Source organism: Vigna unguiculata, chromosome 7 (assembly GCF_004118075.2).
Source record: "Vigna unguiculata cultivar IT97K-499-35 chromosome 7, ASM411807v1, whole genome shotgun sequence".
Lineage (NCBI taxonomy): Eukaryota > Viridiplantae > Streptophyta > Magnoliopsida > Fabales > Fabaceae > Vigna > Vigna unguiculata.
Genome location: NC_040285.1, coordinates 34,797,651 through 34,850,346, shown reverse-complemented (window position 1 = coordinate 34,850,346; position 52,696 = coordinate 34,797,651). Strand labels below are relative to the sequence as shown.

The following is a 52,696-nucleotide window of genomic DNA, read 5'->3' as shown; positions in this document are numbered from 1 at the left end:
GCATATTGAATTGTAATTTTCTTGTACTAAGAAAGCAAGTTAGATTTTCTTTTACGGCAAAATTATATTTTAAAAAGTTTGAGAAGAAGTTCACACTTCTTAAAATTAATTTCTCTTGTTTGGTCAAACTACAAGACGAGTCGGAACAAACTGAAATTTGAGTTAGTAGACCTACACTGATGGTCAGTTGAGTAGGCCTGGGTCGAAGGTCATGCTAGGTCACTCAAACTCGAAGGTTGAACCATGTTGGTCTGGACCAAACGTCAAACTAAGTCAGCCAGAGTTGAAGGGTCAAACCAAGCCGACTTCGACGAAAGGTTGAGTCGAGTCAACTTAATTGAATGTCGACACTAGTTGGCTCAGGCCAGAGGTTGAGATAGGTTAGCCTTAGCCAAAAGTCAAGCTAAGTTAAAACGAGTCAATATTGGTTGAAGTTTGAGACTATTTGGCACTAGCCGAAGGTCGAATTGAGTAAGCCTAGGTCGAAGGTCAAATTGAGTAGGTTTGAGGGTCGAAAGCAAATCTAAGTCACCCAAGACGAATGTCCAACTCACTAGCCTAAATTGAATGATCAAGCTTAGTAGACTCAGACTAAAGGTCGAGCTGGGTCGACAGACAAAAGGTCAAGACGAGTCGCTTCCGGTCATAATAGAGACGAGTCAGCTTTGGCTGAAGGTCGAGTTAAGTCAGCTTGAGCTCATATTTGAGGTAAGTCAGCTCATGCTAGATGTCGAGACGGCTCTGCTCGAGCTGAATGTCAATATGAGTCAACTTTTTGAACCTATGTACTTTTTTCTTCTTGATCAATGAGGAATTTCACAACTTGTGAAATTTTAATTTCATTCTTTTTTTAATGAATTTCAAATTCTATTATTTTAGCTATTTGAAATACCTTATTAAAATTGCTCTCCTTTTTTTTTGTTAAATATACTTTTAGTCCCTGAATTTGGATCTGAAATTGAAATTCGTTATTGTTTTAAAAATTTTACATTTTAGTCCCAAACTTTAAGAATGAATGAATATAGTTTTTTTAACCCAATTACGTCATTTTTTATGTGTCAAACACGTTTCATGTTAGCATTTGAGTTGTTTATACCCTTTAACATGTTCTCGTTTTAACGTCACTTGATAAACGTGTTGACACGTCAAAAAATTTAATGTAATTTAGTTAAAAGTACTATATTTATTATTTTTTTAATGTTTGAAAACTAAAATATATTAAAGTTTCAAACATTAATGAATTTCAATTTTACATCAAAGTTGAGAAAATAAAGACATATTTAACATTTTTTTTCTCATCAAAACAATTCATTATACTTCAAAAAAATTTCAAATTTTCTAAATTAATGAATTTTATTATTAAATTATCTGATCCAAACAAAATATAATTGTATTCTAAGAATAATAGTTATTTATTGGAATTATTATATCACCTACTATCAATTACTCATTAATATTTAGTTTGCTTAAGAAATGCGTTAGAGTTTTTACATCAATTAAAAATAAATTTGTGAATGTAAATCTTATCATGGTAAATACGCCTAAATTCTCCGTACGTTCATGCTAAAATAATCTTCACGTAATTATTTTGTAAAACTTTGACTGGAATTCGACGTGTAAACGTTTCTATAGATTTTACGTGCATAGGGAATTTAATTATGAATTGAAAATTTACAGAAAACTTGACACTATGAAACCCTCTTTATTTTAAATTTTTCAGAAAATCTAACAGGAAACATGTCTGTAGTGGGTGATTTTTGTCTGGATTCTGAAATATGCAAAAATTATAAGAATTCCGAAGAAAAATTTTACAAATAAATTTGCATATGTGTGATAAATAATTTAAAACTTATGTAATTAACATCATTTAAAGGATATTGGTACTTATATTGGTAAATGTTGGATTGTCATAACTCACTTTTTAAATTCATGGTTATGGTATATATGTGAAAGAAACAAGCATTCAAACAGTAATATAAAATAAAATAAAAATAATTATAAGTATAAATAAAAATATAACTTTTAAAATTAAAATGAATTATATTACACAACTAATATCTTTACTTTGTTTTATTGTCAAATCAATGTAAACTTTTGACTTCAATTCATTTAATAGTAATTTAGAAAATAGTTGTAATATTGTAATAATTAAATAAAAACGTGGCAGATAGCATATAGCTTGGGCCTATTCTTAATTGCAATTAACTACAATCTGTACAACGTTAGGTTTTGGTGCAGACTCTAAGTTCACATACACCGTTAACTCTCTAGTGTCACATTTTTATTTCATACATTTTTTTGGTTGATTTTTTGTCCTATACTCATTTAATGTTTATAATTTATTTAATAACTGTGTTTGAATAATAATAATATATAATATTTTTATAACATGTTATTATTTTTATTTTAAAGTATTTTTAATTGTACATTATGTTGAGATTGATATACCTATTAGGGTTTATTTCAGTCTTGTTTCACATGTTGTAAAATACAATCCTAACAGTCCCATACAAAATTACTAGTCTTGGCTCTAACAAAACTCCTTTTAGGATAAAAAAATAAAAAATAAAAACTCAAAATTTTTCACATCACATGAAACAGTACCACCACATTATGCACTAATGGGTGGTAGTATTAGGTGTCTTATAGAAATAATAAGATGATAAATAAACTCTCTTTTGCTAATGTTATAATGGATTATGATTTTGATAAAAATTTCTATTATAAATATAGATAATATTTTATTTTCAAATCAAGTATAAATATACAACTTTAAATTACTTAAATACTTATAATTTATTAGATAAAACTAATGAATTAATTTATTATTTTCTTTAATTTTTAGTTTCATCTCATTTAAACAAAAATTCTTTTTTATTTCTTCTTCCTCTCTTTTGTTGTACAACGACTTATCTTGTTTTTTATATTTTTTAGCTTCATTTCATTTAAAAACCTTTTGTTTCGTTATAAGATTTTTCATTATCTTGGTTCAACTTATTTAATATTCATCAAATTCACTAAGCATTTATAAGATTAATACCTGTTCTTATTATCATGAAATTTCACTCATATTAATTATTTATTATTTCTATAGATATTTAACATTTATTTAATTGTTATTTAGTAATCTATTGTAAGATTATATTTTGAGCATATCGTTAATAATATTATACTTTACTTACTATAAATTTTTTTTATAAGAAAAATATTTAATTAATATTACAAATTGAAAGAAACCTATAATGCAAAGTCTCCTAAACATTTAGGGTTGTAGGAGCTGTACGGAGGGAGTTATTTAAACAAATCTTGTTTCTTCTCCACCATACAAGGTCACAGAAGCATAGCCACAACCTTCGTTAGTCCAACAAGCATGCACATTTAGCATAAATGTATACTCTTGATTTCAACTTGATTGAGTCTATAAGGCAAATATATGTTCAGAATATTTAAAATCTATAATCTAGCTTAATTAAACTCCAATTTTAAGGACAACCACTTGATTAAAATAATAATCAAAAGATCTATTGAATAAATTTAAAATTTGGTCTATTAAAATGAGAGATAATGAATTATGAAATATGAAATATTGTCACTTTTAATTGAGGTAAGACATTATTAGAGGAAATTAATATAGTTAGAATTGATTGGATTATATGGAAAAAAAATAACAAATGCGTCCAGAAGATTAATACAAAAAAATAATTTATCAACTAATAAAATTTATTGATAATCACTAAAATTCGTTGATGAATCAAAATTATTGATAATTTATTGATGACCAAAATGTTGTTAATAAAAGATTCGCCAATAAGATAAATAGGAAAATTTGTTGGTATAACACTCCTTTATATATTTTAGGAAAAAAATATGTTTTTAATCTCTAAAGTTCGGCCTAAATTTGAAAATAGTCCCTAGTCAAAACTTGATCACTGTTTGGTCATTGTTTTTTCAAAATTGTTTTTAGTCTCTATTTTTTGATGACGTTAAAAGTAACAAAAGGCGTGTCACATGTTATTTTATTTTTTATAAAATAAAAAATTAGCGTCGACTAGGCCTTAATTTAGAAATGGTCTCTAACCGACGCTAATTTTTTATTTTATAAAAAAAAATTAATAACATGTGACATGTCGTTTATTATTTTTAACGTCATCAAAAAATAGGAATCAAAAACATTTTGAAAGTACAGAAAACAAACAGTGACCAAGTTTCGACCAACAACCATTTTCAAATTTAAGTCAAACTTCAGAGACCAAAATATTTTACTAACAAATAAGTACATTCGTCAATCATCACTTACAACCAAGATTTGTTAGTTGTTATTTGTTGTTTTCGGTAATTATCTATCACTAAATATTGTGATTTGGTCTTCTTCATCCTCCTCCTCTTCTTCTTTTTTCTCTTTTTTTTTCTTTTCTTTTTCTTCCTCCTCAACTTTTCCTCTCCTTCCTTTGTTGTGTTACTCTCACAGTCATGTTTGATGTCTGAGACTTCTTCTTCTCCTCCTTCCTCACTCTTTGTTTTGTTGTTGTCACCGCTATTATTATTGTTGTTGCCATCATGATTATTGTCATTATCTTTTTTTTCCTCTTCTCTTCCTTCTTTTATTATTCTCCTATTATTTTTTTTCAATTTTTTTCGATCAATTTATAACAAATATTTTATTAGATTTAACCAAAAATATTAACACGAATTATATTAATAAAATTACCAACAAGTTTTAAAAAGTACAACTACATATGAATTTATCGATAAAATTAAAAAAGATAATAATGATATATCTATCGACACTTTAAAAAAGCATTATTAATAAATATTTTTTTTAATAATTAAAATTTTAAAATTTACCTTGTAAAAGCCGTTGCATATATCATGTTTCATTAATATATTTTTTTCATCCATAAATTTTGTCTAGTTTAACATTTTTTGTTATAGAGATGTGTGACGTGAAATATACTGTGTTCTTGTCGTTGAGATGTAAGGTTTATTTATTTTTTGGTTAGATCACAGGATTATTTTGAAAAGTAATATAAAAACTACCGAGTAGCTTATATCAAAGAGTTAGGTGTTTATGTAGAATACACCGGCTAAAATCAATTATAAAAGAATCAAGACATTCTATCTTTAGAGTAGTCTTAAAAAAAAAAAAGTTTTTCCTATCACAGTGAATTAAAAACAAATATTGAAAAATAGAATAGATTATAGTGTATTTCTTCTTTTTCATCTCTTCTTCTCCTCCTCTTTTTATGGATTTATCATGATTTTGAAAGAATTCAACTACAGATGGGTTTTTAAAAAAATCTTATATTTAAAATCGTCTTCTTTAATAAACTCATTTTTTCTATTATAAGTGAACGAAAATGATATACTGAAAAGTAGAATAAAAATATTATATTTTCTCTCATTCTTATATTATGCACATACTTAAAAACATCACAAATACACTTAAAATGAGGTAATTTTAATAGTGAAAATAAATTAAAAATATAAATATAATTTCAGAAAATTTTAAAATTCTTAATATAATTAATTCAAAGTTTGGAAGTCTTAATGTAATTTACTTTAAAATTTTGGATTTTCAAAGAGTAGGTTTTAGAGGAGAATGATTATGAAATATGAATTATATATATATATATATATATATATATATATATATATATATATATATATATATATATAAACAAAGTTTTAAGCTTTATTAAAAAAATCACAACCACGGATATTAACATTATTTACTTGTTTTATTTTATAATTGCTTAGAAAATATTTAACCTCTTCATATCATATTAAAATGTTGAAAAATATTTAAGTCTCTATATCATGTTAAAATGTTGGAAAATATAGAATCACAATATAAATATGAGAAGAGAATAATTCATAATTACAAAACTTGAACCATATCAAATGAATCCCAAAATTGCTTTCGTAAATTCTTATAATTATGTCTCTCCGGAAGTAAATAATAATTAGAGGTGCTCTCATTTACATATTGGAGAGTTGTGACTTTGAAATCCTTGAATTTGTTTGATAACACAATAAATCCATTCCAAAGTAGATAGATCTGAGTTTTTTATTTTATTTTTTTTTTCTCTTTTTTTTTTCTCTGCAGTAGTTTCTTTTGTCTGCAGCAGCATAGTAACAACTATGGTAGCAACGACAATAATGCAATAATGAAGGATGCTTAAGTATGATCTTATTATTGTAGAGATACAGTTAGTAATTGTGAGGTGCATGAAGCAATAGTCTCACACAATTCTCACAATTCATTGTCTCGACCCAATTCCATTTTGGGAAATTTTTCATGCTGGGTTTTTCTTCCTACACACCTAATTTTTCTTCCTACACCTTCAGGTTTGACTGTGAAGACCTTCAAAAAAATATATAAATTATAAACTAAATATATTCGTAGCCAACACCTACAAGAATGAAGGTCGATAATATCGGTTTCTGAAATTTGGTAACATTGGATCCTTTAGTTTAATAAAATAAACTTCGTGACATAACAACCATGACAAAATACTATAATCTAAAAAGATCAATATTAGAGATGGATATAGGATAACGAAACCCGTCTCGTCCCACCCTGTTGCCAACCCTAATAAAGATCAATATCGACCACAAATGTTTGGATCTCCTCAACTATTCTTCGCATGTTCTTCACAACCATCATCTGTACAATGCTCGTAACGCGTCTTAGTGCATCCTGCAAGGGTAACAAGTAAAAATATAAGAATGTTATCAAATGAAAGTGTTATAATGATTATGTAAATAAAGTTACTCACTCATAAGCTGCCTAATGATTATGTTCTTCTGGGTACGGGATGTCATGACAATTACTAAGTAAGGAGATATTATATGGATCTCGAGGATATTCAAGTCCTTCTTGGTACTCCTATTTCACTTCTCCAACAACTTGTGACTTGTCAACAAAGGCTTGAGGGTCACCAACCAAAAAAAATAAAAAAAATTCAAGTCAAAACAGAATTTCGTACACCTGCATCTTGAAAGTCGATAATACCGATTTCTGAAAACTGGTAACTATAAACCAAAAGGGTAGCGGTGGAATTATAAAAAGTCGGACGTGTAGGAAAAAAAATTGGGGGTGCAGGAAGAAAAACCCTTTCATGCTTCATTACATTGAATTTGGAATCAAATGGCTTGGTCTTTGGGAAAGCCCTGGGCAACCCTTCAACTTGGAGAGCTTTCTTATTGATGATTATTCCTTAACAAGAGTTGTCTTTGAAACAAATTTATTGCCTTTTTCAAAGTTAAAACTCATTGTTGTGGCTAAAGTTAATGCATTTCAGCTTATAACCAAAAGTTAAACTTTAGAACAATTCTGCTATTTTATATAGCGCCCAACATGACACTATATTTAAGCTTAGATACTTAAATCAGTCACTTACTTCCTAAGAATTTTCAAGTGAGTTTCCAAATTATATATACAAAAGTTAGGTCGAATTAAATTTGTACATACTTATTATTTAACCTAATATAAAATACTCGGGTTGAATTAAATTTTTGCATTGCATTCAATCTAACCCTATTTACTCATTATTGATCGGATAAAGTTAGTTCAGTGGGTCACAAATTTTAAACTATTTGTTTCTATTGTTAAAATTTATAATTTTCAATTTTTTGTAGAAGTTATTCAGCATTAGGTTGAGATAGATTTGAAAGAACATCCCTGATTGAGTTCAATGGAATTATAAAGCTTAATCTAAAACTATCACAAAATTTCTGGACTAATCAGAAGATTATTCTACTAGTGTACCATTTTTCATCTCACGACTCCACACTGTTACTCTTACCATTATTGCTACGTAAATCTTATCTACAACCCCATCCACATAAAGAAAGTAAGAGTGTCTCCAATCCCTCTTCAAAAACAGAGTTCCGAAGAATACCCAAAACCCTGTTATGAAGCCAAGTGCAATAACTAAGTAAAACAACACCTTTTCTTTCTTATCACCGTTATCATTGTTTTCTTCATGGAACACTTATTCGCCAGGGGTCCTCCGCAGAGATGTGGATTGCCGGCAAAAGATCGATTATCAGAGGTCAGAAAATGATCATTTGTTGGAATAGAACCTGATAAATTATTGTAAGACAAGTTTAAGAAACCTAGATAATGGATGATGGACATGTCGGTCGGGATGGGACCAGAAAGGGTATTGTTGGAGAAATCCAGAGACTCCAGCGACTGCATTTTGTTTATATTGTTTGGGATTTTTCCTGACAAGTGATTATGTGATAAGTTGAAGCCAATCAACCCTGAAAGAGAGGTTACATCGTCAGGGATTGATCCCATGAGACTGTTACTCGACAAGTCTATGTTTACCAAATACGGATATGCGTATTTTTGTGTGTAATCATATTCATTTCCTTTCAAGAATTGCTTGAAATGCCTTTTTGCCCATTCGTCTGCATTATAAGTGAATGCTGGTGGTGCTTCGACTCCTTTTATCATCATACCCCGGAAATCACCAATGCAAGGAGGGATTGAACCTGACAAATTATTATCAGCAAGGTCCAAGATTTTTACATTATAGAACTGGCAGAGAGATGTCGGAATATCACCACTGAACAAGTTCCCCCGCAGTCTCAGAATTTCAAGAACAGCTATTGCTGCCCACCATGAAGGTATTTTTCCGGTAAATTGATTCTCACCGAGATCCAAAATCTGCAACCATTTGTTGCTTTGCAAGGGTTGAAAAGGCTCTCCATGGAGGCTATTGTTGCTCAAATTCAACCATCCCACCGTAAGATTCCCGAATGAGTTTGGAATGGTGCCGGATAACCGATTAGATGCCACACTTAAGACTCAGAAAAACTGCCTTCCCCAACAATCAGGAATTGTGCCGGAAAATCTGTTTTCTGAGAGATCGAGAATGAACAAGTTTTCCATCTTGCACAATGAGTCTGGTATTGAACCTTCTATAAGGTTAGTACGGAGATTTAGCCTATACAAGTTTGGAAGATGATGACCAAAATGTTTTGGAATATTTCCACTAATCTGATTGTTGGAGATGTCTAATGTAGAAAGTTGCTCTAGTGTTTGAACCCACTGAGGAAAATGTGTCAGATTATTGTAGGCCATTCCAAGGACTTGTAAATACTTGAAAGGTGGTTCCCAATTGGAGTCTGTCTTCAAATCCAGATTGTTGTATCCTATTTGAAATTCTATCAAATTTGAGAGGTTACGAAGGTGAATCTCTGATATGATACCTGTGAATGAGTTATTAACCATCCTTAAGGTCACTAGATTCCTCAGTTGTCCCAGGCTTTCAGGAATGCTTCCATTCAAGTGATTATTAGAAAGATCCAATAAACTTAAAGATGACAATCGTCCAAAAGTAGCTGGAATTGACCCATGTAGTTGATTATCCGAAAGATCTAATGTTGTCAAGGCCATCAAATTTCCAAAGGATGATGGAATTGGACCATAGAATAAATTCATTGCAAGATCAAGGATATTCAAATTTGACAGTAGTCCAAACCAACTAGGCAAACTGTCCTTAATTCCACTTCCTCTCAACACTAAAACTTCCAAATCGTATTTTCCACATCCCGAATAGTTTCCTGACCTAGCCCCGACCCTTCAAAAATAGGTATGCTAGATGACAAGTCTAATGATCGGAGAGAGCACATGTTTGTCAAGATAGATATCACGGAGGCTTCAATTTTATCAAAGGGATTATTGGAAAGATTAAGATTCACAAGGGCATCAAGATTAAGCAACCAATTTGGAAATGAAGTGAGATTGTTGTAGCCAAGGTTGAGGTCTACAATTGATCTCATGTTCAGAAAAGCATCAGGAACAGGGTCAGAAAGTAAATTTTGAGCAAGATTCAGAACTTGAACATTGGCAAGAAATGTAATTAACATGGCCAGCAGGAAAGTTCAAGTTGGTAAGATCACATCCACAGAACTCTACTTGCAACAAGAAAGGAAGGGTATCAAGAACCTGCAATAGATCATATGCCCCTCCAAGGCCTACTCCCTTCATTGCTAGGTGTTTCAGTGATGAAAGTTTCGAAAGCCAAGCCAGATCATCAACATCTAAAGGATTTCCACTGAAATCAAGAACCTGCAAGTTTGAAAGATTACCAAGTTGGTTAGGAACTTTTCCCATGAAATCACAGTCAGAGAGGTTAAGATGTGTCAGCTGATTCATGGAAGCAAGGAATGCTGGTATAGGACCATTGCCAAAAGAGATTCCTGTGAGTTCGAGATAGTTCAAGTGTCTCAACTCCAATATAGAAGGGTGAACGCCATTAGAATTTTGTGTTGAGCACGTGCGTACAAAACCGATTCGACGATAACTGCAAGTCTTTTGCCAATGGAGAACAAGCTTGACAACGTGTCCGGTGATAGCATCACATTGCACTCCTTTCCACTGGCAGTGATCATTTCCTTCCCAAGAAACAAACATGGAGCTGTTGGAGAAACTTCCTTTGAGACTTTCAAGTGCTTTTCGCTCTTCCATTGGGTGGTCAGAGGTTGAATTTGCACACAAGCACAATTGTGGAATTGCAATAAGGAACAACAAAGTGAAAGGCACAAGAAACAAAACGTTTGAGTCCGCTCTCATGTTTGCCAATAAGCGCAATTTTCTTGGATGGAAGAACTGGAATTCGAAAATCATGTTATATTACTTTGTGGTTGTTTTCGTAAGAAACAAAGTTTTTGTGGGGGAAGTACACGAGTCAACGCGCTTAGTAATTTGTGGGGACTTTGTCCAGATGACATTTCAAGGTCGTAAAGTAAAATGGTTTTCGTGAATTTTGGATCACGGAATCGATCATTATCTTCACGGTAGCTGAAGAAAATTGAATTGTTGAATCAATTCACATTTACGAAGCTGGCAACGAAACTTACTTAACATTAATTATAAAACAGATGTTGACTGAAATTATTAAAGAAAATAAACATATGAAATAACATCGTAACAGAGCTCCTGTCATACAGTTTTCTAATCGGCCTTTTGTATTTAGATTGCCTGACAATAAGCTCAATTTCTATCTTCAGTTAACATAAGTTTCTCATCATATGCTTATACCAATTATTCATAAAATTACACAGTCGTCAAAGGGTTTTTTTTCTAGTGTCTCACAACAGTTAATCTCTGCAAATTTAGAAGGGGAAAAAGTGTGGAGAAGAAACACAAGATCACAATAGAATTGCGGTGGAATGCAGTTGTACCTTCAAAGAATGTAGTGTATACAATAATAAGGTTGTTGGATAAAGCCTGTAATCCATGGCAGTGCTTTTCTAGGTATCATATTAAACTACCGGTTTACAATATAGGCCAGTTGAAAAAAAGAACAAAAAAAAACACAGCAGAAGTCAAACAAATAAAGAAATGAATACTGTAGGGAAAAGGGTGAAATCTTAATAATTGGATAACATAATTATATTGCCCTTGCTTTTATGATATCAAAGCTCATCTCACTGGGATCTGTTGCTTGCAACTCAACCTGAATGCCATCAAGTTCCCTCTTGAATCTGTCCTTGGAGCTCGCATACACCATCTTCTCTCTCACCTTTGATGTATCAGGAGCCCTGAACATCAGAAACAACAAGTAAAGATAAAAATACATCATAGCAAACTCTGTATTTGAACATCACAAACATTCATTTATAGACTAAGAATCCTATACTGCAATATGTTAATAGCTTTTCTGTCATTCTTCGTATTTCCAAAGATTAAATAAGCTTGTGTTAGAGAACAGGAACTGAGTGATATCATATTACCATGCAATGAAGAAAATCTTGCTTTTCTGGCAGTTTTCATTTGTTGTGAAATCAAAATCAAAGACAGCGTATCGGCACTCATTGGCAGGCAGAGATGAAGTGAAGTTCTCGTAGGTTTCTTCTGGGCTTCCAAGTTTCTCCACCATCACTTCGTAGTTCTCAATCTTAAACACAATGAAACGGTAGTTCCTCTTTGCCTTTAGCTCCTGGAACTTTAATTTACACTCGTCAAGAACAGCCATTCCAGATGCTGAGTTGGCCTACAATACGTTTTTCGAAACAGAAAGGAATACATTAGTATGAGTTCATATACAAATTTGATGATAATAAGAACCAGACTTAAGTTTTTTTAGTAACCATGTTATTGGCACGGACTTGCTTTGTCAATGACTAATTCCCATCAAAGAATCTGGCTCAACATGTTAATAGAATCTTCCCTTTCAATCTAATTCTTTTCCAATCCTAGGATCTTCCTTTAGGGGCCAAATCACGACTACTTCATATACTATTAAAATGTTGTCTTTTCTTTTTTGTTAGGTTCCCCCAGAAGATTAAAAGTTCTTAAGTGTAACGTGAAAAATTCTAGGCTTTCCAAAATCATAAAATTGGCTAAAAAATAAGCATGGAAACAACATCATGTGTGGCAATGTAATAACACATAAACGAGGGTTAGCGACAGAGAGAGAACGTACCATGTTGTCGTAGTTGATAGAGAAAGAGTATGGAGAAGTGAGATAGAAAGGGTTAGAGAAAGAAACAGAGAAATGAGAGAGAGAGAGGAGAAGATCCTTATTTTTGGGGGAGGCAAATGGTAATGAGAACAAGTTTGAGAGAAAAAGGTAGAGAAAGAGAATTTTGAGGAAGGAAACAGAGGTTGAAATCCCTCAAAACTTTTATGGGCGATAATATCCACGAAGGAAGAAAGTTATTCTGTGAAACCCATGCATTCTTTGCATGTGTACGTGCACTTCACTTTTTAATTCTAGCCATCAATTGCTCTATGTTCTGCGCTTTAATATTTTAATCATAAGAAACAAGTTTATTATATACACATTTTCTTTCATTTTATACTACCTTCTCATCAAAAAATTAATTTACGTCTTTTTTTAAACTGCTATTTGTAATTTGCGTAAGAGTGTGGAAGCAATTCTTTTTTCTCATCTTGGAAATATATCTAATTATTACAAAATATTTATATATCATTAATTAAAACAAAAACAAAAACAAACTATGGTTGGAATTTGGGATGTCAAAAAAATTTCATACCCGTGGGTATCTACGGATAAAACCCGCAACGGGTAGGAAATGAATATTAAAATTGGATATCCGCTACCCGCGGGTACGAGTATTTTTGATAGCCACATGTTAACCGGACGGATACGGATATCATAGTATTCGTACCCGTGAATACCCTTACCCGCTAAACTTTAATTCAGAAAAATACCTTTATATATATATATAAATATAAATATATATATATATATATATATATATATATATGTATATGTATATATATATATATATATATATATATGTATATATATATATATATATATATGTATATATATATATATATACATATATATATATATATACATATATATATATATATATGTATGTATGTATATATATATTAGTAAAAACATTATGAGTCTTCATTCAATAATGGTGGTCGGATTCTTACCCCATAACGGAGTAGATTACATCCAGATATTGTGGAGTCATTGATGTGTCTCCAAGACTTGTTATAACCAACATGGAAGGTAATGAAATTAACACTTTTACTTAGATATCTTAATTAAGTGATTGTTAGAAATTTTTAATTTATGTTTTCAGACTCTTCTAAATTAAAATTGGAATACATGAAACTTTATACAATATTGCAAGAGTTGGACATTGATGAAGTTAGTAATTTCTTTAATATTTCCATCAAAAATAAACTACATAGTGATTTTTTATTTGTTTGTTTTTCAAGAATCAATCGAAGAAATGAAACTTGTTGATCAAAATACTAATTATGGTTAATATTTGTTTTTTAAAATATTTTTGTAAATACCTGTGGGTACCCGCGGATACCCACAGATATGAAAAAAATAGGTGATACCCGCATAACGGATACCCGACAGATATGGATACGGGACGAATATTTATCCAGCGGATAGGATACGGGGGAACTGCTACCCGTACCCTATTCGCCCCGTTGACATCCCCAGTTGGAATCAATATTTTATCTTATCATGTTTTTTTTTTCAAGTTATCAAAGCTTTATATATAAAACTGTAAACTCTTCAAATATGAATGACAATGTAGGAAGAGCGATAATTGACCCATAAATACCAACAACTCAAAAATATTTACAAAAGAAATCCTTTTGGACTTCTTTTTTTCACCTACTTTCATGGTTTGTTCATAATTTTTATGAGATAATGCAGAAGTCTAAATAATATATGATTCATATGTTAGATTGTACAACTTTAAAACAAAATTTAAATCGTATAATTTAAAATATATTTTTAATTTTAAAATACTTTTTGAATTTGAAAATACATTATGAATTGTGTAATTGATAAATGTAATTTGAATTGCATAATTTATAATACATTCTTGAGAATGCATTTCTAGATTATCCAATCATCATGAATGTATTTATAGATTGTGCAATATTTTTGAACAAATTGATCCTAAAGATAACTCCAACTTTCTCTAACTATATTTCACTCAATAAAATTATTTCATTCAACGAATTTTTGGTAAATGTATTTTTGTTCCATTACTTCATATTCATTAAGCGAATAATATTCAATTAACGAATTGTTCTTTAAAAGATTGTTCACTTAATTGTTTTTATGAAAATCTCAATCCTCTAGATCTTCACATTAATCTTTTCAAGAATTTTTCTGTGTCACTAAAACTTATAATTAATGATAAGTGTATTAAAGATCATAAATCTAATAAAATTAAGATCAATTTAAAATATGTAAACGGATATAAATCACACCTTACATAAAATCTCCTCCTTCTAAGCTTACCTTAGTCTTTTGAAAAAATTTGATCAAGTTGGGTTTTTATGAAAAACTTAGCATCTGCCTTCCTTTTCTTTCTCCTACCTTAAGAACAAAGTTCCGTTTGACAGACCAGGCAATAATACCAATAGATCCATAAACAAACCCCTATGGAATATTTTTACCGGAACAAATACATGGTAGATGAACTTATTTTTATTTACCCAGTTTCCTTTGTAATTTTTAGTAGCAGAACAGTATCAATAGGCACCCCATTAACAAACGCAGTTCATAAAAATATAATATCAGAGTCTTGTACCTCACGTAAGTTCTTCATTCATAAAGTTTTAAAATTGTAGCTCGACCGCAACATTCATGCACATTTTCATTGTGTATGGTCATCACTTGCCAACTGGGTAACTCCAAATTTTGACCATCAAAGCAATTATAAAATGTTTCATAAATAAAGTTCACAAGACTCTTATTCTAATTTAAAAGGATCAAAATATTTTTTTCAAAAAGAGGCAATCCATTCTATATCTGCAACCAAAATGTCTCAACAAATGTCACCAACAGAATTCAAAAATATTGGAGCCATTTCTCATGTCGTATTTATTACTTAACATCTTAAGCAACCCTTTGTGGCATTTACCTTGTTACTGCCACAACTAATTCCAACGTAGAGAAGTAAACAAAAAATAGCTACGGAAAAACCAATAGAGAATTTAAAACTACCAAAATTGGGAAATCATGTCTGTTAGACATGATATAATCATCAAATCTTAAGGCAGAGGAACCCACGAGTGCGGGAGTACTGGTGTAAATTGACTCGTGCTCATCAGAAAGACCGTACTGCTCACATGAAACTTCGGGAAGAGGTTGTCCTTTAGTTTCCATTGCTGCTACAAATAATGGAATGCAAGTTGTCAGACATAATTACCATTACCCTTTCTTGCTTAACAATATATATATCAGAAGAAACTCATGGCTGAAGACACATGAATAGAAGAACTATAAACATATTATTCAGGGTCGAAGGAAAGTAATCCCCTGAATCATTTGTACCAAACTACATCCAAAAAAGTGAAGATGAACGTGGAATTTATTTTTCACTTGTGCACTACAGAGAGCAGTTTCTGAGATAGAACTTCTACTCCATATTTGAACATTTGTCTGAGTCCAAAATATTAACAATCATGACAAAGTCTCCTTCATACTTTGTCAATTGGACCAAACCTTGGACTACAATCTAAAACAGCAACTAAGAATACTTGCACTAATGAGGATCACATGTTGTAAGAGACACGAGCAAGGCAGTTGGGGGATGTATTATCCATTTCCACCCCAAAAAAGCCTACGTTTAATCCTTTCCCATATATTCTATGAATAAAGAATAGGTTCCTTTTGTTAACATGCGACTAGAGGCCTATTTTACAAAAAATGACGCAATGTACATCCCATTTGGAAAGGCTCAGTCACAAACCAAAAATACGAGCACCTACCTTGACCAAATTAATTGTCCATATCAAGATGTTTCATGACCTGAAAAATAGATACAAACACATATATATCAATATTAAAAAACAAGGTTACGAAATTCCAATGAATTTTGAGTACATCATACATATACATGATATACAACTAATATCGTGAAAAAAATGAAAAAGGATACTAAATCCAGTTTCTCGTTGAAAGACTTACATTTGCTGATGGCCCCCATTGGCTGCGAGCACCTAAGGAATACAAATTGTATGAAAAGAAAAGACTTAGAATGACAGGAAAATTTATGAAGACTAATCAACAATATCCAACATGACAGTTTACAAAGATCGCAGTTAAAAAGGAAAAAAATAAAAAAGCAAACGACACAACTGCGTAAAATCCAAATAATAGAGAATAACACCTTTGGATCATGACCATTTTGGGGGCAGTTACGGCTGTGGTGCCCACGTTTATGACAAAGTGAGCATTTATCAAACCTTATTTCACCTGTGCAACAGCAAAGAAACAATTTTTAATCACAAGATAGTGGATTAAGAAAGTAGAGGGAAACCTGTGACACTTCAGATTTGTGAAGATTGTATTGTAACAGAGATAGAACGTATATTATGCATGTTTCAGGTAAGTAGATTGTGAGCCCAAAATATAGAATGAAAATCCAGTCTCCTGTTGAAACACTTACTTCCATTGAAAGCCCCATTTGCTACAAGCTCCTAAGAAATATAAATTGTGAGAAAAGATTAGACTTTGCATGACGGGAAAAGTTAGGATAACAAATCAAAGTATCCATACATCTATATAGATTCCAGGAAAAGAGAAAAACTTATATGACAATTGTGTAAAACTAAAATAATAGAGAATCACACCTCATGCTTTTTTTCATTTTCACTTTGGGGGCAGTTATAGCCGAAGTGTCCATGTTGATGACAGAGTAAGCACTTCGCAAACCTTCCCCCTGCATCAGCAATGAAATAATTTTGAATCATTAGATAGCAGATTAAAGAAAGTAAAGTGAAACGGATTACATTTCAGATATGTGAAGATTGTATTTAATAGAGATTAAACGCATATAATGCAAGTGTCAGGCCATTAGAGAACGAATCCAACTACAGAATGAAAATCCCTAGTTGTGTGTTGTCCAAAATTCGTAACATATTCAATAAGACAAGGTGTCTAATTATCAAATAGAAGTGAATGGCTAAAAATCTGAGCTAATGAAAGAAAATACAAAAACTTATCATTCAAATAAGATCTCACCGATGGCCTGTAATAATAATATGTATCAAATTTATTCAGGCAAGCTCATACATTTACAACTAAGATCTGAAACATCATGTATTGCTGTTATGTAAATTTCAATAAAAAATTGCAAAATTACCAATTTGCATGAAACACGATTTTGACGCATGAAAATCAACAATTCTCGTACTCAACTAAAAAGCATCCCATGAAAAGCATTCAAATTTTAGCATACCCGCTTGAGAGACACCACATTGTCCAAGTGAATGGCCAATTTCCCCACAAAAGAAGCAGACTTCTTCATCCTTGGAAAGCGTTCTCAACCTCTTGCATTGTTCTAATCTGTGACCAATCTGTTGGCATGCCTCGCAACTCTGAACAAATTGCTACAATTTATACACGACAATGGTTTAACCGCATTAATCACAGAAGAAACAATCGTTAGGAATTGTTCATAATTTTTCCAGGCTAGAGCAAACATAGAATTCAATCACAACAGAAACTAAATTTGCAGAAGCCACTACATACCAAGGAACGTCCACCATGATGTTTAGAGGGAGATTCAGTGACTTTGAGACGCTCAGTTCTATAAACCGGGTTTTTAGCAGCTCGCTCTGGATTGCGTTTGACCTGGAAATACCAAAGTTCTGTTTACTAAGGACAAAATCTAATAATATCAATCTCAAGAAACAGAAGAACATTGTTCCTTAGAATCTGTTAACGATTTAGGAGATTTCAGCTACATATAATACAACCAATGACGAAACTATATGTATCCTTCTACATACCATAGATTTTTTAGCTGTGGGTCCTTCTATCTTCTGAACTGAGGTTTCTGCAGTTAGATCAGCATTGCGTTTCACAGATTCTAACCCATCGTTTTTTAGTGCACTATTACTTTCCTTACCCTTCTTCTTCATCTGTTCTGGGTCTACAGGGGTTGCAGGGTCTATGGGGGGATCTTGGCCTGTTTGAATTGTTGGCTCTATTGACGGTGCAGCTACAGGATTACTTTTTCTCAGATCAGCATTGCGTTTCTCATATTTTAACCCGTCGTTTTTTAGTGCACTGTTACTTTCCTTACTCTTCTTCGTCGTCATCTGTTCTGGGTCTACTGGGGTTGCAGGGTCTACTGGGGGATCTTGGCCTGTTTGAATTGTTGGCTCTGTTGAGGGAGCAGCTACAGGATTACTCTTCCTCTTTTTCTCACTCACCTTCTGATCTTGGTCTATTGGGGTTGCTGTGTCGTTTGGGGAAGCTTGGTCTGGTATTTTAGGGTCTATTGAGAGTGCTACTGCCGTTTCAGGTGGCTTGCCACTGGATTCTGCCCCTTCAGGTCCAGGGCATTCTTCAATTATTCCTCGAACTGCAGGTGCATGATTAGAACAAGGTTCAGGCTGAGGATGTTGTGCATGCGATTCACTCGGTTTTGTCTCTTTTTTCTTTTCTTTCTTCATTCTTTTTTTCTTTCGGGGCTCCATTTGACTTGGTATGTCTATTGAGGGCTCTAATTCAGGTTTAGAACCCGCTTCAGAATGCTCTATGTTAACTTCAATTAGCTCTGCCTTTTCTTTAACTTCTAAGGCCGTAGTGGCTGCTATGTATAATTGGGGTGCCACTTCAGGTTTAGAACACACTCCAGAGTTCTCAGCGTTGGCTCCTGGCCCTTTCTTCACCTTACTTTTCGGTTTCAGGTCCAGGGTGCACTGTTGAGGGTTCTCTGTGCTATTGGACTCCTTTGGTTCTGGTTCTGATTCTGCTTCAGCCCCTTGAGACTTAAGGGCTTTCTTTTTTTTCCTCACAGAATCCTTTTTACGGTGCGTGTCTTCTGGGGCTGTGGAATCAGGTAAAGGGCTTTCTTCACTTATTCCTGATACCCCAACTTCATTAGCATCAACTTGTTTTGCTCCTTCCTTCATAACATCAGATTCCACACCTATCGAGATTGAAGGGTCGCAAATCTGAAGCTGTTGCTGTTGACCTTGCACATTCTTCCTCTTCTTTCTCTTGGGAGTTGGGTTGGGGTTCTGTGTACTTCTTTCAGCTCTATCAGAACATTGATGTCCTCCTTCTTCATTTGGCTCATCAGATTCCAAACCTATCCGGATGGAAGGATCACATATTTGTTGTGCACCATGCAAATTCCCCTTCTTGGGATTTGGACTAAAGTCACATATTTGATCTGCACCTTGCAAACCCTTTTTCTTCCTCTTCTTCTTGAGGGTTGGGCTAGGGCTCTGTGCAGTTCCTTCGGCCTTTTCCTCATGGGAAATAATTGGGATTGGTGTATCCAGTAAGGGTTTAGGGCACAACCCCTCATTCTCATTAACATCACCTTCCAGTGATCCTTCATCCTTTTTAACATCAGGTTCCACACCTATCCGGATTGAAGCCTCACATTTTTCGCCGGCACCTTGCAAAATCTTCTTCTTCCTCTTCCTCTTGGGGGTTGTGCTAGGGTTCCGTGCAGTTCCCTCAGCATTCTCATCATGGGAAATAATTGGGATTTTTGTATCCAGTAAGGGTTCAGGGCACAAACCCCCATTCTCATTAACATCACCTTCTTGTGATCCTTCATCCTTTGCAACATCAGGTTGCAAACCTATCTGGATTGAAGGGTCACATATTTGATCTGCACCTTGCAAAATCTTCTTTTTCTTCTTCTTCTTGAGGGTTGGGCTACGGCTCTGTGCAGTTCCTTCGGCGTTTTCCTCATGGGAAACAATTGGGATTGGTGTATCTAGTAAGGGTGTAGGGCAGAAACCCTCATTCTCGTTACCATCACCTTCCCGTGATCCTTCATCCTTCTTAACATCAGGTTCCACACCTATTTGGATTGAAGCCTCACATTTTTCCACGGCCCCTTGCAAAATCTTCTTCTTCCTCTTCCTTTTGGAGGTTGCGCTAGGGTTCCGTGCAGTTCCCTCAGCATTCTTCTCATGGGAAACAATTGGGGATTTTGTATCCAGCAAGGGATCAGGACACAAACCCCCATTCTCATTAACACCAGCTTCTCGTGATCCTTCATCCTTCGCAACATCAGGCTCCAAACCTATCTGGATTGAAGGTTCACATACTTGATCTGCACCTTGCAAAATCTTTTTCTTCCCCTTCTTCTTGGAGGTTGGGATAGGGCTCTGTGGAGTTTTTTCGGCCTTTTCCTCATGGAAAACAATTGGGATTGGTGTATCCAGTAAGGGTGTAGGGCACAAACCCTCATTCTCATTAACATCACCTTCCCGTGATCCTTCATCCTTCTTAACATCACCTTCCACACCTATCAGGATTGAAGGCTCACATTTTTCCTCGGCACCTTGTAAAATCTTCTTCTTCCTCTTCCTCTTGGGGGTTGGGCTAGGCTTCCGTGCGGTTCCCTCAGCATTCTCCTCCTTGGAAACAAGTGGGATTTTTGAATCCAGTAAGGGTTCAGGGAAAAAACCCGCATTCTCATTAACATCACCTTCTCGTGATCCTTCATCCTTCGCAACATCCGGTTCCAAACCTATCTGGATTGAAGGGTCACATATTTGATCACCACCTTGCAAAATCTTTTTCTTCCTCTTCTTCTTCTGGGGGGCTGGGCTAGGGCTCTGTGCAGTTCCTTCGGCCTTTCCCTCATGGGAAACAATCGGGATTTGTGTATCCAATAAGGGTTTAGGGCACAAACCCTCATTCTTGTTAACATCACCTTCTTGTGATCTTTCATCTTTCTTAACATCACGTTCCACTCCTATCCGGATTGAAGCCTCACATTTTTCGTCTGCACCTTGCAAAATCTTCTTCTTCTTCCTCTTCTTCCTCTTGGGGGTTGGGCTAGGGTTTCGTGCAGTTCCCTCCGCATTCTCCTCATGGGAAACAACTGGGATTTTTGTATCCAGTAAGGGTTCGGGGCACAAACCCTCATTCCCATTAACATCACCTTCTCGTGATCCTTCATCCTTCGTAACATCAGATTCTACACCTTTCCGGATTGAATGGTCACATATTTCCCCTGCACCTTGCAAAATCTTCTCCTTCCTCTTCTTCTTTAGGGTTTCGCCAGGGTTCAGTACAGTTGCTTCAGAATTTTCCTCATGGGAAACAATTGGGACTGCTGTATCTACCAAGGGTTTAGGGTACAAACCCCCATTATCATCAACATCACCTTCTCGTGATCCTTCATCCTTCGTAACATCAGGTTTCACACCTATCCGGATTGAAGGGTCACATGTGTCCTCTGCAACTTGCAAAATTTTCTTCTTCCTCTTCTTTTTTAGGGTTTCGCCAGGGTTCAGTACAGTTGCTTCAGAATTTTCCTCATGGGAAACAATTGGGACTGGTGTATCTACCAAGGGTTTAGGGTACAAACCCCCATTATCATTAACATCACCTTCTCGTGATCCTTCATCCTTCGTCACATCAGGTTTCACACCTATCCGGATTGAAGGGTCACATGTGTCCTCTGCAACTTGCAAAATTTTCTTCTTCCTCTTCTTCTTTAGGGTTTCGCCAGGGTTCAGTACAGTTGCTTCAGAATTTTCCTCATGGGAAACAATTGGGACTGCTGTATCTATCAAGGGTTTAGGGTACAAAGCCCCACTATCATTACCATAACCTTCTCGTGATCCTTCATCCTTCGTAACATCAGATTTCACACCTATCCGGATTGAAGGGTCACGTGTGTCCTCTGCGACTTGCAAAATTTTCTTCTTTCTCTTCTTTTTGGTTGCGTTAGGGTTCAATGCAGTTCCTTCAGAATTTTCCTCACGGGAAACAATTGGGACCGGTGTATCTAATAAGGGTTTAGGGTGCAAATCTCCATTCCCATTAGGATCACCTTGTCGAGCTCCTTCTCCCTTTGTATCATCGGATTCCACACAAACCGCAATTGGAGGGTCAGATGCCTGAAGCTGTTCTTCACCATGCACATTCTTAATCTTCTTCTTCTTCTTCTTGGGGTTTGGGCAAGCATTATCTGCAGCGGCTTCAACATTTCCCTCTTGAGAAAATGGTGAGTCTACTAAGGGTTTAGGGCATACCTCAGCCTGGAACTGTTCGTTTGATCCCTCGTTTCTCTTCTTTCTCTTTCTCTTCACCTTCGCAGTGGCACCAGGTTCCGGAGAAGATAGTGTTTGAGGATTCTCCTCAGCTTTAACGGATGACTCGCTCGGCGGGTTGCCATGGCTATCGATCACAGCCATAACAAGAGATTGATGGATTGAAACACTACATAGGAGATATAAGGCGAAGGTGCTACTTAGCTAAAGCAACCGGCGCAGATTAGGGTTTAATTGGGGTTTCTCTTTTTCAGAGTTATCAATTTTTTCTCCTTTTTTTTTTTCTAGAGTGAAACCGCAATTTGTAAGGGCTTTTTAGGGATCTCATTAATTCACTGCTTTATCTTTACGACTTTGCCACCAGTAAAAAATAATCGACACAGTTAAGAATGGATCACCAGATTTACAGTTCAAACAAAAAATCTTGAATGTTTATTATATTATTGTAGAACTTTATTAAAAAGGTTTTAAAAATTAAAATGGCATAATTTAAAGGTTAATATAACATAGAATATTAATATTAAAATTAAAAGTCATTTTTACCTTTAGTATTATTAAGGTTAAATTATACTTTTAGTTTCCATTTTCGTAGCAAAATTTGAATTTGGTTCCTCAATTATTTTTTATCTCAATCTGGTCCCTATTTTGGAAAATGTGACCCAATCAAGTCCTTTCCGTTAGGGGTGAAGTAAGCGTGTTAAATAGGGTGCCACGTGTCAGCTTCTGAATTTTTTGAATTTTTTTTTTTTTAATTTTTTTTATTTTTATTAATTTTTTTACAATTTTTAAAAAAATTAAAATTTTGCCACGTGTCAAGCTGACATCGTGTCATGTGGTAGTGACAGTGCCACGTGTTACTATTTGGGAGGTGTCATTTTCTCATTCTCAATTTGGTCCCTCTATTTTATTCTTTGTCTCAATTTAGTCCCAATTTTTGTAAAAATTATGCAATTTCGTTCCCCTCCAAATTAAAACAAAAATTATAAAATGTTATACAAATATTTTTATTAAATTTGATTTTTTTATTCAAATTGATATTTTTATTATATATTTTCAATAAAACCAAGTTTCTTTAAATTTGTTTCACATTAAATTTTACTTACAATTGTTTTCAACTTTTAAATTTATTTGTTTTTTATTGTTACATAAACTAGTTAATTTTTCTTAAATTATATAATTGTTATTTTTATACTAACTAAAATATTTGTATAGAAATTATTGAATTTTACACATTTTAAAAATATGTAATTATTTAAAATATAAATTCAAATAAAAAACAATATTAAAGTACAATGTAATAAAATATCAATATAATTTATGAATTTTTTTATTAACATTATTTTCTATTAACAACTTTAAAACAATTTTAAATAAAATTTAACGTAAAATATAAATTAAAATAAACTTAATCTTGTTAAAAATATTTACTTGAAATATCAATTTTGATAGAAATATTTGTGCCTATTTATATAGAAATTAAATTTAGTTTCAATTTGAAGGGGGACGAAATTGCATCATTTTTACAAAAATTGGGACTAAATTGAGACAAAAAAAAATAGAAGAACCAAATTGAGAATGAGAAAATGACAACTCCCAAATAGTGACACGTGGCACTGTCACTGCCACGTGGCACTATGTCCACTTGACACGGCAAAATTTTAATTTTTAAAAAAATTTTAAAAAAGTTAATAAAAAATATAAAAAAAGTTCTAAAAATAAAAAAATTCAAAAAATTCAAAAAATCCAGAAGCTGACAAGTGGCACCCCATTTAACACCGTTACTTCACCCCTAACAGAAAGGATTTAATTGGTCAAATTTTCCAAAATAGAGACCAGATTGAGATAAAAAATAATTGAGGGACCAAATTCAAATTTTACTACGAAAATAGAGACTAAAAGTATAATTTAACCTATTATTTATTACATAAGAAAAATTATATTTATTACATAAAAAATATATATAATAACTTGTATCATAAGTGACAGTAAGAATTTATTTCAATATATATTATAATCTATTATTTAAAACATTTATGAAAATATCAGTCACTTTTTTTTCACTTTCAGCAAAATTTGGAAAAATCGTTATTTCAAAAGTAAATTTAAAAACCAAAAATAACCCTTCACAGATGACAAATTTATAATGCACCGGATCTTATGTGCTAAATGCGGGTATTCCTTTGCTTGTTTTGTCCTTCAAATCTTTTTTTTTAATTTTTCTCCTATATAATGAAAAATTCCCAAACAAAGTGTTTATATCATAAAATTATAAACTTAAGATGTTTTATACTAATAATAATAATTTTACTAAAATTAATAATTTAAATATAACACTACTTGTATTATTACTGATCTATAGTATTCAAAATAATATTTTTTTAAATAGTATTTCCGAAAAAATGAAAAAAAAAATCATATCAAAATTATATTTCGAGTCGAATTTTTAACTGTTTTATGGCCACTACCCTATCACACGAGTTATTTGATTTCCCGATAGCTTAATTTTTACCTTCAAAAAAATCAGATCTATTCTAATAAATATTTTGTCATCATATTGATATTGATTTGGAAATTTTCGTTTTTTATTAGGTCTTTTTAGGGAAAAAATCCTAAATAATTAATAGTCCTGCACCTAATTCGTCCAAAATTAAAGCCTGTTTGATTCTGTTTTCGTGGGACAAATATGCACCTAAAGTACGTCGAAATTTGATACATTTCACATAGATTCTCCTTTTTATGTGAGTATATAAGAGGATGATTTATTCCAACTCATGGGGATACCAATCAAATTCTAAAATTTCAGAGAAAAACACATTATTACACACTTTCACAAAAACAATTTAAGCATGTTTAGTTTTCAATTGTAAAAATAACGTGAACACACTTCAGGATGGCAAGCTATAATTCAAAATAATATTAACTTGTTTAAAAACTAATATCATAATTTAAATTACAAATACTTATAAATTAAGTTCAATACTCCATTACTGTTAAACAATTTAACAAACCATAATGATAAGTCACTTAATTTATTAAATTAGAGAGGTTAATTAATTTGTTAAAAACTTGGAAAATATTATATAATTAATTATAAGCTTAATATGTATTTGTATGTGATGGTAATCAAGATGCCAAGGCTCTTAACCAGTTCTGGTCCACCCGTTTTGCCACCAATATATACACATGATAAGTGATTAATCAAACTATTTTGCTTGAATGCACTAAAAGTCCTTTTAAAAACGTGTAGGTGAGATTTTGTATATTAAAATGTTCATATAGTTACATAAAATCATGATCCCACAGAAAATATCTCTAAATTTAATGAGAGAAAGTTACTGTTGCATACTAACATTAACCCATATAAAATGTAAAGTAGTGAAAAACAATGCTGCGAAAGTCAATCAACAAGTAAAGACTAGCAATTGTACCAAAAAACATTGTTACATTTTGAGCTACATCTCATAAATCACTGTAAAATCTATGGTCCGCGATGAGACCCGATCCTCGTTTACATGTCAATTCTTCAAACTCTAGGGGAGACTTTGCAGAAGCCATTACATTCATTCTGGAAGAAATTCTGCACATTGCAGAATAGGAAACAAAAATGGAGAGTGGAAACCAGTGTCCACACAATACATTGAGATAAGTATCCTTAGTTAAAGAACACAACTTTAGGATCTTTCTTCGTTGTTTTTACATTGCCATTGTTTGAATTTGCTGACTTGTTATTATCGCCACTGCGTATGTCATCCATCATGAAGTCATCCTCAATATCATCACCGCTAATAAATTTGGTAACCTTGCCCCTTGGACCCTCTTCAATTCTCATTGCTGAAAGAAGGAACAGTCATCAGCATATTTTAGAGCACCTTTCTTCCATGTAAATGTGTAGCAATCAAATACAACACAATAAATTATAACTGAATGCTATAAAATTCTGAGGTATACAAAACGAGTTCACGTTCAGCATGATCACTCCAAAAATGAGAGCTCATTTATATTTCCATGGTGGAAATCTTTTTTCTTAAAAGTATACTTCGACCCACCGCCAGGCATTAAGTAAATGTTAGTCCATTTTTTATGACAATGTATATTTCATGGGTGAAGCTCAAACAGGGATTGCAAAAAAAGGTAGTGTGCTCACTTCTAATAAGACCACTGCACAGTTGAATTAGATAAAATAATTGAAGATCAGCATCCAACAAAATGAAAAAAGGTAGAACTGTCCAGTGTCCTCATGGCAATAAAAATTCAAGCCTATCACAACTGACATTATTTCCCTTACCAGCAACAAATTTATATAACCACAAAGTCAGGTATGAAGAACAGAATTTCAAAATCTATTTTAGGACAAGAATAATTTATTAAAGCGCCAAAATATCACTATTGTTGGAGAAGCAGTTGTGCATTGAAACTGTTCTACTTTATCCTAAGGTGCCAAAGGAACAAATGCACTTTCACTACTTGTAATTAGTTAACATTACAGTAAAAAACTACTACAGTCATCGAATTTAACTGCATAATAGCAGCAAAACAGGACTAGTGTTAGCCTTGTTTAGATAAGTAAATAAATGAAAATGGATTCCGAGCAGATTACACAAAAATAAAGCACTTGATATGAAAAAGCACAAATATAGTAGTAGAAAATCCATTCAAGCTTCTTCCCAAAAAACTTACATCTACCAGCAGGGCCATTACCAGCAACAGATCCTCGCAGTCCTTTGTCCGGACAATCTTTCGCCAAATGTGTAACACCACCACAAATTTTACAGCAACCACCCTAGTATAAATAAATAATTGCAACAGATTAGAAAAACCGTACAGGAGACAAGTTTTGTTGATTCAACTAATATTGCTATTTATCTCTTAAAGGTGTAGTGTTAAATGAAATAGCAATACCTTTGGATAAATGCCATGAGTATTTTGAGGACAGTTTTTACTCAAGTGTCCCCGCTGATTACAGACAAAGCACTCGGCAAACTTTGTCCCTCCTGCATCACCAATGCAACGATGTACATTATATCATGAGAAAAGAAATTAAAGAACCCATAAATAAGCACACCATCAGAATGAAAATTGAGAAGATAAGGCTTTATCAAAGGCAACAATTAGGGCACAAATTTACAAGCCAAAATATAGTAGAGAAGCCAGTCATCACCCAATAGTAAAAGAACACGTAATAACATATCATAAAAACTAATCGAACAACACCAAAAAAAAAAATATAGAACATGAGAAAATAATGATGTGAGCCTGTTTGCTTTTCCTCTGTCTTAGGAGAAAACAAACAAGAATATTACTGGAGTTTTGGAACTAACATTGACTAAGGAGCAATGAAGCACTCTAATCTTTTATGTTTAACTAAAGCAAAATCCCACAATTTGCCACAAAACTTCATGTGATTCATTCTCAACAAAGGAGCTAATTAACCAGCTGCAAAAATATACAGTTACATGCTAAGCAAAAAAACCACATATAAGTTATGGCCATAAAACCAGCTTTTAATATGAAGAGTTTATTTTAATGGCTTGCTTAGTTTGAGAAGACATTTTCTGTTGAGGTCTCCTGCTTTGACAAATAATTACAAAAAGTAACAAATTATTCCTTTTCTTGCTTTTACATCAAAGTCTTGTTTTTACTATTTCCTAGTATTTGATAAAAGAAAAGAAAATTAAAATAAAGCGAAATTCCGTAATTATTTGTGAAAATAAGAAATTCAAACAGAAGACATTTTTTTTTAAAACCAAATAGGTACTAAATGAAATCCTATTATCAAGAAAGGAGAGCAAACATTGAAAGAAATATATATTTTCTATTTTAAATATACAAATCTTTTTTGAAAATTAAACTGAGCATTTGCAGAAATTTTTCAGTAGATGCATAAACACATTCCCGACTTAATTCTTTACAAAAAAACATGTGACTACCGAAACCATACTTTAAAATCCCATATCAAACTTAACCTTTTGAGACCATTAAATAAGTCGTAATCCTGAAAGCTCGGGCAAAGTACATACATGAATGATCACATCCACATCACACTTGCCTGGAAGAAATTGCTAAAAGTTACTAGACACACAGCTTTCGTTGAAAATACTTTATATTTTAAAACCAATCAAGCTTTCAGACAAAGTTAACTGTTTCATTGCATTATCAGTGTGCCCTAGATTAAATAGTAAGCAAGTGTTAATGCATATGTATGCCATACAATCTATGAAACAGATCTACAGATTAAATTGGAAGCCTGTACGGTTCTAAGGTTATTTGTGAAACAACTTATCCCTTCTTGACAAGTCTCGCACTTGTATAATCAAAGGCAAAGGTAAAATGAAAGTTTATAACTTGTAGTATACACCATTATCTACCCATCTACTTCCCATTTGGAAGAGTTTATTCATAGTCTATTTGAACGCAGACATAAGCACTACATGTCGATGATAAGTTGTTTTCAGCTTACTTTAACAAGTTCTCTAAGATAGTTTATGAAAACAGCTTACCACTTGTATAAAATACTATTTTGTGATATTTCTCCTCTGACCAACAATGTAACTTACATGAACGCACTTAAATAACATGTACTTACTTTACAAGATCTTAAGGTGTAACCTAAAAGGCCCTAGAGAACAATTAGAAATCTGTACACAACTATAATTACAAAACTCTTATGTTTCGTGGTTCGAATCTTACAATTCAATACAATTTGGCTATCTATTGATTCATAGCATAAGATGAATTTTAAATGACTTGGTATCCTACAAAACATGAGTGAATGTTTAATTCCATATTATCATTGGTACGATTCAAAGATTTATGTCTTTCTAATACTTTTTCACCAGTTCTCATGAAAAGGGTTAAAAGGTGACGAGAGTTTAAATTTTTTTAAACAAAAAAAAAGGAATTGAAAGAAAACTTGTGAACCTATCCTATTTAGTTATTCCTTTGTTATTTGGCACTCACTCGTTCAATGTATTAACTAATAGTTTTGTTTTATCTGACTTCTGCTTAACTTGTTTGATCTATTTCAAGTTTAAATTCTTTGCATTGAACACTATATATCAACTATACTATGTATATGAAGCAATATTTCCTATTTCGTTGTATACAAATCATACAATTCTATACAAATGATAGACTATTCATTATCTGAGTCTCTATTTGATAACCTTGTGCAGAACTGTTTCGTATAGATTTCAATTAAAAGCCCCAAAACTTACAATGTACATGCTATATATCAGTGCAGACCTACGTGTACATCACACTCATATGATGAAGAAACACAAAAAAGTGGATACACATTAACAAACCTTCCTCAAGAGGGTACGGACAGAGCGAGAGAGAGTGGCCAGTTTCCCCACAGTTATAGCAATATTTGACATCATTGGCGCCATCTTGCACCTCGGGGCAGTTCTTAGCTCTATGACCGCGTCGACGACACCGTAAACATATCTGCAACACCCTAACATAAACCACGTTAATTGACGATCACAAAAAGCGTGAAAATAGGGTTAATAACATGTATAGCGCGAAGGAAGAGAATATAAGACCTTATTTTTCTCCCATTCGGTCTTTTCGGGGCATAGCTTGGCGATGTGGTCCGGGGCCTTGCAGATGAAGCAGCTCTCGCCGGGCTTCATGCCGGGTACTCTAAGAGGGTGTCTTCTCCCGGAGCCGGGTTTTGACTCGGCCCGTTTGGGCTTGAACGCGCTACTCTTCTTCTTCTTCTTCTTCTTCTTGCTAGGGTCTTTGGGGGGTGTGGGCTCGGCCTTCGGAAACAGTTCAGGATGCTCTGCTTTGAATCGCTTGCGAGCCAATCGCTGCCTCTGGCTAACCATTTCTAACCTTTCTCCGCCGCCGCCGCTGCTACGTTTCCACTCTGCAACTCTTTGTTCAGGGGAAGGGGGTTTTATTTTTCCCGATTTATTTATTTATTTGCTTAGATTTTAGTTTTATAATCAATTGTCTTTTTTTTCTTTATTTATAAAGATATATCAAGTCATTCTTTTTTTTTCATTTTCTTTTACTTTACTTAACATAAATATTCGTTGATATTTATGATGAATGTTATTTTAATTTATGGCTGATTTTATTTTATTTTTTTACTTCTTATTTCTTTGAGTATGAATTTTTAGATTATTATTTTAAGTTTACATACCCTTTATGCCTATAATTTATTTAAATAACAAAAGAATATTAATATGCATGTGTAAAAATTCGGCTTAATTATTTTAGTTCTAAAATGCAATATTATCTTCTCTCTCTTAACTCGAGTTTTTTTTTTTCTCTTCAACTTGATCTTGTTTTCCTTTTTCTCATTTGATTCTCATCTTCTTTTGAATTAGATGTTACCTTTGGATTCATGACAGAGTCTTCTTTGAATTTAGTTGAACGAATTCTTCATCCGAAATCCTATCTTACTCTCATTTATCTGTTTTAGGGTGTTGATTATTGCTTTGATTATGATCAAAACCTCATTCTTCTATGTGTTCTTGTGTTTTTGACTCCTCTAGATTGATTTAGTGTTTTATAGCTCAAAAATCATCTTGAAAGTTTTTCATTGTTCCAATCTTGGTTTGAGGTAAGGGAAACTAGGTTTTTTGTAGCTTATCTTCTTCATTAATTGTGTCATGATGAGTTAAATCGATGAGTGGGTTGAATTGGAGTGACTTGTGTGTGTGTGTTTTTTTTTCATTTTTTGTTTTGCATATTGATAATAGGTGAGAATCTATTATTATAGCTTAAGCGATAATTTGTAGCTTAAGCGTAGTTCAAGTAAGAAAAATCTATCTAAAGCGAAATTAGTCAAACTTTTATTTTGCTCTATGTTCGAGTTTTAGCTTAAGCGATAACCTCTAATTTAAGAGAGAGTCTATGTTGCTCAAGCGAGAAAGTCAAACTCTTTTTGCCTCTATTTAATTTTTTAACTCAAACGATAATTTATAACTTAAGCGAGAGCCCTTGTTGTTCAAGCGATAATTTATATATATAATTTATATAAGATGATTATAGGGTGAAACTCATTGATAATAATTTTGAAGAGCAATATAAAGGTCACACAGCAAGTACATGTCTCTAATAATTTCGATTTTAGATACATGTATTTGGGTAATCAAGTATAGTATCAACTATTTGTATGCAATTATGTGAATTAATTGTAGTTGCTCATGTATAAATAGTATATTTTTATAATTTGAACTATTAAAGAATTAAAGAATTGTATTAATATATTATTGTGAAATTTACAAAATATATTTATATAAATGGTAAACATTTTCCACGCTATTGATATTACTATATTTTGAAAGGTTAGTATATTTTAAAGTTTGTTTTAATTAATGTTTTTAAGTTAAAGTTTTGAATAAAAATACTAAATTAGTGAAATTAAACTAAAGATTAAAATATAAATCATGTTTTAAATATAATTTTAATATTTAAAGTCATGTTCCACAAATATTAGTTTTACTAAAAGTGAAATAATAAATCTACGAATCGAAGATAACTGGTTAGTGTAGATATAAGTAGAGTCTATTTCCTATCTATTCTGTATTAAAAAATTTGCATCTCCTTATTTGATAGATATTCGTGAATAAATATTTACAATTTGTTTATACCCACAAATTTATGAATGGTCACAAATATTTGTTATATTTTATTTTACTGTTTAAATAAAAATAATCAAAAGTAAGTCTTTAAAATATAAATTTAGATAAAAATATAATTTTAATAAAATTACGTATAAATAAATTTTGTATTAAATGAACTATACAAAAATATAAATTTAAAAAAGTTAATTTAAAAAAAAAATCAATTTTGTAAGTTTCAATAAATAAAATATATAAAATCAAAATTTAATGATTAATATATTTGTTAAAAGGTATTAAAATAAAATTCACTAATAATTATTAACTAATAACTGATATTTATGCATATGTATTTATTCTATTAATAAAATCAGATATATGTATTCATTATATTTATAAAAACGGATTATCAAATACATTACTTTTGTGAATATTCATTTAATATGTGATTTTATCCTCAACTATTCATGTATGTGTTTTTTTCATCCTTTAAAAAGCCAGGTAATGTTTTAAAACTGTGTAGTACATTTTAATGTTTTCTGAAAAAAAAAAAAAACATGAGAAATTGCAACATGACGCTTAAACAGAACACATGTGATTGTATAACGAAAGTCCAAATAGATAAATAAAAATAAATTGTAAGTCAACAAACACATGGATATATACAAATTACATGGTTAGAAGATATGTCCAATTAGGTCCGTCTTTTACTTAGATCCATAAAATATGAGTTAGGTTGACATGCTTCACTTTTAAAAAGTGTAGTGAATATTATGGTTCGAATTGCATAGTGATCAACATTTTTGTTTCACTATCTTTTTTTCTTTTGAATGCGACTTCAAGGTTTTGTACTTTTTAGAGTGCACTCCTAATAAATAAAAGTAAAAATATTTGATGTTTGAGATTTCATAAATAAAAAAAATAATCTTTGAATTTATGCATCTTAAGGGGTTTTAAATTTACCGGGTTTGACCTTGACATGATAAGTATTGATGGCATTTTACATGTTCTCCAACAATTTATGATTTATGTACTTTTCTTGTATCATCACAACATTTTCTTAATCAAATATTAAGTTTTGCTCTTTCAATCGACAAAGATAGAGATGCCTCCACGCGATAGGTGGTTAAAGAGTGAGAACTGAGAATCTTAAAAAATGTTGGCATGTCCCGCTTTGTTCTGAACTTGTGCGGTCAAACTTAAGTGGACCAATAAATATAAAATGTCAACATGTCATGCATTTTTTTCTAGTGGGCCAACCCACTTAATATGTCCCGTTTTGTCATCTCTATTAAGATATAACATGATTATATCAACGGTGAAGCCTCAAAATCATGTTTTAGGTTTAAAAATTAAAACTACTCAAAATAGCTTTTTTCTTAAAATGAAATCATATACTCGCATTTACCTAGGATTCAAGTTTAAAAGTTAAAGTAATATTTTAGAAATAAAAGGTAAATGAAACTATTTAGAGTGATTTCAACTTAATTATACTAATTACATATTCACATTTAACTTACAGAGGTTTCATGTTTAAAACCTCAAAACCACGTTTTAGATACTAAAAATTGAAAGTAGCCCGAAAGTTTATCTTTAAATGATACTGTTAGGAATCCAAGTGTGATTGTAAGTCCCACATTGACTAAAAATGAGAAAGTGGAACACTATATAAGAATAAAGACCCATAAACCCATTGATTTAAGGTCTTGGGTTGAGAGTGGTGTCAATACCTTATATAACTTAGGTATATGCAAATATATGTGATTCTTTCCATATCTACAACCTTGTTAAGTGCTAAGTTGTTTTCTTTTTCATTTGACCACACACCTATTTGGTGAATGCAAGTTAGATGGTGGTTAGTACATTTTGCCACTACATCGGAATCAAAGAACCTAACCAGAGAGAGTGATTTTAAAATTAATAATTTGAAAATTTACTGTATATGTCATGATTTTTGGATATGGTGGATAGCTAGAAAAATAATATTTTTTCATCATAGACTAATAATAAATGGCTTTATAGATTAATAAAGAATGGGAAACTGTTCAACAAAATTCTCGAGCAATTTTTGAGAATTAAATGACAAACAAAATTTAGGGATCTGTTAAGTATATGTGAAGAATGCCGTTTGTTTAGACAAAAAGGGTTATATTAAAGATATGTTTGAAAACAATTACATCCAATCATATACCCTTCATCAAGATATTAATGATAAATATATTTTCTCAGGTTCATTTCATGGACCTTTTACTATTAAAAATACTAATATTTTCTTCAATGTAAAAGTCACATAGACGACATAGTCGAGACCCTTGCTATTTGTGTGTTGGACATTTTAAGAAACATCTTTAAATCAAACATAGAAAGTAGGTGAAAATTGAGGTCTTTTGTTGAACAGGTTTAGACATTTTCTGTTTTACATTAAAAAGATCTTCTATTTTAGATCATTCGAGAGAAATTAACAACAAATAAGTTGAAAAAATATTTTAAAAAAAATCGACTAAACACTTAACATGATATCAATTAGTGTTTTAATAAATATTTCCATGATATATAATTCTGATATCATCTTATATATGCAAAATAGTTTAAAATGGCATGTAAATTTTGTGAGCTTGCAAAATGTCTGAGTTTTGGTAATATATAACAACGTGATATTGATTAATCCATTATTTTCTTATGAAAGATTGAAAATTATGTTCCATTATACCAAATTCAGATGTAAATCACATATTGATGTGAAAAAATGAGTGATCACGAGAGACACATGACATAATGATATAGACATGAGCTAATTTAAATTACATCTTCACCTAAATAATTAGATGCTCACAAACAACACATGACATAAACAGTCAAAATCATATATAAAACTTGATACTATTTTCAACTAAAAATCTAAAGATAATTGTCACATTGACATTTTTCTCTAAAGGAGAAGTCTTTCAATTCATTACTATTCCTTACTTGTATCATTATTCACATAACATGATATGTATAACCCTTGGTAATGAGAACAACCCAAACATATATAAGTGGTACTAGATTTTGACCAAAAAATTTGAAGATGCCAAAATAATATACTCAAAATTTATATACATGATTATTATCACTACAATATAAAAAAAGTACATATAATTCAGAAAAAATGATAGTTTTGAAGTTGTATTTGATATGAACTCATTTTAAATAAGTTTTTTTTTTAATTTTATATTTTTCCTATAATAAGTTTTAAAGATTTAATATGAAACTTTTTTGCCTGTAATTCTTCGAATTTTAAGATATGATTCATCTGATTCACGAGTATATTTTCTTTTATCACTTCAAACAAAATTAATATATTATTTTATTATGCATCAATATACTTTTTTTTCAGTTTAATAATAAAAAATAATTTATCAAAATCTAATCGATAATTGAGAGATGTAATGTTAGAAGAAAAATATATGATAATCAATTCATAATTAAAAATAGTTATGAAAAAATATACGGTACATAATTTTTTCTTTTATATTTATAAAAAAATATATGTATAAAAAACTCATGAGATGGAAAAAAATACTAAGTATTAAAGTAACATTTTACTATCAAAAGAAAAGAGATTCTTTCTTTTTTTATCTTAAAAAATGTAAGAAAACAAATAAAAAATGAGAACAGAATGAATTTTTGTCTAACTTTTAATTTTTTGTTTTTCATAAACAAAAGAAGATTAGTAAGAGTGAAGGTTAAATACAATACCTGATAAACTTAAAAAAAAATAACATAAAAAATATCTCAATAATTTTTCTATACTTTTATTATATTTAGTTTTATGTTTATTATTTATTAACATTAAATATTATACTTTATGATAGAAATAAGAATTTATCTAATTTAATTTTTAGCGATATAATATATACTACACATATTTAAAAAAATAAAGTAAAATAAAAATTTTGGGGAATCATGAATCCCTTGAAAGATAACTAATAAGATATATCCCTACATACAAAATTGACTTAAAAGTTAAAGAGAATGAGTTTATGATTTTTTTTATCTTTATACGATATTCAATTATCTCACATTTACTTACCCACACTTGCATTCCCATGACCCTGAATCTTTCAAACTTCTTGGAACTTTTTGTTTTTGGGTTGGAGTTGCTTGTATTTTTGTGTGAGAAGATAAAAGTTGTTCACTTTACAAAGCCTTTCTTAAGCTTATTGGACCTTATATTTTCTTTCGCCTTATTTGTTTTGATGTCGGAACTAAGTTCACAGTTCTCATAATCTTCAGTGAAGTGGGTGGTGTTTTATTGATCTCTCGGTGTTATTCCATGGAGGTAAGATGAGGTTTATTTGTTCTACATGTGACGCTATAATGTTTTAGTTATAACTCTAAGAATATTCAAAATTTCCTCGCTCGTGATTTTGTATTGAAAAGATATCACAATGTAATACTAAAAGTCGTGAAGTTGTTAGACTCATTCCCTATTTAAGATTCCATTACTCAAATACCAACAAGTTTAAGAACTACGTCTCCTTTTACTATCTAAAACGTGTTTTCTTAGTATTCTACACAAATAAAAATTAATCTCGTATTTTATGAAGATATAGCATAATTTCTCTTAATACAAGTCTATAAATGTAAAAAGATCAATTTTTATATCTTAAAAGCCAAAACACCATCAAACAGTGTCATAAATCAAACAAATTAAGAATTATTCGAGAACACACAAACCTTAATCCCAACTTCAAATATTTTGATCAAATGGATTAATTTATTTTTGAAAAGTATATTTACATTTAATGGTGTAGGCAAACAGCAAATACATTAAGTCCTGATAACATTATATTTAATATAAATTCTGAACATAATCCGAGTTGTTTATAGACGGATTTGACCCAAGATTGGACTTAGAAACTAAGATATAGAACCATGTTTCATATATTGAAAACTTATGTTAGTAGATTGCTTGTTATTAAAGCATGAGTGCTTATAGAAAATGTCTATAGTAAGTTATTATGTCACTTGTTGATGAGAAAGTGCAACTAGATTCTGAAATTAGTGTCTCATCAGTCCTTTGCCTTTGCCTTTGCCTCAGCATGTATCTGGCAAAGATAACTACAGAAAGAAAAAAAAAATCATAACAAGGAAGACTTAATTAAGCAATTTAGGAGCATAATTAAGCCATTGAACCACTCCAACTTGGTGTTACAATGATTATTTTATAGTTGGGCATTGGATCCATTTAAAAAGTATGAAAAAGTTGGTGACTTTGTGATGAAGGGTTTTGTGATTACTACCTCTGCTCTCACTTAATGTTTCCTTTGCTTCTATTCTTATAAATCCATGGTTAAAGGACCCTACATGGTTTTCTTCTCAATGGGTCCACTTTCAATCTTTGGCTAGAGTGAAAGAAACGTTTGCACACCCTGGTGGAACTTCGACCATACTAACTGTCATTTTCATCATAGCTGGAATCAAAGGACAATATTACAAACCATGTAAATCCAAAATATGGTCCATTTTGCGTCTCTGATATCTCAAGTGTTAATCTAACTTTTTAGTATAGTGATCCTACAAGCAGACATGAAAGTACATTTTGGTTGAAATAATGCATTGGTGTTAATTCTCAATCTCTACACATGAGTGCCACTTCTCATGGCAAAATCTTGCTTTGTTCTTTTTCTAAATTAAAATCCACTATCTCCATTTTATTTATTCTTCGATAAATATTTAAAGTTTTAGACTGAAAATGATATATATCTTTTATATAAAAATGGTGTATAAAAATGTCAACTTGGTTAAAGAAAAACGTATAATATAGAAGGAACTCAAACTAAAAAAATTGTTAAAAATTCAAATTTCGAATTTAAGTATTACATCTAATAGACGGTTTTGGATCACAAAAGGTGTGAGTCTTATGTGTTTGGGTTTGACTCTTGCACTTATAGTAATAATAATAAAGGTCACAATAAAATCATCATACCGTTATCTTGCAATAAATTTTAAGTTTTATCTTTAATTCTTTAGCAGTTAAATATAACTAATTAATTATCAAGTCAAACCCCTTCCTAATTAGCCTGAAATAAGCAATGTTTACGTTTGACAGAAATAAGAATTTTGAAACCAGTCATTGATTTTTAATATTAATTTCAGAAGAAGTTTTTGTGATATTCGAGTAGAGATAGTACATTAAAACTATGATTGATTGATACAATTAGATACATCAAATACAAACTTGGTAAGTAAGTGCAATTTTTTGTTGAATGTGGTAATTTATAGATAACACAAAGCATCTTGAAAGCGAAAAAGATTATTTGCTTCATCACAAAGCAAGCAATTTAAAAACGAGAAAGAAAATAAAGTTAGTGTTAGAGATAAACAAACCAGTGAAGCCTTGAAGGTGAAGAAGCACTCACATGGAAAATAGACAATAAAAATTAGATGTGAATCTATGTTTTATATTTCAATTGTAGCCACTTTAAATATTTTTATTTATTAATTTGAGAATAAATGTTTACCTGAGAAGCGTAGACAGAATTAGAAGAAAGAAGAGCAACTCACATGAAGCAGCCCGCAATCACGTGCCACTCTGGCCCAAAGCCGAAAAACCCAAAACAATGCCCCACTTGCTCCCACATGCACACCGCGCGTCATTTCACGCGCCAACCGAGAGCGTAACGCTTCTGTTTAAAACCTCACTGTCTCGAACCGAAGCGTGTCAGAGCCGGCACACTCCTCCATGCATTAACGGCAGGGAGGAGCATCTCAAAATCAAAAATTCGCCACGTGGTCGGATGGAAATGAATCAAAAGCCATCAGACGGTGATAAATACAAAGAACAAATAAGCCTGATCACGGAGGAACTTTTGTTCAGAAGATTCAAAAATTTCAGTCCGCTTTTCAAATTTTAAATTCCCACTTAAATCCAACGGCCTCGTCAATTCTCCCGTTAACTGCGAAGGCCCACTTAACGGCGTTACGAATCCGTCCTATAAAACGCTATTCGTCTTCTTCTTCAGCACAGACGAGGGTTCACGTTCACTTCACTTTCTGCGGTTCACTCCTCCTTTTCTCCTCGTTGGTGTTTTCTGAACTCGTCTTTTCAGCGAAAATGCGTGAGATTCTTCATATCCAGGGTGGGCAATGCGGGAACCAGATCGGAGCGAAGTTCTGGGAGGTGGTGTGCGCTGAGCACGGGATTGATTCGACGGGGAGGTACCAGGGGAACAATGAGTTGCAACTGGAGCGAGTGAACGTGTACTACAATGAGGCGAGTTGCGGGAGATTTGTCCCCAGGGCGGTGCTCATGGATCTGGAGCCAGGGACCATGGACAGCGTCAGATCTGGACCCTACGGCCAGATTTTCCGCCCGGATAACTTCGTCTTCGGACAGTCCGGCGCCGGAAACAACTGGGCCAAGGGTCACTATACCGAGGGGGCTGAGTTAATTGACTCCGTTCTTGATGTTGTCAGGAAGGAGGCGGAGAACTGCGACTGCCTTCAAGGTAATCTTACTCAAACTTCTTTTAGGGTTTTGTTTAGTTGATAATGTTCTCATGTTCTGTTGTTGATTTCTTGGTTCGTGTTTGTTTGAGTGTTGTTGTATTCTTCGGAGTTAAAATCGGTGATTTCTGATTTCCAACTGAGGAGTGAAGCTAGTGTGTATGTTGAACGAATCTCAATCTGATAACTCGTTTTTGTTTTGATGATTTGTAAGTATTATAATGCTTAGCTTAATTGACTGCCCGTATTGTTGTAAATATTGGTAGAATTTTGTTTACACTGTTTAGTATGTTTTGAAAGTGAAGTTAATGGTGAGCTGTGGATGTTGTTCTCTGTATAGTTTATTTAACTGTTTGTTGTTAAGTAATTTTTGGCAGTTTTTGTCTTGCCCAGAATTTGGTGATTGTCTATTTTTCGGTGATTATGTCGCTAAGAGTGTATGTTGCGTATATTATCAGGATTTCAGGTTTGCCACTCTCTCGGTGGTGGAACTGGTTCTGGAATGGGGACACTTTTGATCTCGAAGATCAGGGAAGAGTACCCTGATCGAATGATGCTCACATTTTCCGTGTTCCCATCCCCTAAGGTTTCTGACACTGTTGTTGAGCCATACAATGCAACTCTATCAGTGCACCAGCTCGTTGAGAATGCAGACGAATGCATGGTTTTGGATAACGAAGCTCTCTATGACATCTGCTTCCGTACCCTTAAGCTCACCACTCCAAGCTGTGAGTTCACTTCATATTCTATTTGCTGTTGTTATTATTATGTGTTGTGTTACATAAAGGGTTTCTCTGTTCTCTGATTTTTATGATTGACATTTTTGTATTTGTCATTGTTGTGTAACAGTTGGAGATCTGAATCACCTAATTTCTGCCACCATGAGTGGTGTAACATGTTGTCTTCGATTCCCTGGACAACTCAACTCGGATCTTCGCAAACTCGCCGTGAATCTCATTCCCTTCCCTCGTCTGCATTTCTTCATGGTAGGGTTTGCCCCGCTCACTTCCCGTGGATCCCAACAGTACAGGGCTCTCACCGTACCCGAATTGACCCAACAAATGTGGGATGCCAAGAACATGATGTGTGCAGCTGATCCTCGCCATGGTCGTTACTTGACAGCTTCTGCAATGTTCCGTGGTAAGATGAGCACGAAGGAGGTCGACGAGCAGATGATTAATGTCCAGAACAAGAACTCATCCTACTTTGTGGAGTGGATCCCCAACAATGTGAAATCCACTGTTTGTGATATCCCCCCAACTGGGCTGAAAATGGCATCAACCTTTATCGGGAATTCTACATCTATCCAGGAAATGTTCAGGAGGGTGAGTGAGCAATTCACGGCTATGTTCCGCAGAAAGGCTTTCTTGCACTGGTACACGGGAGAGGGTATGGATGAAATGGAGTTTACTGAGGCTGAGAGCAACATGAATGACCTTGTATCGGAGTACCAGCAATACCAAGATGCAACTGCGGATGATGAGGGTGATGGTTATGAATATGAAGACGAAGATGAGGTTCAGGAAGAGGAGTAGCTGTAGTGTCTTGGAGGGGTGTTCTTTGTTTGTGTTTGTTGTGATATTGTGTCAATGTTGTGATTTTATCCCTTGTCCTGAATACCTTTTTCGGGGTTTTGGCTTGTTTTGGGGGCGCTCGCGTCTTTCTGGCTGTGGTAGTTTAGGAATTTTATGTCTGCATGTTTTCTCATTATTAACATTGTTCCCCCTTTAATTTCTCGAAGATTGAAACTTAGATGATATATATTCTTGAAATATTTGGATATTGCTCTTCCTCTTCAGGTATTTGAAAATTTGTTTAACCGGTAACGATTGAATGGTAATGTTTCACTTGTCAAGTTGCGTGGAAGGGTGGAACGTCCAAATTAAAATCCTATTTTGCTTCTCTAACTTTGATAAGAAGTTTTAATTAGATTCTTAATTTCTATTTGGTTTAATTTTATTTTTTATAGTTTTTAAAAATGACTCAATTATATTTGATAAATTGATTGTAATTTTTTCTTATAATCTAAGTTTAATATAACGAACATAACCAAATTAAATAATTTTAAAAACTAAAAAATTAATTGAACCACCAAACAAATTTTATAAATTTAATTGAATATTTTATAACATTTAGAGAACCAAGATAGAATTTTTAACCTTTTACAAACCTTGCTTTGTTATGATGTCTCTTATCCATGTTACTTAGCAAACAGGTCTCAATTTTAATTTATTTTTGAAATTTAAGGTTATATTAATTCAACGTTATGATAATTTTATCAAACAATTCACTAGCAACACTGAAAATGGATTAAAGAAATTTTTGATGTGTAATGGTTGAAGAAATGAGAATAATTGTCCAAGATCAGAGTCGAAAGATGAAAACTAAGAAAAACGTATTCTTAGATGTAGTATTTAGACAGGATAGTATATTTTTAAGACGTTGTTGGAAAATTATTTTATTCAAGTTTATTTAATTAGGTTAAAATAAGTGGCATGAATTTGAGGTTTTTATTCAAACTAAACCTTGATTTGTTTATACCCTTTCTACCTTAAAGATTAGATTACCATTATAATCTATCATCAATTTATTTTAGTTATTGTTTAAATATTTTAGTTAGTAGATTAAAATTGTAGAAAAAGATTAAAATAAAAGATTTATTTTGTTTTTCTTTTTTCTACTAAGCCCCCACTGGCTTTTCTAACTTACATTTTATTTCGATTTAATTCCCTTTCATCTAATCCATTATTTTTTAGTTACAAGTTGTATTTAGGCAACTTAGATAATTAAGTAATATACAATAGTAAATATTATATTTTATATACAAAAATATTAACATAGAAATCATTTTTTAAATTTCATAATAATTAACTTATATTTTAATAACATATTTTCTGTTGTTATTAACTAATTTATACTTGGTTTCACCGCTAAGTGTTTCCTAAAATAACATTAAGTAATTATAATATGAAAAAAATAAAATACTATAATTTTTTTTATCCATATTTATTTTATTAATAAATGTCTCGAAAGTTAATTTTTTATTCATTTAATATTTTTAGTTTTTTTATTTATATTTATTTTAGTTTCATATATAAGTTCTTTTATTCTTTTATCATTTATTTTAATTTTAATTTGATTTGTATTAAAAATGAAAAAATATTTCTTTTTATCTTTTTATAATTTCTAATTCATTTAATAAAATATTACAAATTAAATTATATTTAAATATTAATTATTTTTTATATTACTTTTTTTCTTTTATAATTTTATATTTTTGTGATTTAATTTGTAACTACTTCATCACTTAATAAAATTATATTTCAATAAATATATTTTATTTTTTATTTCTTAAAATATAATTATTAATATATATATATATATATATATATATATATATCATTTCAATTTAATAAAATAATTCTAATAAATAAAGCATCACATAATTATAAATAATTAAAGCATGTGACATCAAATATAAATGATTAGCTGATACATTTATCCAAAATGTATGGAATACACAAAACATTTGTCTCAAGCAAGATTATTCTCGCTCAGGCAACAACTCGAGGTAGAGAGCATAAACAAGTTTATGTTATTCTCGTTTGGGCTAGAGCTCATCCCTTAGTCGATAACTTCTTATTTGAACGAAAAATCACTTGTTTAGGCGAAAACAATAGATTTCCACTTGCACTCACACATGCAAAGCCTAAAACCAGTGCAAAACAGACATGCAATCGATTTCATTTCGTACTACCATCAGTTCAATATCAATTTACACCCAATCTCAAACAAAAATCAGAAAAAAAAAATCATTGTAAAAGCTTTTGAGTTCTAACTTCCCTTACCTTAACTGAAACACAACTTAAGGACAATGAATATCACAGCGGGAGGAGCACCAATACCAGGAACAAAAGTAGCTGAAAAACATAACTAAGGGAGACAAAAAATGAGACCATGACTGAGACTCACGTGGAACTAGAGCTAACAAACAGAAAAAAACAAAAAGATCGAAGTTAAAGCTATACTTATGCGAAGGGAGAACGTTCAACAAGCTCAGAAGAGGAAGAAGTTTAAGTCCTAGTATAGCTACTATTTCAAAAGAGGGGTAGAAGATGAATTGTTTAAGAAAAAGGAGACATAATGGAATTAGTGAATGGTTGGAAGGAGTCATAGGTAGACAACTGGACTGGTCTTGGGCCCTTTATTATTAAACCAGGCCCAATTCATTTTAAGACAAAAGTGAGCTTTACAATATATATATATATATATATATATATATATATATACACACACACACACACAAATTGTTTATATTGTCATGCACTAATTTTGTTTCACAAAAAATTGTGGACAAAAAAATTACATTTATGCTTCTTTTTAGACTATAATGTAAATATTCTTATTGTTGAAAATTCTCCATATTTTTAGTTTATTGCGAAAGTCATTTAATCAATGCATGAATGTGTTATCTGATATACATTAGACAAAACTTTTCATACATAAATTAAATTAGTATATTAATACAAATTGGACAAGTTTGGCTATACACATTAGACGAGTCTATTTGTGATATCCTTAAAACTAAATTATTTTAACCAGTATTATTATATCATGGCCAATTAAATTTTACTTTTATTTGTTTAGACATCAATGTAATAGTATTTACCCATATTTCTATAGTATCACATTGTATAACTTATAATTACCTCATTTACAATATTTTATGCATCTTAAATTTTACATTATTTATATTACATACTACTTTTACCTATACTAGAAAGACAAGGAGTATTATTTAATTACAATTCATTCTTCATCTACCTTCAAGCAGTTGGAGGAAAAAAATTATGAAGAGGATTCATTTGAACTACATGAACTTATAAAAAGTACTCTAATATGCCCTTTAATAACAAGGGGTGCATTTTGAGTTGACATAATGGTGAGGGTATAATTATTTGTTCCCTGAGATGTTATTGAATTATTCATAACATTGATTTCCCATGTATTTTCTGAAAAAATTCTTATGATGTCAACGAGAAAGGAATCAAACATATTAGAAACAACCATCTATCATCAAATTGAAGAAAAAAATCCATATACAAACACAAAATAAGAAAATGAGACAAATATCGCAAAGATAATATGAAATAAAACACAAAATTTATAATGACTATTTAGAATAAATGAATTTTATATGACCAATAACAATAATTAAAAAATATCTTCTCTTAAATTAAATTTACTCAGTTGAAATTCTCAAGGTAGAATCTCAAATTAGAAATTATTTTAAATTTAGTTTACTCTATTATTAATTATTAGTGTTATCCTTTACATATTTGTTTTTGACATTAAATAAAAATTAAACTTTGTTCAATTATTGTTTTTTAACTACATCTGTTAGTATACCGATCAAATTGTGTTTTACTATTGTGCAGTTTCAACACAAATACTAAAAAGAGCATATAAAGTTATATATGTATTACATAATAACATATCTTAATATAGAAGATTATATTTACATAAAATATAATATTATTTATTATGTAATATATATATATATATATATATATATATATATATATAATTTTGCAATATAACATTATTGTATTGGTAATAGGTAATTAGTTTTTATTTCCTATATTATGTTCCTAATTTATTATAATAGATACATTATATATAATAAGTAAATATTCATATTATTTTGTTAACATATTTGTGTTATTCTATTTAAATTTTTTTATCATTATTGTACTAATACTTATTTATTATTTATATATATATTTTTTACTCTTATCTCTTATGGCTACTATTATTTATAATAATTAATAATAATAATTTTTAATATTAATACAATAAAAATATATAAATAATGCGTAATACATTGTATATTGAAAATATTATACCATAATACACGTTAGATAAATTTGTTTAAGCGATGATTTTACGAGTAATACACGTTAGATAAATTTGTTTAAGCGCTGATTTTACGAGTATAGTAAAAAACATTACATATGTGAATCTTGCAATGTAAATATAAGTTTGTCGATACATTATTTAGACAAATATAACAATATATATTAGATAAATTTGTCTATGCTCATATTATACGAGTTTATTAATACATAATAGACGACTCTATCCATTATTTGGTTACACAATTATTGCAATATATACACGAATCTGTTAATATAACGAATTTGTTCATATATTGATTAAATAAATATAAAAACACGTATTAAACAAATTAATCAATATAATAATTATATGAGTATAGGAATATATATTTTTAATAAGTTTACTCTACATATTTATGTATATCATTTCTATTTTTTTGAGTATTCACGGTATATTTTTGCACATATATTATTTTTTGTATTTGTGCAAAATTTACTATTTATATTTTTATAATAAACGCATAAATTAATTTTTATGATAATTATATTCAAAATTTAATTATAAGTTTAAAAATAATATTTATTTATTTATTTCAATTTCTAGATCTCTTTTAATAAATATACAAACAAACATCAACCCGTCTGTTTAAAACTATTTTATCATTAAAATAATAACTTATAAAATGTGATCTATTTTGAATAGTTTGTAACTTATTTAATTTTTTATTAATTTTTATAATATTTAAACCTATTGTGTTTCAGAGTTAATTTAAAAATGCAATTAAAAAAATATTAATTAACTATTGTAGTTGTTACAATATTTATAATATTTGTTCTTTACTTTTGATATAGTTATATGGTTATTTTATTAAAAGGAATATATATATATATATATATATATATATATATATATATATATATATATATATATATTATAAAATCTGCAATACAAACTTAAAATAAAAATTGAATTTAAATTGTAATCAGTAGTTCAAATAATTTAAATATAATGACTTATCTCGAAATAAAATATATAAATACACAACTCTTTAAAAATAAACAGAAACACTAAACTTTTTAATAAGAACTTAATTAGTATTTAAAATATCTAAAATTACAAATATACAACGATATATTTTTATTTTAAACAAAATACTATTGTGTTTATACTATAAAAATTAGGTAATCATATCATTTTTCATTTATGGCCTAGTTTGTAAATTAATTTCACCAAAAAATTTTAATTTAACAAATTAATTTATTAATTCAAAACTTATAATTACATAAAAATTACTAGCTACCAAATAACTTTTAAGCTATAGTATATCAAACATTATTTTGATTTTTATATTGATTTGAACTATGCTTATATAGCATAACAAATATTTTTGAAGTTAATTGATATTAATTTCAAATTTGTAAAAAGTAAATTTATATTACGGTTTGATAAATTGTATAAGGAATATATTTAAAAAAAAAAGGATTTGAAATGTTGTTATTACAAAATACTGATTGAATAAAAACTTGAATTTTAAAAATTGATTAAAATAATTTGAATTATTAAAGTTAGATAATTTTAAAATTTATTTAAAAACAAGAAATTCGCTTGTGAATAAAAAACAGGTGCATTACTCAAATTTCATGTAGAATTACCTAATTTTTGTCAACTACTTTTTAACTGCAATTTTATTTCGTAAACACAATATTTTTCCATGGCTTAATACCTGTTTTGATTTAGCCGGTTGTGCATAGAAACTCTGGCAGAGAGAAAAAAAATTAATTAAATAAATTTAATTTAGAAAAAAGTTCCTTGTAATTTTTCTCATTTTTTATTTTAACTCATTTACTCTTATATTTTTTTTCGTCATAAAAGATTTTATGAAAAAAGGTTTGTAAATAATAATATTAAGAAAATAATAATGACATATCACCTTCTTTATCTTTTCTTATATATTTATTTTTAATTTTTTCATGTTTATTTCTTACAATATTTTTTTTATTTCTATTTAAAATTTAATTAATTTATTAACAATTAAAGGAATCTAGTACCAAAATATAATTTTTTTTTCATAAACCTAAATTATATTTTACATGCTATTTTTTATTTATAGTTATAATTATATTATATTTGTATTTTTCAAATATTTATTTGTTAAACCCTAACTCTTAAGATTGTGTGCGCCCTGCATTGTTGTTTTGTTCCCTCAACTCCTCCCACCGCAGCAGCAGCCTGCAACAATGGTGAAGCACTACAGACCCCCAGTGAGTACTGATTCTGCTTGCGCGTCTCGTCTTCTCTATTTGTTTGAGTCTTCGCCAAAACGCGTTGTTTTCCTGTTAACTTTCATAGGTTGCTTATTGTTTCGTAATTTGATTCGTGGTCTGTGTTTTTTTTTTCTCTTTCGGTGGTGGTATCGATGGCGGTATCGAGGTAGTGATTGTTGGTTGGGTGTGAGGGAATTTGAAATCCGTAATATTTCAGTTGTAGCTGTTCATTTTCATTTATAGTAATCAATTTGTGTAAAAAAATAAAATTTTCCTGGTTAAGGAGAGCTTATGTTTCAAGGTGTGATATAAGGGATCGTATTTCGACGACGAATGAGTGGTAATATATAGTTACTGTACAGAATAACTTTCATTCCCTGAAAAATATGATATATATATAATTTTTCCATAAGAATAAGAAGCAAGGGAAGCATGAACATTTGATATTTTCAGGAATCAACAATTCATGAGAATGTTTATTCAAAAGCTGTACCAAACTCAAGGATATGATATTCACAAGTTTTCTTCCCCGCGAATCCTTTCAGATACCATGAAATTAACATCCTAGTTGTTATTATTTTAAGAGCTTATTGCTGTTGTTTTGTTGCAGGGGAAGAAAAAGGAGGGAAATGCTGCTAAGTTTGTCATTAGGTCACAGGCACTCAAGCAGCTTCAAATCAGTCTACCCCTTTTCAGGTACTATTCAGAAAGGAAAACACGGTCATGTGTACATTAGTTTAAGGTGTTTTTGTTGTATCAGCTTTATCGTTTAATGGTTTGGAGGAGAAGGAGGGTGCCTGTGGGATGAAAATTACTTGGCTGAATCATTTATATCTTCTATCTTTACTGATATGATATCATTGGAATTTGCATCTTTAGGGACTGAAACATTCTGCAAAAGAAGATTTGATTAAGACTTTGATTCTAATACTGGCTTTTGTGAATTTTAGGAAACTATGTATTTTGAAAGGTGTAACTCCCCGCGAACCTAAGAAAAAGTTCAAGGGAACTCATCAGACTTATTACCATGTGAAGGATATTGCCTTCCTCCATCACGAACCTTTGGTTGAAATACATAGAGCTATAAGAGTGCATGAGAGAAAAATAAAGAAAGCAGAGGCAAAGAAAAACCATGAACGTGCAAACAGGCTGCGGGAGAAAACACCCAAACCCAAGATAGATAGGATTATACGACAGAGGTTTGTTTGGTTTTGTTAATTTCAATTTATGTATTGTAACCGGTGATGAATTTCCTACTTATTTTTTGTTTGAATTATAGGTACCCGAGGTTTGTGGATGCACTAGGAGAATTGGATGACTGCCTTACAATGGTGCACCTTTTTGCAGCATTACCTGCATCTGAGAGTAAAAAAATAGAAGTGGAGTGTGTCCATAAATGTCGAAGGTACATACTTGGAATATTGAAAGCATGGGATTAATATCTAATGAGGAAATCAACCTATGTGGCTTTATTTTTTCTTTGAAAATAAGTAGTTAAGATACGAGGAATGGATTTTGCTAAAGGCCATTGGTGTTTTCTTGCAGTTGATGGTTATAATATGATTTTTATCTTCTGTGTTTATTCTCATTGCTTACTGTTTTGGCAGATTGGCACATGAATGGCAAGCATTCATATCTCGGACTCATAAGTTAAGAAAGACATTTGTATCTGTGAAAGGCATATACTACCAGGTACCAATTTTGGCATTTATTAATGTTCAGTAATCTTAATTGTATGTTATGGATTAATGGATTAATTTTGTTGTTTGTGCAGGCTGAGGTCGAGGGTCAGATGATAACATGGTTAACTCCTCATTCACTACAACAGGTTGTATCTGATGATGTTGACATTGTTACCATGCTAAACTTTCTGCAATTATATGAGGTTAGTTATATATTCTTGTTTACTTATTTCTTTTTTTCTGCCATGTTGTCGGCCTTATCATCCATGTTAACAGGATTAAAGGTCTGTATATTTAATCATGTAATGTTCAATTTAGTTAAGTTCTGATGTTGTGCCAGTCAGGATCATGCCCTAACCAAAACCAAATTTAGCTATCTGGACACTTATAATCCTTTACATTCGTCCTTATATTTGGTATGCTGACTTTGATTAATTTCTTAATCTTATATATTGATGCAGCCTCTTCTTAGTTTTGTCAATTTTCGCCTCTATCATTCTATAAATTTGAAGTACCCCCCAATACTTGATCCTCGGCTGGAAGCTCTGGCTGCAGGTACCGTTTTTCTCTACTTCAAAGGAATTATGGAAATTTAATTAGATATTTATTGTATCTGGTATTTACATTTCTCTTCAAATCATGCAGATCTCTATGCTCTGTCACGGTATGTCAGTACCAAAAATGGTTCTTCTGTAGTGAATTCTGAAGCTCCTCAAGTTGAATCAGAGCAATTGGAGACCAAGCAAAAGGAGTTAGAGACTGGAAATGAAACATCTGAACTAAGGCTTGCACAACTTCAGCATCAACTTCCTTCTAATGAACCTGGTGCACTAATGCACCTTGTTGAGGAAGTTACTGGTGAACATGAGGAAGATCAAGATACAAAAGAATGTAAAACTCTCTTTAAAAATGTGAAATTCTTCCTAAGCAGGGAGGTAAGATCTTTTGATGGTTTAGCACCAGTATTTAAATGTACATTCAGTCAATAGCTTGGAATGTGCTCATAGTACTACTGAATCACATTTCATTTTTTTTCCCAGAAAATAAGTAAAAGAAGTCACAAAGATATAGAAATTAGTGATGGTAATAACTGGGACCATGTCTTGAGGAGTCAAACTAAGCTAATAACACACACACATATATATAACATATAATCCATTCTCATTTTAAGAACGTAAGAACTATTGATGTGTTTTTTGTCTAGAGTTAAGAATCCATACTAAGGATAAAATCATATTGAAATCATCACAAAAGCAATAATTTTTTCCTTCAGGAAATCATTGAGTTCCGAGTTACCATACATACACTATAGGACCATACAACTATATGTGAATGGTCAAGATTAAAAGTTTGTAATAACATGATCATTTAAAAAAGTCTGTGGTCCATTTATTTAAGTTTTAATATTTGATCATCATGTAAAATCCAATGGTACATATCCATTATTCTCTTTTCTTGCAACAACCAAGTTTCTGCCTTAAGTAATTCCACACACACACACACACATGCATATATTCACTTTTGTGTAAAACAGTGGGGGAATATTGCCTGATTATGTAGAAGTTTGCCTTAAAACTTAAATGGATATTTTTTTTGTTAGGTGCTAGTGGATTATGATGGATAAATATCGTCTTAAATAGGATAGTAAGGTTGTTGGCTCAAACTGCCTCAATCTTTAAGATTGAAATATTGTTCTCAAGGTCTTTGGTTTGGTTCTTACCAGTGGACTTCCGGTGGTGGAAACTTTTATGGTGGTACCCTTTGTAAACCTTGTTAAAGCTCCTCTGTCCTAAACTTACCAAGAGAAAAATCCTCTTAGATTAATGGTTTGCTTTTGCAGGAAACGAAGGAGCTATTTCTCAAATACTTCGGCATATGTTATGATTTAAAATGTGAATTTGTGTGCTGTGTTGCTTCTTGGACAATTTATATATATTTCTGCTTATTGTGATACTGTTTAGATTGATCTCATATGATCCGCGTATATGCATATAGCACAATACATCTCATTGGACTTCGGTTCAAGATTGCTTGTTTTCAACTTTAGGTTTGAGTTTTTGGAAGTTTCCTCGTGGTTTAGTTTTGACGTTGCCTGCATTTTGTTTTGGTCTAATTATTCAGGTACCAAGGGAATCATTGCTTTTTGTTATTCCTGCTTTTGGGGGCATAGTTTCTTGGGAGGGAGAAGGGGCACCTTTTGGGGAATCCGATCAGAGCATCACTCATCAGGTTTGTGATTAAGCATGCCATCTTCTAGGTGTCCGTTTATTTTATATTTCTTGCCTTCCTCTTTTTACGTTTGCTAAGCTACTACTTTCATATGTTTAGATCGTTGACAGGGAAGCACAAGGGCATAGGTTCCTCTCGAGAGATTACGTTCAACCACAGTGGGTATTTGATTGTGTGAATGCACGGATTATTTTGCCAACTGATAATTATTTGGTGGGAAGGTAACTTGTAATCCATATTTGTTTCTTATAAAACTATTATTACCCATCAAAAACTAGTTTCTTTGTCTTTATGCTTCTGTAATAGAAGTTACATGACCTATGCATCCTTATGTTTTTGGGTCCATTGTGGAACCCTTGTTGGTTGTAGTAGTGGTCATGGTAGGAATGTGCTATTTTATCAGTTTCCGTAAATTACGTTTGTCTACAAGGGCTCATGATATCTTTCTGCGGAACCATGTCTATCTATACGGGCATTCATCTATTAATTTTGTCGGGCGAATTTGATACTAATTAAAATATTTATTATCTAAATTTGAGAAAGATAGAAACCACGTTGGCGTCCTTCTAATATGCAGGCACACTCACCATGTTCTGCCATAAACCTTGAGCATCATGCAAATTTTAGTGTTTTATTCTCTTTAAATAGACGGCTAGTCCCAACATAATTATGAGTGAATAGTTACTTTGAAGTTTCAAAATTACTCTTCTGCTAGAGAAAATTATGGGTAGAATTGCAATTTAGATTCTATTTACTAGGAATATAATGAAAAATAAATTTACTAGCTTGTTAGAGTGTCTATATGCTAGTATTATGTTTATAATTTGACTTATATTTTTCTAAAGTAGATAATTAAAGTGTCAAAGATCTCGTGTTTAGAGACTATAGTTGTCCTTTGATGCATATTTCTCAGGATGATAACTCTGACTGATGTTCTTCCTGGGTGGGTGTCTACAAATCAGATATGGAATCATTTTAGCCAGAATTTTCACGACGAAGCGCTGATTGCTTTTAGTCGGAAGT

The 52,696-nt window shown here is 31.5% G+C and overlaps 5 protein-coding genes and 1 pseudogene across 7 annotated transcripts in view; 2 read left to right on the top strand and 4 right to left on the bottom strand.

The window, feature by feature from the left end:
- Positions 1-6,449: 6,449 nt before the first annotated feature.
- On the bottom strand, positions 6,450-10,591 carry LOC114191409 (annotated as a pseudogene).
- Positions 10,592-11,159: 568 nt separating this feature from the next.
- LOC114191058 (actin-depolymerizing factor 7) lies at positions 11,160-12,623 on the bottom strand. The gene is made up of 3 exons (XM_028080214.1): positions 12,447-12,623; positions 11,755-12,014; positions 11,160-11,562 (listed from the first exon to the last, which is right to left on the bottom strand). Exons 1-3 carry the CDS (start codon positions 12,447-12,449, stop codon positions 11,412-11,414), a joined length of 414 nt encoding a protein of 137 aa, XP_027936015.1. The 5' UTR covers positions 12,450-12,623; the 3' UTR covers positions 11,160-11,411.
- A 2,641-nt stretch (positions 12,624-15,264) lies between these two features.
- Positions 15,265-22,812, bottom strand: LOC114191056. 3 transcript variants are annotated; one of them, XM_028080211.1, is made up of 9 exons: positions 18,284-22,812; positions 18,024-18,125; positions 17,731-17,869; positions 17,123-17,211; positions 16,939-16,969; positions 16,660-16,745; positions 16,458-16,489; positions 16,259-16,298; positions 15,265-15,655 (listed from the first exon to the last, which is right to left on the bottom strand). In XM_028080211.1, the coding sequence occupies exons 1-8, from the start codon at positions 22,673-22,675 to the stop codon at positions 16,292-16,294; spliced, it is 4,878 nt and encodes a 1,625-aa protein (XP_027936012.1). In that variant the 5' UTR covers positions 22,676-22,812; the 3' UTR covers positions 15,265-15,655; positions 16,259-16,291. The 3 variants fall into 3 exon arrangements, with proteins under 3 accessions (XP_027936012.1, XP_027936011.1, XP_027936010.1); XM_028080210.1 differs by having other exon boundaries at positions 15,265-15,658; positions 17,731-17,881; positions 18,284-22,811; XM_028080209.1 differs by having other exon boundaries at positions 17,731-17,881; positions 18,284-22,811.
- Positions 22,813-25,927: 3,115 nt separating this feature from the next.
- Positions 25,928-30,446, bottom strand: LOC114191057 (cold shock domain-containing protein 3-like). The gene is made up of 5 exons (XM_028080213.1): positions 30,076-30,446; positions 29,836-29,977; positions 27,431-27,522; positions 27,209-27,311; positions 25,928-26,362 (listed from the first exon to the last, which is right to left on the bottom strand). The coding sequence occupies exons 1-5, from the start codon at positions 30,361-30,363 to the stop codon at positions 26,184-26,186; spliced, it is 804 nt and encodes a 267-aa protein (XP_027936014.1). The 5' UTR covers positions 30,364-30,446; the 3' UTR covers positions 25,928-26,183.
- Positions 30,447-39,101: 8,655 nt separating this feature from the next.
- Positions 39,102-41,384, top strand: LOC114191038 (tubulin beta-1 chain). Its single transcript, XM_028080185.1, has 3 exons — positions 39,102-39,602; positions 40,059-40,328; positions 40,450-41,384. Exons 1-3 carry the CDS (start codon positions 39,209-39,211, stop codon positions 41,133-41,135), a joined length of 1,350 nt encoding a protein of 449 aa, XP_027935986.1. The 5' UTR covers positions 39,102-39,208; the 3' UTR covers positions 41,136-41,384.
- Positions 41,385-47,661: 6,277 nt separating this feature from the next.
- LOC114191960 (pescadillo homolog) overlaps positions 47,662-52,696 on the top strand; it is a 6,552-nt gene continuing 1,517 nt past the window's right edge. The window contains exons 1-10 of the mRNA XM_028081436.1: positions 47,662-47,759; positions 48,373-48,458; positions 48,713-48,961; positions 49,042-49,167; positions 49,370-49,454; positions 49,537-49,647; positions 49,906-49,999; positions 50,090-50,379; positions 51,566-51,673; positions 51,773-51,894. Coding sequence (XP_027937237.1) covers positions 47,736-47,759; positions 48,373-48,458; positions 48,713-48,961; positions 49,042-49,167; positions 49,370-49,454; positions 49,537-49,647; positions 49,906-49,999; positions 50,090-50,379; positions 51,566-51,673; positions 51,773-51,894 — 1,295 coding nt within the window. The 5' untranslated portion in view covers positions 47,662-47,735. The remainder of the gene's footprint in view (positions 47,760-48,372; positions 48,459-48,712; positions 48,962-49,041; positions 49,168-49,369; positions 49,455-49,536; positions 49,648-49,905; positions 50,000-50,089; positions 50,380-51,565; positions 51,674-51,772; positions 51,895-52,696) is intronic.

Coding starts and splice junctions, on each gene's coding strand:
- LOC114191058 (XM_028080214.1), bottom strand. Junction 11,563..11,754: donor AAGATTTTCTTCATTGCATG/GTAATATGATAT, acceptor TCTGATGTTCAG/GGCTCCTGATACATCAAAGG.
- LOC114191056 (XM_028080210.1), bottom strand. CDS start 22,675: ATGGCTGTGATCGATAGCCATGGCAACCCGCCGAGCGAGTCATCCGTT. Junction 17,882..18,023: donor ATCATGGTGGACGTTCCTTG/GTATGTAGTGGC, acceptor TATAAATTGTAG/CAATTTGTTCAGAGTTGCGA. Junction 17,212..17,730: donor ATGTGGTGTCTCTCAAGCGG/GTATGCTAAAAT, acceptor TTGCTGATGCAG/GGGGAAGGTTTGCGAAGTGC.
- LOC114191057 (XM_028080213.1), bottom strand. CDS start 30,363: ATGGTTAGCCAGAGGCAGCGATTGGCTCGCAAGCGATTCAAAGCAGAG. Junction 29,978..30,075: donor CCGAATGGGAGAAAAATAAG/GTCTTATATTCT, acceptor AGGGTGTTGCAG/ATATGTTTACGGTGTCGTCG. Junction 27,523..29,835: donor TCCGTACCCTCTTGAGGAAG/GTTTGTTAATGT, acceptor TTGGTGATGCAG/GAGGGACAAAGTTTGCCGAG.
- LOC114191038 (XM_028080185.1), top strand. CDS start 39,209: ATGCGTGAGATTCTTCATATCCAGGGTGGGCAATGCGGGAACCAGATC. Junction 39,603..40,058: donor GAACTGCGACTGCCTTCAAG/GTAATCTTACTC, acceptor GTATATTATCAG/GATTTCAGGTTTGCCACTCT. Junction 40,329..40,449: donor TAAGCTCACCACTCCAAGCT/GTGAGTTCACTT, acceptor GTTGTGTAACAG/TTGGAGATCTGAATCACCTA.